Source organism: Rattus norvegicus, chromosome 3 (genome assembly GCF_036323735.1).
Source record: "Rattus norvegicus strain BN/NHsdMcwi chromosome 3, GRCr8, whole genome shotgun sequence".
In the NCBI taxonomy this organism is placed as follows: domain Eukaryota; kingdom Metazoa; phylum Chordata; class Mammalia; order Rodentia; family Muridae; genus Rattus; species Rattus norvegicus.
The window spans coordinates 23,767,057-23,839,145 of NC_086021.1; the positions used below are offsets into that span (position 1 = coordinate 23,767,057).

The 72,089-nt window shown below is 37.7% G+C and overlaps 2 pseudogenes; one reads left to right on the forward strand and one right to left on the reverse strand.

The window, feature by feature from the left end:
* Window positions 8,052-9,894, reverse strand: Naa11-ps12 (N(alpha)-acetyltransferase 11, NatA catalytic subunit, pseudogene 12; annotated as a pseudogene).
* Window positions 37,879-42,203, forward strand: LOC134478861 (ralA-binding protein 1-like; annotated as a pseudogene).
* Window positions 42,204-72,089: the final 29,886 nt, after the last annotated feature.

A 72,089-nucleotide genomic window follows, 5' to 3' on the forward strand; every position in this document is an offset into this window, starting at 1 on the left:
CACAGCTAGCGTTTTGCAAAGTGAATTGCTGTTACATGGTGAAAAAACTTAGTTTTAAATGGTTGTAGATGGTAAAAAACCTACTTTTCTTTATAGACAAAACGTGAGTTTCCTAGTCTGAATCGCACATTCTTTGGCCAATCTGTTCGTTCCAAGTGGGAAAAGTTTGTAGGAAGTTGACTTTTGATAAACACACAACTAGTGTTCCAGAAAGTGAATGGCTGTTACTTGGCGATTAAGCTGAGTTTTAAGTGGTTCTAGACGGTAACAAACATACTTTTCTGTATAGACAAAACGCGCATTTCCCACTCTCAATCGCACATTCTTTGGCGACTTCTGTTCGTTCCAAGCGGGAAAAGCTGGTATGAAGTTTACCTTGAACATAAACACATAGCTGGTGTTTTGCAAAGTGAATTACTGTTACTCGGTGAATAAGCTTAGTTTTACATAGTTCTAGACGGTAAAAAGCATACCTTTCTATATAGACAAGACGTGCGTTTCCCAGTATGAATCGCACATTCTTTGGCGAATTCTGTTCGTTCCAAGCAGGAAAAGCTTGTAGGAAGTTGACTTTGAAGATAAACACACAGCTAGTGTTTCGCCAAGTGAATTGATGTTACTTGGCAAATAAGCTTAGTTTTAAGTCGTTCTAAATGGTAAAAAACATACTTCTCTATATACAAAAGACGGGCGTATCCAAGTATGAATCGCAAATTCTGTTCATTCAAAGCGGGAGAAGCTTGTAGGAGGATGACTTTGAAGATAAACAGACAACTAGTGTTTCACACACTGAATTGCTCTTACTTGGCGAATAAGCTTAGTTTTAAGTGGTTCTAGACAGTAAAAAGCGTCCGTTCCTACATAGACATAACGTGCGTTTCCCAGTCTGAATCGCACATTCTTTGGCGAATTCTATTCGTTCCAAGCGGGAAAAGCTTTTAGGAGGTCGACATTGACGATAAACACACAGCTAGTGTTTCGCCAAGTGAATTGCCGTCACTTCTCGAATAAGCTTAGTTTGAAGGGGTTCTAGGCGAGAGAAATCATTCTTTTCCATATAGACAAGATGTGCATTTCCCTTTCTGAATCAAACATTCTTTGGCGAATTCTGTTCGTTCCAAGCGGGAAAAGTTTGTAGTATGTTGACTTTGAAGATAAACACACAGCTACTGTGTCGCAAAGTGAATTGATGTTACTTGTCGAATAAGCTTAAATTCAGAGGTTCTAGATGGTAAAAAGCATACTTTTCTAGATAGACAAAATATGTGTTTCCCAGTCTGAATCGGACATTCTTTGGCGAATTCTGTTCGTTCCAAGAGGGAAAAGCTTGTAGGAAGTTGACTTTGAAGACAAACACACAGCTAGTGTTTTGCAAAGTGAATTGCCGTGACTTGGCCAATAAGCTTCTTTATAAGTAGTTCTAGACGATTAAAAGCATACTTTTCTTTATAGACAAAACGTGCGTTTTTAGTCTGAATCACACATTCTTTTTCGAATTCTGTTCATTCCAAGCGGGAGAAGCTTGTAGGAAGTTGACTTTAAGATAAACACACAGCTACAGTTTCCCATAATGAATTGATGTTACTTGGCAAATAAGCTTACTTTTAGGTGGTACTACACGGTACAAAGCATACTCTTGTATAAAGACAAAACATGCGTTTCCCTGTCTCAATGTCACATTCTTTGACGGAATCTGTTTGTTCTAAGCGGGAAAAGCTTGGGGGAATTTGACTTTGAAGATAAACACACAGCTAGTGCTTCACAAAGTGAATTGTTGTTGGCAAATAAGCTTAGTTTTAATTGGTTCTAGACGATAAAAAGCATACTTTTCTATATAGAAAAGACGTGCTTGTCCCTGTCTGAATTGCACATTCTTTGGCGAATTCTGTTCGTTCCAAGCGGGAAAAGCTTGTATGAAGTTTACCTTGAACATAAAGACACAGCTAGCGTTTTGCAAAGTGAATTGCTGTTACATGGTGAAAAAACTTAGTTTTAAATGGTTGTAGATGGTAAAAAACCTACTTTTCTTTATAGACAAAACGTGAGTTTCCTAGTCTGAATCGCACATTCTTTGGCCAATCTGTTCGTTCCAAGTGGGAAAAGTTTGTAGGAAGTTGACTTTTGATAAACACACAACTAGTGTTCCAGAAAGTGAATGGCTGTTACTTGGCGATTAAGCTGAGTTTTAAGTGGTTCTAGACGGTAACAAACATACTTTTCTGTATAGACAAAACGCGCATTTCCCACTCTCAATCGCACATTCTTTGGCGACTTCTGTTCGTTCCAAGCGGGAAAAGCTGGTATGAAGTTTACCTTGAACATAAACACATAGCTGGTGTTTTGCAAAGTGAATTACTGTTACTCGGTGAATAAGCTTAGTTTTACATAGTTCTAGACGGTAAAAAGCATACCTTTCTATATAGACAAGACGTGCGTTTCCCAGTATGAATCGCACATTCTTTGGCGAATTCTGTTCGTTCCAAGCAGGAAAAGCTTGTAGGAAGTTGACTTTGAAGATAAACACACAGCTAGTGTTTCGCCAAGTGAATTGATGTTACTTGGCAAATAAGCTTAGTTTTAAGTCGTTCTAAATGGTAAAAAACATACTTCTCTATATACAAAAGACGGGCGTATCCAAGTATGAATCGCAAATTCTGTTCATTCAAAGCGGGAGAAGCTTGTAGGAGGATGACTTTGAAGATAAACAGACAACTAGTGTTTCACACACTGAATTGCTCTTACTTGGCGAATAAGCTTAGTTTTAATTGATGCTCAATCCAATTACTTTCCCCCCATGGCTGTAGATTTTTATTTTAAGAAACTGGTAAATCTTACCCACAATCTAAGAGTTCTCTGGTTTTTAAGAAATTGTTATTGTTTCCTACACACATTGTGCCCTTTGGAATCTAATGCTCAGAATTTAACACTGACTCAGATGAGACATGCACAGCTTTCATGACATGGTCATTAACTTAAAATTTTGTTCATGAAGCTGAGGTACTACTATTTTTTAAACATATCTTTACAATACTGCTTGATGTGTGTGATGGCAACTATTGTCTGTTCTCCTTTTGATTCATGTGAGTCTTAAGTCCTTTCTAAGTGAAAGCTATGACATTTCTGTACATATTCTTTGAAAGATGTAACATATATTGTGGGATGAATTATAGTCACTTGAGTAACTATATATTTTAAATATCCAAACTGAAAGAGCAGGGCACAATAAAGAAACCACCAAAACAGAAGCCACTCCCTTGTTATAGGGAACAATTTTATTATGAATAAGAGAGAAAAATGTTCAGAGGCACATGGAAAATTTCAGAATATAGAAAACAGAAACAGGCTTGACCAAGTCTGGGAAAAGACAAGGAAGACTATCAGAAGAGAGAGTGGAGATAGCTTGGTCACGGAAAAGGACTCACAAAGAGAGGAAGGGGATTCTAGCACATGTTAGGAGTTAGTATAATGAAGAAGGGGATGAGGATGTTGGAAAATGTCTGTAACCTAGATGTGGGATTTTATATGTATACCAAGTATGATTACGCCCTTCAAAATAAAGAAGGTCAGAATGGAAATTGATATCCTAATATGAACAAGTCAATGGAGAGCCATATGTCCCTTTTGCCACAGTCAGGGGAAATGTCTACCTTTGCTAGACAAGACCAATTTCACAAATTTTTGATGAATGCTTGTATTTTTTCATTTTTCCTTTTATTGTTCTTGTTGTTTTTTTGTTTGTAACTATCAGGAATCTTTCTTTCTTGTATCTTGAACTGGACCAAGCCTGGCAATTGAGATAACCTGATTATTTTCAGCACATCTACTGTTGGGAGCGGCTAAAGATGGCACTGACATCTAGTGGTCGTTTGTGGTATACAACCGTTATAGCCGTGTCTCTGGCCTTCTTCTGGCATTTACAAGGCCAGGGTGATATGCATGCTAATAAGGTATCTCATACTGCACCAATCCCCAGAGGACAAGTTTACAGTCACTGTCTGTCTTGTATTTAAGGCAAGTGCCTTTGTTCCTCGGGGTCCCCATATCAACAATTAGGTGTTCCTGCAATAAAGGCTGTTGAGAAAAATCCGGCGGTGTTGCGTCTTCCTTGCTGGTCAGGGTGGGCGCAACAATCTACAATGTTAGCTCACAAAGGTTTAGTTATAGCATTTTCTCAGAGTATCATATCTGATATGTGACATAATATATATCTACATTAGGATATATAAAACTTTCAAAAAATCAGTTATAAAGTAGCAATGAAATAATTTTATTGGAGGGTATCACTACAAGTTTAGGAACTGCATTAAAGTGTTGTAGCATTTAGAGTTTGAGAACCATTGCTCTATATCCTACCAACTACACTTCTTCAAACTATTCCCATGACACTTCTGAAAAGGGTCCCACTTCTGAAAAGATCCTACTTCTTCAATACGTTCCCAATAGTTCCCTTCATCCATGACATAGTTTCTGTTACATTTTAAAGCTGTCTATAGCTCAACAGAATCATGCTTGGAAAACTGAGTCTGCATTTTAACTCCGTTCACCCTTTGAACTACAGTATGAACATTGGTTTTTAACTTATCCACTGAACACTTGTTCTCTAGGTGGAGCTCTGCATCAGGAGAATTTTTTTTTTCTCCAATATGGACACGACTAAGGAGGAAGATGTAGGAGAAGAAAATCGAACTGTGGTTTGCCAAGGTGCTGCGGTTATCCAAAGAGGCTGGAAAAGAAAGAAACGATACCTGACCTTGTTCAATGACATTTTGGTGGTATCCAGTAAACTGTAAGTATACGCATCATGCTTTCCTTACTATAAGAGGCTACTCAGTGGAAAGGCCTTAAGGTACAAAACTGTTTATAACCTCCTTTATTTTTGAGATTATAATTACTTTACATTCTCCTTCTTTTTCCTCTTCCATGTCCTTCCACATCCTTCCATATACCCCTCCTTGTTCTCTTTTGAAATCATGGCTTTCTGGTTTTTTTTATTACTCATTTTTGCTCATTTTTTTATATGTAAGCTAACATAAGATACACATATATAATAGATATTCATGGATACATATATATGTACAGTTTCTAAGTACTTAAATATAACCTACTCAGTCAGTATAATATTGCTTGTATTTGTGTTTTCAGGAATGTGTATTTGGTATTAGATAGGCAATCTAATTGACAATCCTAGGGGAGGTTTCTCTTACTCTCAAGTTTCCTTAGTGGCATATACTTCTTTGAGTAGGGTTGATGCTTACTGGACTACTCCTATATATTTCTCAATTTGTTTTGACACATTCTTTGGGCACATTTAAAAAATTAATTAATTAAGGTGCTACTCTGCTGTTTGAATCTGGTGAAAGATTAGTGAAAAGCTACCAAGGAGACAGTTATGCAGGCATGTGCCCACATTTCTAGCATTTTTTAAAAACTAACTTAGGAGTATTACAACTGGTGATGACAGCCCTGTGAACTATATAGTGACACATTTCTCTAAATAAAATATTAAACTCCTGATAAGCAGGAGCCTTCTTGCTTGGTGTTTACTATTTGTTACAGAAGCAAGATTGTTGGTCATAAGGAGCTACACATGTAAGCCTCATAGCTTCCAGATTAGCATGAAGAGACAGGAAGCAGCTTCTATCTCTCCACTATCAAGGGAAACTGCTGGCACTAAGTCTTGCTTGGTGATTCTGCAGACACTAGAGAAAACTGTTGTGATTGAATGAAACTGTGTACTTAGTTATATTAGAATTTATGGCCATAGAGATGTTTTCTGGGACCACATCATATATAATCTCCACTACTTATGATCACAGCCTTCTAGAATATGTGATGCTGGTATTGATACTATCAAGTAAATATCTTAAGTGGTGTTCCCATAAGTACATACATTTATCAGACAGACATCAATAAAATAGTCGATTCCATTTTGGGGGGGGCAGGGGTCAAATTTTCTGATCATCAGTGAATCATTTTCCAGAAGATCCGTTTCACAGATTGTGAGAAAAATAAAATATTCAGGTGAGAGTTCTTCTATACATTATAAATACACCAACTGGGTATGTTTTTCTTGCAACCCTGATCAGTCATGTAAGCTCCTTCACAGAAAATGGTAATTAGTGTCTGAGGCAGGCTGAAAATAAAAGAATGGACTGGGTGTCTGTCAATCTGTCCATCTTTCTTTTTTTTTTTTTTTTTTGGTACAGAGCTCCCTTTTTTCCACAGGGGGAAATCTTCACATTTTATATTAAAAGATAGTAATCAACTCATCAGAAATGTAAAAAGAAATAAACTGATCATTTGCCATATAAGTGTAGTTGATGGAAGGAAGTAAACTTAACTTTGTGCTGAGAATAAAGGAAACGGAAATGGTTGGTTTCTTAAAGGCAGTACATATGATCCCTTCTGTCATGTTGCAATTGTAATTAAAACTATTTTTAGAATCTCATTCACATTATGGAAAGAAGTTTATCAAGTTTATAAGGAGTGATTATTGTTATTTCCATTTTCAAGGAAGATTATCTCTTATCAGACATTGGAATTAGAAGTTTCAGGTTCAAGCATTTCTTGGGAATTTTATATATATGTTTAAATGGTGAATATAAAATGTAAATATAAATATCTCATTATTGAGACATGTGTGTATGTATATCTTGAAGTACATGTTGCACGATGGCTTGTATTTAAACTATAGTATGTTACATTAGATTATATGAGGAATCTTTCTTTGTAGTGCAATTAGTCTTCCCATGTTTTAAATATTAAAGGTTTATATACAGGATTTTGAACCATGATTTATTCTTGTGATATTCTGTCCCCTGAATTTGAGAGGGAGTCATTATCTTCAGTTATCTAGCCACATATTAGCTCATGAGTATCAGAAGGAAAGTTCAATACCTAGGTTTACACAGCAAATGCACCATCCATCATTAAAAAATGCAAAAAAAATCATGAGTGTGGTGATGAGATCTGTCAGGAGATAGAATGGAAGGAGAAAGTGACAAAAACAATCATCAAATGCATTGTATTTTAATGTAGAATTCTCGAAGAGCAAATTACTCAGAAAAAGAATGACAAAAGGAGAAAATTTATGCTTCAAAGATTATTGTTTCTTAAAAACACTTCTAATAATACCAGAATGCTTGATAGGAAGACATTATTCTAATTATTTGGCTAAATTATTGGAAAAAAGGATCGCCTTTTTGGTTACTTGTGTGATATATAATTTGTGGGTTTTCTACAGGAGCTACTAGAATGAGGTCATTGAATATTTTAGTAAAGGGAGATAGACAACAGAAAATTTTACTAAGCCCAACAATATTTTTGTTTATATTCTGGAAAGATTTTTCCATGTAATTAATTAAAATAAAAAATCTTGAAATAATTTCCTTTGTGTATTATGGGAAAAAAACAAAGCAAAATAGTTACTCCTTAACTAAATCCAGGTAAGAAATATTGATACAGGTGGCTTTCTATAAGTGCCGCTGTGCTTAGATTTAGCAATGGATGTGTCCTTTTTTGCTCTGGGGCAGGAAGAACTTGGTTTTACCACAACACCAACTACAATGCAAATTAAACTAACAGATATTTGATTCTCTTTATAAAAATAAGAAATTTAAGATAAAACAAGTCATTCCATTGGCTTACCTGTGGATTGGTGATGAAGTGGACGCATTCAGATCAGACAACACTGCTGCTTCCAAGTCCATTTACCTATACTGGCCGATGGGATATGTTGTTGCCACCTTTCGGTAAGACCTAGAGTTCGGACCTGTGATCACAAGATGATAACTTCAGAAATTGTGGGTCAAATTAATGGAGTGTAATTCACTTCCCAGTGAATGAGTATACTCATTCTAATATTCTCCAATTAGAAAACAAAAATCAGGCTATGGTTATTGGTGACCATTGAAGAGTGTGTATCTATCTAGTAACTCCTTTCACCAAATGCTTTCATCATCCCAAAATGTTTGCAAAAATAGAGTCAATTTTAGTCTAATTGTACACAGGATGCCAACTCAACTTTCCCCCTTCTATCATGATCCTAGATTTTTCTATACTCTTCATTATATCCATTTCCACATGTACGTAGGTGCTTTATGGTTTTTTGCTTTGTTTTTGTTCTTTGTTTTGTTGTTTGTTTGGGTTTTTTTCTTCTCCTTATATTTTTATTTGTTCAGGTTAGAGATTGCAGTTTAATTTCTGCTTGTCATTTCCTTAAGATCTACAAATTCTGCTCCCATATTAGTCCAGAACCTATCATCGTCTCCCACCAGGAAAGAGAGCATTCTTCTTGAAAAGAAAGGAGGGCAAGGCCAGGCAGTTCCCCAGAAAGCAAGAGCGGATAACTCCCCACAAGGGAGAGGGCATGAGGACTAGCTTGACGGTTCTACTCCAAGGAAAACCCAGATAAACACTGGCAAATGCAGGATGCTGGGGTATTCTCAAGTTGTCCCCACTTCCTGTTTAGCATTCTAGGGTTTGGAAACCTGCAGGATATACAGAACCAGTACAGCACTGAACAGAATCTGATGGCAGCATGAAGTAGCCAAGAAAGGTGCTGCATGGCAGTCCTCAGGCCTCCTTGACTCCCGCACAACAGGTTCTGTGTCCAGGTGTGCCTCCATGATCACACAGGTTATGCAGAAGGTTGCTAAGCATCAAAAGGAGAGCCATTTGCATCACAGGACTGCAGAACAAGGTTCCCAAGAACAATATGACTAAAATATGAGGACCTGTTGTGCTCAAGCAGGTCCTAAGAGGCAGACCCCAAGGTCTGCAAGCTGTCTTGGACACCAGTGCTATCTTTGCCATTACTGCCACTGTCACCTCCAGCCAGGTTGTCCTGCTGATAGGCCTCTTCGGAACCAGGAAGTGTGCTACCCTGATTCTCCTTGGAACCAAAAACGACATATCTGCCTTTCTTCAGCTCCAGTTGCCTTCTCAGCTCATCTGCCATCTGTGAGAGATCTCGCTTCAGAGCATATGCATCTTCGCCATCTGCATAGTACTTGGGCTCCACCTCACTAACCTGGAAGTTCAGGGTGCTGGAACAGAGGTGCAAGGCTGCTCAGTTGCTCTTCCTGGCATGCAGGGAGACATACTTTGCACTGAAGTCCTCTATCATGGCCTGGGAGGCCTGGTCCATTAGCTTCTTGGCCAATCCAAAGCTTAGGTGGCAGCGCTTCACAGCCAGTGGGGTGATGTGTCCATGAGGGACGCTATCAGGATCCTCTTCCATTTTGGCCAGAACATAACCCACAATCTTCCCAACCTCATCCTCAGCAATGTAGGAGAGCTGGGCCACGAGAAGCCATGATAGTAGTATTTCATCTGGTAGTTCTCGGGCAGGCAGAGCAGGTTGCAGTGCTGTATGTTTATCAGGTCATATGGCCGAGCCCAGCAGATGCTCATATTGGCGGCAGAAAAGCCTATCAGACTCGGGAGAATCAGAGAGGATGCCACAGAGCACAAGCGACACCAGCACCATTTGCTTTAAGACACCTGGGTTATCCAAACGGAACTCATACGAGATGAGGAAGATCTCTCACTATCTTCCATTTCGTTTCGGCGATGCTGTACAGAACTTTGTATATCTTCATGCAAGTCGTGTCCGAAGTAAATGATGACCACGCAGTCCTCCTCTGAAAGGATTGGCCGGTCTACCTGCCAGCCATTGTGTAGATGCGGAAGCATGTACAACATTTTGGACGCGCTTGCACAGCATGACCTCGCGAGCTACCTCTAACCTCGTGTGAGCCCACAGGGCCGGACCAATGGGCAAAGCACCAGTGTGCTTTATGTTTTGATCTGCGATGTTCAAGACTCCACAAGATCCATGGGGCAGGACAGAGGTGCATTGTCCTAGAAGAATGTGAACAAGACAAGATCTTATTTATCCTAGACATTCTTCTTCCCAAAATGATCTGATTTTATCTGTGTCTTAAAAGTACACAGATCTATCTCTTCCCAATAATATTGTGTAGTATAATTAAATTTGAAAAGTACTTTATATACTCCCACATTTTCTTAAAAATTAGTATTTAATTGAATGATGAAAAGTTACTCTTGCAATATTCAAGTATTTGAATGTCTCTGCAGAAGAATATCACTGGATTTTATAGTCAATTAAAAAGGACTGGTGTCATTAGACCACCAGAGTCAGGTATAATTTTCAGAGTTCAGGAAAATTTCAAATTTGCATTCTAATCTTTCATGAGAAGATGTGCTCATGGCATATTGATATTATATTGAGTGTAGTCGATGGAATCACAGGGATTGTGTAGCACGTGCCTTCTGCTCTAATCAAACATACACCAAAATTCAAATTTTTTTCCACATGAAAAGTTCATGCGGGTTGGGGATTTAGCTCAGTGGTAGAGCGCTTACCTAGCAAGCGCAAGGCCCTGGGTTCGGTCCCCAGCTCCGAAAAAAAGAAAAAGAAAAAAAAAACAGAAAAGTTCATGCATACTCCATATTTGGGCTCTTTTCATTCTTCTATCCAAATTCTTAGTGTTATCACACAGTTGACTCAAATAACACAAACACAAGTTTTATGAGCATTCTAGGCTCTGTGACTTTGTTCTTTACATGGAAAAGCATTTGTCATAGACTCTGACAAAAGAGAAGATCACCTTTTGTTCTCTGAATGTTTTCTATTCCTCTGGTAAAATCTCAAAAGTTTGTTATTTAATACTTAGGGTTTCTCTCTTATCAAATATGAGAAATATTATATTTAGGGATGGTAAAGTGTCACATGACAGCACGGCAGTACAAAAATTAGGTCATTTAGAGGTGGAATCGTGTAGAGACTGCCAAATATACCTATACCATAATTGATGACCACAGACGTAAGATATTTTTATGCATAATAACCTTAAAAATCTTACCATTTATCATGACTAATATTTTTCAATTTCACAGTTCCATGGAACAGACCATTTGGTGGTATTTCTTTCTACAAAGATATTTTACTTTTGTTAATATTTTAATTCCTTGGTGATATAGGAATGGTAGTATGTGCTTACATGTATATATATATGTATATATATATATATACACACATTTGATATTCTGTCTCAAAATCAGTTGTTAATTAGATGGTCAATGGAAAATGTTTTGCATTCTCCTGTCCATTCCTTATTTTATTTAATTTGGTGGAAGTTCTGCATTTATTATTTCCTCTTTGTATTAGAGTAAACAGTACTCTCAAGTCTTATTTTAAGTTCCACTAAGTAGATGTCACTCTATCATACACATTCCAACCATCTGCTGCTTCCTCCTTTGAGGTCAAGCAAATTTCTATTCTTCTGTTTGTTTCAGGCACATCATTTTGAGGACTGGCTATACTACTTAGGTCAGTGTGTTATTACCTGACTATATCTGTTTCTGAAACATTTTTGACTATTCACCAGTCAAATAATGAATATTGCTGAACTTATTTTCTTATATTGAAAGCTAAGATGATTCTGAAAAAATATTAACAGGGATTAGCTTGAAATATGCTCCTAATTAATCTTGCTGTATTGTATATTTTTGTTGCATTTCACAGATCCATTCGTGAAGCCAAGAAACACAACAAAATGGAACTTCCCGTGCGGATATTCACTGAGGACATTGCAGGCTGTGACACTGTATGTGAATACAAAACCAAAATAATATTCCATGTTCATGACTAGGAGAGAGACAGTTTGTAAAGTATTGGAAGATGGAGACATAAGAAGAGCATGGATGGGGAGAGCGGGACAGAGGGAGAGAGGACAGAGGGACAGAGAGACTGAGGGAGAGAATTTAGACAGTATTGTGTGGAACTAATTAAATTATTTCACATTAAATTATATTAAATTATATCTGTAGTCAATGCAGACATAGGACTCTCATATGTGATGTGTAGAGAGCAACATGAAACAAGACTGATTCATCTACTAGAGATCCAAAAAGAAGAAATACTTTTTGTTATATCACTGAAAATTGAACCAAATATTTCCAACAGCATATATTTCCATGTGGAGTATTATTAGTACAATTAAACTGCCCCCTCCTGAATCCTTATTGCTTATATATAAACTTGTGTGTTGTTTCCTCTATTCCTTATTCATTTTAAAATATTTATGTCTAGTAAACAATTTTTATTATATAATATTATCATAAAGCATTATTGATATACCTAAGTGTTATAACCATAACACTCCATACCTAAGTGTTCAATGATATTTTAGCTCTTTATCTCCATTCCTAAGTGTTCAATGATATATTAGCTCTTTATCTCCATTCTGTGCTCTCTCTCTCTAAGTCTCTTACTATGCATCCTTATCCCTTCCTCTGAATACCAGCTACAAAGTCATGGCTTTCATCCTCATGTTTATTTGAATAATCTAGTCATGAGGGTATCTTTGCATGTAATTTCTGTTCAGAAATTACCTTTATAAATTTAACAGTGGTGTGTGTGTGTGTGTGTGTGTGTGTGTGTTCATCTTTGTGTATGGTGTTTAGGATAAAACTCACAACCTCACAATACTATACAGTAGTTCTATCATTGAGATAAACATAAATATCTATTGAATAATTGTCTATTTTTCTCAGGCTTATATTATTGTTCACTTCCCAGTATTGGGTTTAGTGCAGATCAAAAATTTAACTACTGTGTAACATGTAGAGCATTGAAGACATTTCCTACTGTAAAGCAGAATAGACTGTGACTCAGGGATCACCACCTCTCTGCCTTTCATAAATGCTAATGGGTACACCTAGAGTCAGTGTTCTAACATGTCACTGTGGACACTGCACTAGACTTACAAAGGGCACTATAATGAAGGTATTTTAGATCACCAAGCAATTTCTTACTCATACCAGGTCCATGTTACACAAAACAGTAACTAAAAATAGCATAAAATAGATTTTGAGTCAGTGACATAAATCAGGGAACACTCATTAGCTTGGCTGAACCATATGTGTCCTCAGGACAGAGAAGAGCAGAAGAGCAGAACGTCCCATAGGGAAATGTTCTCTTGCCTCTGCTGTTTGACTTTAGCTGTGGCAAATGCTCAGTGTTGTACACTTTTGTGACTTAGATCCATTTGCTTTAACATGAACATTTTTACTAATTCTCTCCCATGACTCTAGTGCTTTAATATTTTATCCTACCATAATTATTAAAAACCTTTTGTGTAGTTCAGAAGATTGGTAATAGATAATTATAACTTTTATTCATGTTATATGTTTATATCCTTTTTGTCTTTGAAGAGATATTATCAGATCATCAAAACATTCTTCTACCTTTCTTAGATATCTTCCCTTATTTTCTTTCTTCATATTCTCTAGTCAGTATTCAGAAATAATTCTTCATATATATTTTATAAATATATCAATTTTTAGGAGTTTTCATTGATTTTTTTGTTTATACTTTAGCCTTTTCTTTTATCGTTTGAAAATTCTTTGAATCATCAATGTATTTCATTACACTTAAGATAAACATGTAAAGTTTTTCTATGGATAAATTAGGAAAATGTTTTAATCCTATTTTTATATTAGGATTTTTCCGCCTAATTTTTGTTTTTTCTTTACTCTTAAGATTGAATGTAGATCTCTCAGACACTGCTTATATTTTAAAATAGATAGATGCAGATGATTTTAGAATTATCTTTATTCGATAATTTCATATAAGTATAGAAATGCCAAATCACCTGCACAATCACAAGGTATCCCCAAACCTTTCCCTATATTCATGTTCTTTCCTTTTCTTGACTTTACTAATTACCAATGTATAAAATATTGAGTTTTGGTCTTAGCATTGTGTAGAAAACAACTGCACTGTCCTCATGAGTCAATGCTTATGCCATTTCTGGGGGACAGCATTTTACTACATGCCTCCATGATTTTAGTAATCTGTTTTAAAATTCATACCTTGTTAGTGATAGTATCACCTCACTGTTGCACATTTAGTCTATTAATATGTAATTTCAACATTTACAGTTATTATTTCTATCTGAAGATATAGGCAAATATATTTACGTTAAACGTTTTTTTATTTGTCTTTGAAAAATTAAAACATTTTATTCCTCATAGAAGGAGCATGTGAACTATCCTAAGGTTGATCTTCTCTCTTAAGAATTGTTTACCTTTCTGTGGTTCATCATGAGTCAAGAAATATTTTAGCATATATAATAAAACTACCAGTTCTATTTTAGTTTTCATGCTTTCAAAATGTTATTTGTAGAAATATTTTATTTAAAAAGTCTCTTTGTCCTGAAATCTGCTTTACAAACAAAATCACCATCAGAAAGAGATGTACACACCTTCGCAACCATTAATTAGACATTAATATGTTTCTAATGCTCTGAAAACAAAATGTTTACAATAATGTGAATTAAAGTCCCATGTGAATTATTACTTTATCTCATGTGCAGAATTCTTTATAATAAAACTTTGTTGTCTTAAAATTATATCAATGTTTTCAGACATTCATCAAAATATCAGAAGCTTTACTTTTCATTAAATGTTCTATGCTTACCGTGTGTGTGTGTCTGTCTGTGTGTGTGTGTGTGTGTGTGTGTGTGTATGTGTGTTCCTATGAATATGTGGTTTATGAATATATGTACATATTTCAATGTGCCATATTGGTGTAAGAAGGAAACTTGCAGGTGATTATTTCCTTCTGGCATGTATGATTTCTGAGTCCTGATCTATATTTTCACCCATAGGTGATTAATTTTACATTCTGAACAAAACCTTAAATTTGTTCCTTTATTGTTACATTCCAACCACAAGATCAGAGCTGTTTTTTTTTCATATTCTAAGATGCTTTTGCATAATTGTTAGCCTCTGCATAAAAAGATACAAAGTCAGTTAGTGTAAGTTGTCCTTTTCATAAAATTCTACTAAGCTGACATGTAACATTGGGGTCTTGGATGAATCATCAGAAGCACTCAAACATACACACAAACACACACACACGCACACATACACACACACAGGCACACACACATGCAAACATACCACAGACACAGACACAGACACACTCACTCATATTATTTTCAAAGTAATAGATTATGCATAGCAGTTGATTAATAAAAAGTAAAAATTAAAAAATAATGAATGAAACCTTTGTAAAAGAGATGGCTTGTGAAGTGGTTTTCTTAGGTTTGGGTTCATTGTTGTTATGGATAGGGAGAGAGCACATGTGCTGTGTTTCTCATTTAAGGGACTGTTTCGTAGATACTTACAATCCTCATCAAAGATGACTGATAATATAGATACTAACTTCATAAAAATATACTTATGTGCTCACTGTCTGGTTCTTTATTAGATTTCCAGTACATCAGTGGTTTCTTGTCCGATTACTATGCTTTGATTTCATGCTATATTCTTGCTGCTGTCTTCCTTGGTCTCTGGAGCAGATTCTACATGTGAGAGGCAGTAGAGAGCTAATAGTACAAGTACCTTGTTTTTTCCTGGGAGTGTTAAGAAATGGGGTCTTGTTTCTAATATATTCATTTTGGATCCCTAGATCCATCACCATAAAAGAATTCAACACTCTATATCTGTATGCCATCTAAGTATTTATAAACCCTGATATGATAAGAGTGCTCACTAATTTTAATTTTTATAAAAATAATTGTGCTGCTTCCCAACCTCATTTTCCTAGAACTGTGCATATGAAGCACATGGAAGTAAGGCTGTAATGATGGAAGTCCAGTTGGAGAGGAAGCAAACGTCTCTGCTCTCTTTTTAAGTGTCCTCCCTGACTACGTTCTGCCATAATGAAAGAGAAATCAGGATGCTGAGCTCTAGCACCCATGGCTTCTCAGTCACCCTTTATCATACGCAACCTGTTACAGTTATGTTTGATTTTTCAGTACCCAAGAACTAAATTCTAATATAAATATGTTAGACTGAGTGTCTTCCAGACTTAGCCTATGGGAAGAAAATGAGTTCTACATTAGAGGAGTTGTTACAGATTATAAATTGTAAATAATGACTAGATCATATTAATTTTGTATTCATGAGCTTTCAGGTTATTTTATAGCATTTTTCTCTCTGTACATTCTATAGCCTCTGTATGTAACAGCAACAAACTTTGATATGGTGAATGACATAATCAGCAAGTTACTACCAATGATAAGAAAGCATGTAAGTTACTTTCAATCGATTTTGAGTTAAAACTGAATTTTGCTTTTGAGATTCACATATGTGGAAATGTGTAAATACAGATGAAATTTGATCACGATACATTTACAAATCATATTTTACAAATGGGTACTTTTTTATTTTATTTGTTAGGTATAAATTTCTTTCTTTTTTTTTTATTAACTTGAGTATTTGTTATTTACATTTCGAGCGTTATTCCCTTTCCCGGTTTACGGGCCAACATCCCCCTAAACCCTCCACCTCCCCTTCTTTATGGGTGTTCCCCTCCCCATCCTTCCCCCATTGCCGCCCTCCCCCTAACAATCACATTCACTGGAGGTTCAGTCTTAGCAGGACCCAGGGCTTCCCCTTACACTGGTGATCTTACTAGGATATTGAATGCTACCTATGAGGTCAGAGTCCAGGGTCAGTCCATGTATAGTCTTCAGGTAGTGGCTTAGGCCCTGGAAGCTCTGGTTGCTTGGCATTGTTTTTCATAATGGGTCTCGAGCCCCTTCAAGCTCTTGCAGTTCTTTCTCTGATTCCTTCAACAGGGGTCCTGTTCTCAGTTCAGTGGTTTGCTGCTGGCATTCGCCTCTGTATTCGCTGTATTCTGGCTGTGTCTCTCAGGAGAGATCTACATCTGGCTCCTCTCTGCCTGCATTTCTTTGCTTCATCCATCTTGTCAAATTGAGTGGCTGTATATGTATGGGCCACATGTGGGGCAGGCTCTGAATGGTGTTTCTTCTGCCTCTATTCTAAACTTTGCTTCCCTATTCCCTCCCAAGGGTATTCTTGTTCCCCTTTTAAAGAAGAAGTGAAGCATTCACATTTTGATCATCTGTCTTGAGTTTCATGTGTTCTAGGCATCTAGGGTAACTCAAGCATTTGGACTAATAGCCACTTATCAATGAGTGCATACCATGTGTGTTTTTCTGTGATTGGGTCACCTCACTCAGGATGATATTTTCCAGTTCCAACCATTTGCCTACGAATTTCATAAAGTCATTGTTTTTGATAGCTGAGTAATATTCTATTGTGTAGATGTACCACATTTTCTGTATCCATTCCTCTGTTGAAGGGCATCTGGGTCCTTTCCAGCTTCTGGCTATTATAAACAAGACTGCGATGAACATAGTGGAACACGTGTCTTTTTTATATGTTGGGGCATCTTTTGGGTATATGCCCAAGAGAGGTATAGCTGGATCCTCAGGCAGTTCAATGTCCAATTTTCTGAGGAACCTCCAGAATGATTTCCAGAATGGTTGTACCAGTCTGCAATCCCACCAACAATGGAGGAGTGTTCCTCGTTCTCCACATCCTCGCCAGCATTTGCTGTCACCTGAGTTTTTTTTATCTTGTCCATTCTCACTGGTGTGAGGTGAAATCTCAGGGTTGTTTTGATTTCCCTTATGACTAAAGATGTTGAACATTTCTTTGGGTGTTTCTCAGCCATTTCGGCATTCCTCAGCTGTGAATTCTTTGTTTAGCTCTCAACCCCATTTTTTAATAGGGTTATTTGTCTCCCTGTGGTCTAACTTCTTCAGTTCTTTGTATATTTTGGGTATAAGGCCTCTATCTGTTGTAGGATTGGTAAAGATCTTTTCCCAATCTGTTGGTTGCCATTTTGTCCTAACCACAGTGTCCTTTGCCTTACAGAAGCTTTGCAGTTTTATGAGATCCCATTTGTCGATTCTTGATCTTAGAGCATAAGCCATTGGTGTTTTGTTCAGGAAATTTTTTCCAGCGCCCATGTGTTCGAGATACTGCCCTAGTTTTTCTTCTATTAGTTTGAGTGTATCTGGTTTGATTTGGAGGTCCTTGATCCACTTGGACTTAAGCTTTGTACAGGGTGATAAGCATGGATCGATCTGCATTCTTCTACATATTGACCTCCAGTTGAACCAGCACCATTTGCTGAAAATGCTATCTTTTTTCCATTGGATGGTTTTGGTCCTTTGTCAAAAATCAAGTGCCAATAGGTGTGTGGGTTCATTTCTGGGTCTTCAATTCTGTTCCATTGGTCTATCTGTACCAATACCATGCAGTTTTTATCACTATTGCTCTGTAATACTGCTTGAGTTCAGGGATAGTGATTCCCCCTGAAGTCCTTTTATTATTGAGGATAGTTTTAGCTATCCTGGGTTTTTGTTATTCCAGATGAATGTGCAAATTGTTCTGTCTAACTCTTTGAAGAAATGGATTGGTATTTTGATGGGGATTGCATTGAATCTGTAGATCGCTTTTGGTAAAATGGCCATTTTTACTATATTAATCCTGCCGATTCATGAGCATGGGAGATCTTTCCATCTTCTGAGGTCTTCTTCAGTTTCTTTCTTCAGAGTCTTGAAGTTCTTATTGTACAGATCTTTTACTTGCTTGGTTAAAGTCACACCGAGGTACTTTATATTATTTGGGTCTATTATGAAGGGTGTCGTTTCCGTAATTTCTTTCTCGGCTTGTTTCTCTTTTGTGTAGAGGAAAGCTACTGATTCATTTGAGTTAATTTTATACCCGGCCACTTTGCTGAAGTTGTTTATCAGCTTTTGTAGTTCTCTGGTGGAACTTTGGGATCACTTAAATATACTATCATATCATCTGCAAATAGTGATATTTTGAATTCTTCTTTTCCGATCTGTATTCCCTTGACCTCCTTTTGTTTTCTGATTGCTCTGGCTAGAACTTCAAGAACTATATTGAATAAGTAGGGAGAGAGTGTACAGCCTTGTCTAGTCCCTGATTTTAGTGGGATTGCTTCAAGTTTCTCTCCATTTAGTTTAATGTTAGCAACTGGTTTGTTGTATATGGCTTTTACTGTGTTTAGGAATGGACCCTGAATTCCTATTCTTTCCAGGACTTTTATCATGAAGGGGTGTTGAATTTCGTCAAATGCTTTCTCAACATCTAATGAAATGATCATGTGGTTTTGTTCTTTAAGTTTGTTTCTATAATGGATCATATTGATGGGTTTCCATATATTAAAACCATCCCTGCATGCCTGGGATGAAGCCTACTTGATCATGGTGGATGATTGTTTTGATGTGCTCTTGGATTCGGTTTGCCAGAATTTTCTTGAGTATTTTTGCGTCGATATTCATAAGGGAAATTGGTCTGAAGTTTTCTTTCTTTGTTGGGTCTTTGTGTGGTTTAGGTATAAGAGTAATTGTGGCTTCATAGAAGGAATTCGGTAGTGCTCCATCTGTTTCAGTTTTGTGGAATAGTTTGGATAGTATTGGTATGAGGTCTTCTATGTAAGTCTGATAGAATTCTACACTAAACCCATCTGGACCTGGGCTCTTTTTGGTTGGGAGACCTTTAATGACTGCTTCTATTTCCTTAGGAGCTTTGGGGTTCTTTAACTGGTTTATCTATTCCTGATTTAACTTTGGTACCTGGTATCTGTCTAGGAAATTGTCCATTTCCTGAAGATTTTCAAGTTTTGTTTAATATAGGCTTTTATAGCAAGATCTGATGATTTTTTGAATTTCCACTGAATCTGTAGTTATGTCTCCCTTTTCATTCCTAATTTTGTTAATTTGGACACACTCTCTGTGTCCACTCGTTAGTCTGGCTAAGGGTTTATGTATCTTGTTGATTTTCTCAAAGAATCATCTTTTCATTCTGTTGATTCTTTCTATGGTTCTTTTTGTTTCTAATTGGTTGATTTCAGCTCTGAGTTTCATTATTTCCTGCCTTCTACTCCTCCTGGGTGTATTTGCTTCTTTTTGTTCTAGAGCTTTTAGGTGTGCTGTCAAGCTGCTGACATATGATCTTTCCTGTTTCTTTCTACAGGTACTCAGAGCTATGAGTTTTCCTCTTAGCACAGCTTTCATTGTGTCCCATAAGTTTGGGTATGTTGTACCTTCATTTTCATTAAATTCTAAATAGTCTTTAATTTCTGTCTTTATTTCTTCCTTGACCAGGTTATCGTTGAGTAGAGTATTGTTCAGCTTCCACATATATGTGGGCGTTCTTCCCTTATTGTTATTGAAGACCAGCTTTAGGCCGTGGTGGTCTGATAGCACGCATGGGATTATTTCTATCTTTCTGTACCTGTTGAGGCCCGTTTTTTGACCAATTTTATGGTCAATTTTGGAGAAAGTTCCATGACGAGCTGAGAAGAAGGTATATCCTTTTGCTTTAGGATAGAATGTTCTATAAATATCTGTTAAGTCCATTTGGTTCATGAATTCTCTTAGTCTGTCTATGTCTCTTTTTAATTACTGTTTCCATGATCTGTCTATTGATGAGAGTGGGGTTTTGAAATCTCCTACTATTATTGTGTGAGGTGCAATGTGTGTTTTGAGCTTTAGTAAGGTTTCTTTTACGTATGTAGGCGCCCTTGTTTTGGGGGGCATAAATATTTAGGATTGGGAGTTCATCTTGGTGGATTTTTCCTTTGATGAATATGAAGTGTCCTTCCTTATCTTTTTTGATGACTTTTAGTTGAAAATTGATTTTATTTGATATTAGAATGGCTACTCCAGCTTGCTTCTTCTGACCATTTGCTTGGAAAGTTGTTTTCCAGCCTTTCACTCTGAGGTAGTGTCTGTCTTTGTCTCTGAGGTGTGTTTCCTGAAGGCAGCAGAATGCAGGGCCCTCGTTGCATATCCAGTTTTTTAATCTTTGTCTTTTTATTGGGGAGTTTAGGCCATTGATGTTGAGAGATATTAAGGAATCATGATTATTGCTTCCTGTTATATTCATATTTGGATATGAGGTTATTTTTGTGTGCTTTTCTTCTCTTTGTTTTGTTGCCAAGATGATTAGTTTCTTGCTTCTTCTTGGGTATAACTTGCCTCCTTATGTTGGGCTTTACCGTTTATTATCCTTTGTAGTGCTGGATTTGTAGAAAGATATTGTGTAAATTTGGTTTTGTCATGGAATATCTTGGTTTCTCCATCTATGTTAATTGAGAGTTTTGCGGGATACAGTAACCTGGGCTGGCTTTTGTGTTCTCTTAGGGTCTGTATGACATCTGTCCAGGATCTTCTGGCTTTCATAGTCTCTGGCGAAAAGTCTGGTATGATTCTGATAGGTCTGCTTTTATATGTTACTTGACCTTTTTCCCTTACTGCTTTTAATATTCTTTCTTTATTTTGTGCATTTGGTGTTTTGTCTATTATGTGACAGGAGGAGTTTCTTTTCTGGTCCAATCTATTTGGAGTTCTGTAGGCTTCTTGTATGCTTATGCGTATCTCTTTCTTTAGGTTAGGGAAGTTTTCTTTTATGATTTTGTTGAAGATATTTACTGGTCCTTTGAGCTGGGAGTCTTCACTCTCTTCTATAGGTATTATCCTTAGGTTTGATCTTCTTATTGAGTCCTGGATTTCCTGTATGTTTTGGACCCGTAGCTTTTTCCTCTTTACATTATCTTTGACAGTTGAGTCGATGATTTCTATGGAATCTTCTGCTCTTGAGATTCTCTCTTCTATCTCTTGCATTCTGTTGGTGAAGCTTGTATCTAAGGCTCCTTGTCTCTTCTTTTGGTTTTCTATATCCAGGGTTGTTTCCATTGTTCTTTCTTGATTGCTTCTATTTGCATTTTTAATTCCTTCAACTGTTTGATTGTGTTTTTCTGGAATTCTTTCAGGGATTTTTGTGATTCCTCTCTGTAGGCTTCTACTTGTTTATTTTTATTTTCCTGTCTTTCTCTAAGGGAGTTCTTCACATCTTTCTTGAAGTCCTCCAGCACCATGATCAAATATATTTCTGAAACTAGATCTTGCTTTTCTTGTGTGTTTGGATATTCCTTGTTTGCTTTGGTGGGAGAATTGGGCTCCGATGGTGCCATGTAGTCTTAGTTTCTGTTGCTTGGATTCCTGCGTTTGCCTCTCGCCATCAGATTATCTCTAGTGTTACTTTGTTCTTCTATTTCTGACAGTGGCTAGACTGTCCTATAAGCCTGTGTGTCAGGGGTGCTGTAGACCTGTTTTCCTGTTTTCTTTCAGCCAGTTATGGGAACATAGCTTTCTGCTTTCGGGCGTGACGTTTTTCCTATCTGCAGGTCTTCAGCTGTTCCTGTGGTCCTGTGTCCTGAGTTCACTAATCAGGTCGCTTGGAGTAGGAGGGCTTGTCTTACCGGTGGTCCCGAGGCTCAAGTTTGCTCGCGGGGTGTTGCTTATGAGCTCTCCGTGGGGGTAGCAACCAGGAAGGTCAGTGCACCAGGGTTCCAGATGGTGTTTGGTGTTTTCCTCTGGAATCAGTAATGTGGGCAGAATGTAGTCTCTTCTGGTTTCCCAGGCGTGTCTGCCTCTCTGAAGGTTTAGCTCTCCCTCCCACGGGATTTGGGTGCAGAGAACTGTTTATCTGGTTGGTCCCTTCAAGTTCTGGCGGTGTCTCAGACGCGGGGGACCTGCTGCTGCTGTGCCCTTATCCAAGGGAACCCAGAGGCCATATACAGTTTCCTCTTGGGCCAGGGATGTGGGCAGGTATGAGCAGTGTTGGTGGTCTCTTCAGCTCTCTAGTCTCAGGAGTGCCCACCTGTCCAGGTGCTGAGATCTCTCTTCCATGGGGTTTGGGAGCAGCGAGCTGCTGCAGGCAGGGATCCGTGGGTTTGGGAATCCCGCTAAAACCAAATGGCTCCTTTTTGATCAGAAGTTATTGAAGACATAATAATAGTCCTTTGAGTGACAGTTTTTCTTGAATTCTTGTCTAGTTTTATGTGAAATGAAAATCATAGCCCAATGGTTTGAGCTGTATGTGTGGTTTCACTAGATAATACATATCCACTGTAATAAATTGTGATTAATTTGTCATTTGCTCACACCTAATTTAAAGGATGCCAATGTTAGAGGGAATATTTTTCTTTCTTTCTTTTTTTTTTTAATTAGACTATACTGCCTATTTGGTATGTAATTCTGTAGTCTTTCCCATTCTTGTTTTTATTTCTCTTGTGTGGATGTGTAAGTGTACATGTTCTAGTGTATTTATTTTTAACTTTTAATAAATCTTTAATGAATGAGTCTACATTTCTATGTCTTTTCTGCATACATATCTGTGTATATATTGTCTTTCTATTTTTAAATTGCATGTGTATCTCTTTGTAACTGTGTGTGTGTGTGTTTCTCTGTGTTTATGCATCCCTGTCTATCACTTTCTGTGAGTTTGTACAATGAGAATCCACATGTCAGTCTGCCTCTCTAACTTTATGCCCCTCTACCTCTGTCTGCCTCTCTCTCTCACTCTCTTTCTCTTTCTGTTTCATTATCACCTCTACATGTATGTTTGTGTGTAAATGGGTATTTGGTGGTGTGTCTGCTTGAGTGCTTTTTGTCTGCTAGTTTAACACTGAAAAACTCTGTGGGACAATGACATTGGTTTTAAGTAGGAGTCTACAAGAAAATAAAATTAATAATAATTCTAGTTAGAGCCACTCCTGGAGGGTGCTCAATATTTCAACAGAATGTTCTATTTAGATGATCATTTCAGATGGATCCATAACACTGTGTGCAGTAATTATGTTCTAGAACTTCTTTTCAGCATCAGGCCTATCTTCCAAGATAGACACACGTCCTTCATCTCCACAGACTGGACATCTCTGAATGAAAGCCAAAGGCTGTTTTCACTTCTAGGCACCCTCAAAGACTCTCTGGTTTTGACTCTTGTGTTCACTGTTGTCGAAGTTATCATATCTTTTGAATGTTAACTTTGTTAAACTCATTATAGCCACCATGAGTATATGCCTCTGTGGACACTAGGTTCTGTGCTCATGTTAAGTCGAAATTCAATATACCAAACACAGTCTGCACAGATGTAAGAAATTTCATAATACTATTTGTCGTGGTTAGTGGTAATGGCTGAATGTAACTTCTTATTTTATTGTGGATCAGTATATCAAGGTTCCCTCCAAGAGGAAAGGCAAGTACCCATAGATTTTCTCCTGAAATCAGTCCTGTTTACTCAAACCTGTGGTCAGAAGAAATATCATTAATACTGGTTTAAATAATTTCCCTGCTAAAGAGCTAGAAATGGTAAGTAAAGGAAATTGCTAGACTCTTCAAGACTCTGATGTCAGTTTATTTGTGATGGTTGGTTCTTTTTGCCTCCCAGAACATTGAAGATTACCAACTGTGGTTCTGTACTGGTCCTGGGAAAGCTCCAAGAGTACTCCAAGGTAATAACAGGGAAATCTAAGGAGGGACGAGCTGAGTTTGGTGAATCCTCACTATTTTCATTATTTAGTCTTAAACTTGAATAAACAGTAAAGCAAAATGACTTAAGTATAATTTCATTCATTTAAATCATAATTAATTACTAATATAACATTCAGAAACAATTTATTACCTCATAAGCAACAGCCTTAGAATGACAGGAATTTTTCTGTGCTTTCTGTTTCAGAAACAGAATTTTCCTGATAAGGCAAACAAAACAAAACTCTAGACATATTGTTTCTGGAGAAAACAATTTAAAAAAGTCATTTGGTGATCATTACAGAAACTCTTCCTAGCTATATATCTCAAGGGATTCCATTACTAACATGGTAGCTCACAACCATCTATAACTCCAGTTTCAGGGGATCTAATTCCCACATCTGACCTGCACAGACACCAAGTCTAACATGGTGATCAGGTATATATGTGAGTAAATGACTTACACAGAGATACTAGTTTAAATCTAAAATGTAAAATCTTCAGTTTTTTATTTATTCCAAATTATGTAGATTGTTTTGTAATGAATATTAGAAATATAGCCCTTTCTCCGGATCCATGTAAAATATTCAGTTCACATCTCCTATGACCAATAATTCTGCAACTGAATATGAAATCATATTCTGATTTCTGGAGACAATCTGACTTAATTACAGCTATACTGTTTGTTGCCTTCTTTTATTTCTCACCGGATTATTACCAAATAAATAATAGTAATAAAATTATCAGAAAAGTTTGAATAAGAAATAAAATTTGAGATCACCAAGTATTCTTGCAAAGCTGATCTTCTAAAAGCTACAGAAAATTTGAAGCTCTAACCCATAAAGTTGACCTTCATACCAGTGACATAAGCCTCTGCAGATTTAAGGGCACGCTCTCCCACTAATGCCACATAAGAAAACATTCTCGTACATAGGTGCCTGTGGCCTCTGAACAGCCCATGTATGCTCTTTAGTTGGTGACTCAGTCTCTGATAGCTCCCAGGGGTCCAGGTTGATATTACTGGTCTTTCTATGATGTTTCCAATCCTTCCAGTTCTTTCAATTCTCCCAACTTTTCCATAAGGCTTTTTGACCTCAGTCCAATGGTTAGAGGTACTATCTATATCTGTTTTAGTCAGCTGCTTGCAGGGCCTCTCAGAGGACAGCCATGCTAGGCTACTGGCTGCAAGTACAACATTGCATCAGTAATAATATTTTGGATTGGTACCTAATAATGGGATGGATCCCAAGTTGAGCCTGTCACTGACTGGTCACTGATTCAGACTCTATTCCATTTTTGTCCTGCATTTCTTTTAGACAGGAGCAATTTGAGGTTGAAAGTTTTGTAGGTGTGTTAGTGTCTAGACATATTGTTTCTGGAGAAAACAATTTAAAAAAGTCATTTGGTGATCATTACAGAAACTCTTCCTAGCTATATATCTCAAGGGATTCCATTACTAACATGGTAGCTCACAACCATCTATAACTCCAGTTTCAGGGGATCTAATTCCCACATCTGACCTGCACAGACACCAAGTCTAACATGGTGATCAGGTATATATGTGAGTAAATGACTTACACAGAGATACTAGTTTAAATCTAAAATGTAAAATCTTCAGTTTTTTATTTATTCCAAATTATGTAGATTGTTTTGTAATGAATATTAGAAATATAGCCCTTTCTCCGGATCCATGTAAAATATTCAGTTCACATCTCCTATGACCAATAATTCTGCAACTGAATATGAAATCATATTCTGATTTCTGGAGACAATCTGACTTAATTACAGCTATACTGTTTGTTGCCTTCTTTTATTTCTCACCGGATTATTACCAAATAAATAATAGTAATAAAATTATCAGAAAAGTTTGAATAAGAAATAAAATTTGAGATCACCAAGTATTCTTGCAAAGCTGATCTTCTAAAAGCTACAGAAAATTTGAAGCTCTAACCCATAAAGTTGACCTTCATACCAGTGACATAAGCCTCTGCAGATTTAAGGGCACGCTCTCCCACTAATGCCACATAAGAAAACATTCTCGTACATAGGTGCCTGTGGCCTCTGAACAGCCCATGTATGCTCTTTAGTTGGTGACTCAGTCTCTGATAGCTCCCAGGGGTCCAGGTTGATATTACTGGTCTTTCTATGATGTTTCCAATCCTTCCAGTTCTTTCAATTCTCCCAACTTTTCCATAAGGCTTTTTGACCTCAGTCCAATGGTTAGAGGTACTATCTATATCTGTTTTAGTCAGCTGCTTGCAGGGCCTCTCAGAGGACAGCCATGCTAGGCTACTGGCTGCAAGTACAACATTGCATCAGTAATAATATTTTGGATTGGTACCTAATAATGGGATGGATCCCAAGTTGAGCCTGTCACTGACTGGTCACTGATTCAGACTCTATTCCATTTTTGTCCTGCATTTCTTTTAGACAGGAGCAATTTGAGGTTGAAAGTTTTGTAGGTGTGTTAGTGTCCCTATCCATCTACAGGTGTCCTGTCTGATTTAAAAATTTGGTCTCTTCAAATTTTACATCTGTGTGATTTTGTGTTTGGGCAAGATTTCCTACCTTGACTCTGTTTTTTTTTTGGTGTTTTTTTTTTTAATTTTTTTATTAACTTGAGTATTTCTTATTTACATTTCGAATGTTATTCCCTTTCCCGGTTTCCGGGCAAACATCCCCCTAATCCCTCCCCCTCCCCTTCTTTATGGGTGTTCCCCTCCCCACCCTTCCCCCATTGCCGCCCTCCCCCCAACAATCATGTTCACTCCTACCTTGACTCTTGGGAGCACCCCTATCCCATGACTCTGGGATATTCTAGAGGGTCCCACCAACCCCGAGAGCTGTATATTTCCATTTATTCTCTTGGGTCCCTTGTCCTCTCTCATGTCTCTCCCATAATACCTGATCCTGACCTGTTCTCTTCCCATTCCAATCTCACACATATCTCTCCTTCCCTCTGCCTCCCATGTTTATTTACTTCCATTTGCTAAGTGGGATTGAAGCATCCTTATTTAGGCTTTCCTTATGGTTTAACTTTTAGTGTCATGGATATTCTGTATATTTTGTGTAGTGTCACTGATTAATGAATATATACTATTCATGTCCTTTGGAGTCTGGGTTAGCTCACTCAGAATATTTTCTAGATCCACGCAATTGCCTGCAAATTTCACGATGTCCTTTGTTTTTAGTAGCTGAATAGTATTCCGTTGTGTAAATAAACCATATTTTCTGTATCCATTCTTCGGTTGAAGAACATCAGGGTTGCTTATTACAAATAAGGCTGCTATTAACATAGTGGAGCTTGCGTCTTTGTGGTACTGTGGAGCATCTTTTGGCTATATGCCCAGGACCAGTATATCAGCGTCTTCAGGTACAACTATTTCCTGTTTGCTGAGGAACAGCCAGATTGATTTCCAGAGTGGTGGTAGTTTGCCATCCCACCAGCAATGGAGGAGCATTCCCGTTTCTCTACAATCTCACCAGCAAGTTCTGTAGTTCTGTTTCTCTTTTGAGAATAGTTTAAGGAGTTTTGGTATTAGCTCTTATTTGAAAGTCTGGTAGAATTATGCACTGAATTATGCATCGTGCCCTAGTCTTTTTGTTACTGTTATTGTTGCTGGTTGTTTGTAATGAATTCTTCTAGTGCCTTAGGGGTTATGGGACTGATTAGTTTATCTGATCTTGATTTAACTTTGGTATGTGGTATCTGTCTTGAAAATCATTCATTTCATATAGATTTTCAAGCTTTGTCAAGTTAGTCTTTTGTAATAAAACCTGATGATTTTTTTTAATTTCTTCAATTTCCATTATGTCTCTCTTTTCATTTCTGATTTTGTTAATTTGCATACTATTTCTGAGACTTTTAGTTAGTTTAGGTTTATGTGTCTTGTTGATTTTCCAAAAGAACAGGATCTTGGTTTTATGAATTCTGTTTCTAATTGATTTCAGACTTAATATTATTTCCTGTTGTCTGCTTCTCTTTAGTGTATTTTCTTATTTTTGATCTGGATTTTTCATTGTGCTTTTAAGTTGCTAGTATAGGATATCACAATTATCTTTGTGAAGACAATTAGTGCTCATATTTTATTTTATGTATACAGTGTGAAATATTTAAATTGCTTAATATGAAGCTAGAGGAGTGAAGTAGGATTCTTTTTTTTCTTTTCTTTTCTTTTTTTTTTTTTTTTGGAGCTGGGGACCGAACCCCAGGCAAGCACTCTACCACTGAGCTAAATCCCCAACCCCGGTGAAGTAGGATTCTTATGATGTAAAAATATTATTGGTATTAATACTCCAACAGGCCTGTCTTAAAAGGGTTAGAGAAGAATACAGCAAAAGTCCCCCTACACAGTGCATTCTTAGGTCTATATTCTCTAAACAAAGTGATACACTGAAAATTTTCTCCTCATTATTTTTATAGTTCTCAGCTTAATTTATTATAGTATCCCTGTAAGGGTTCTTATGTACTAGTATGTACAGTCTACATTATCCTGAAAAAGGAGAAGGAGGAGGAGGAGGAGGGGATGCGGAAGGGGAGGGAAGGGGGAGGGGAAGGAGGAGAAAGAGGTGGAGTGGGAGGAGGAGGACAAGGAGAAGAAATGCAGCAAAGCATTCTAAATTGTATCAGAAGGGTTGCCTATATTCAGTTACAGTAGTTACAATTCATGTTTTTTTTTTCTCATAAGGCATGAGTATCCGCATGACTTTAGAATGATAAATATTCAAAAGAACTTCAGTTCCCGGGACTTAAGAAATTTTACAGCTTTTCCTTCCCTACCTGGGGTAATCATGAAATGCCTAAATGCTGATGTACATGGGAAATTCATCTTGAAGCCCAGAAACTCAGCAAGAAGCCAGCAGCAAAAGAGTGAGTCTGCCATCTTCCTTCAGGTGGCTTTTCTTAGTTCCCATTTTAATTTGTCATAAAATATCGTAGCATACTATCATTTTCTTGCTTAGGAAAGGGGCACTGTAAAAACAAACAAACAAACAAACAAACAAACAAAACAAACCACACTAAAGCAGTATGTTTCAGGTCCATATTAAGAGAACTCTAAGTTCCGATGTAAAGACTAATCTTGGTTATACGGAGAACATTTCATTTTTCCCAGGCAGATATTTGCCATAAACTGGTATGTCAAAACACTGTGTACACACATTTTTGTCCCATTAGAATAAGCAGATCTAAGACATGGATCACGATATGTTCCCATTAAGTGGTTTCGTGATTAGAGCACAAAATTACTCATGAACTATATTTTGACAATCTATTGCAATGAAATGTACATAGAAAAACAAGATTTATGGTATTGCAAATAATCTGTTGCAGGCTTGACTAGAAATCACCTTAGGCTTGTAGCCGAGTCTCTAATGTCATTTCAAATCATACAAGAAATATCTTTTAGACCTATATCTAGATTCAAAATGGCCCTAACAGTGATAGACTGGGGCTTTTTAATTATTTTTTCAAATGATAGAATACTATTATTATTTCTCCTTATTCTCCTTTCTTGAAAACCTCCCACTTATACACCTGATTTCTTTTAAACTTTGCTTTTTTATTTTTATTACTTTTTTTTTACATTTGAAATGTCCCATTCCTGGTTCCCCTACCAAGAATACCCCACCACATTCCTCTTCCCCTTTGCCTGTAAGAGGGTGCTCCCCCACCAACCTACCTACTCCCACCTTACCCCTCTAGCATCCCACTTCTTTGGGGCATCAAGCCTCCACAGGAACAAGAACATCCGCTCCCACTGAGGCTAGACAAGACAGCCATCTCTTTACATATGTAGCAGGGACTGCAGACTGGCAATGTATGCTCTTGGGTTGTTGGCTAAGACCCTGGGAGCTCTGAGGGGTCAAGTTAATTAATATTATTGTTCTTCCTATGGGGTTGCTATCCCTCTCTCCTCCTTCATTTCTTCCCCTAACTTTTTCATTCTGGTCCCAGGACTCAGTCATGTGGTTGGCTGAGAGAATCTGCATCTGTCTCAGTCAGAAGCTGGTAGACCCTCTCAGAGGACAACCCTGTCAGGTTTCTGTCTGCAAGCATCATCAACACTGTCATGGTTTGGTGTCTATGGATGGGATAAATCAGATGTTGAGGTAATCTCTGGATGGCCTTTCCTTCAGTCTCTTCTCCAGTTTTTGTCCCTGCATTTTCTTTAGACAGAAACAATTCCAAATCAAAAATTTTGATAGGTGTTTTGGTATACATATATATAAACACACACACACACACACACACACACACACACATGCACACACATGCGTGCCCGCACACACGCACACACACATACACTCTCAAACATATTTGTCCATCTATCTAATATTACTTGTGATTTCAGCCCTCATAATTTTGCATTAGATAGCCAGGCAGACAATATGTTTTTCAGTGAAGAAGACTATTTTATATTGTGTTATATGACTCATTTGTTTACTTTTAATTTATTTGTTTTAAGTAACATGTTTAAAATTGTATTATAGTCCAATATTCTAAAAGAAAACTCAGAAGCAAAAAAGAAACTTAATTTCAGCTCTGAACTGACACTATAGTGTATAGTCATGTATATTTTCTCATGAGGGGGACATGCTGCTGCTGAAATAAACTTAACAATGGTTCTTCAAAATGCTGAACAAGAAAAGTAAGGATGAAAAGAGCTTCACTATGACATTTGAAAAAATAGAAAAATTTTATATGAGAATAAAAGTAAGGGTGGCTATGAAAATGGATGTAATTATTGAAGCAACAGCCTATACATAGTTCAGGGAGCTCGTTCAACCAATGTATCTATTATTTCATGATACAGTATGGAGTGAGACATCATCATGTTGTGAGAATTCCCACTACAGAACACAAGACCATGTCTTAGAGACATCACTAACAATAATAACAGTGTAAGGCATATGAGAAGAAGGTTACATAAGCACAACAGGATGTTTAACCCATTATAATAGGGACATTTTACAATTTAAATTTGGTTTTGTAAAAGATCTTTATAAATTATACTATCCCATGTAATGATCTCAACTCCTGCTCAGATATGAAGGAAAAAACTTTTAAGAAACAAAGAACTTCTATAACATCGCAGTTGGACAGGGGCTCTGTGCCCCACCAGGACCAAGTATGCACCACCCCACCATTTAAAAAGGGAAGAAAACTGTTTGGAAGAGAACTCAGTTCCATTTGTGAGGATGGCATCCTGCCTGCAGCAATTCTGGTATGTCTCATATGGTGTTTCTCTGGCTATCCTAAGACAAAATCCTGCTTCTTAAATACCTGACCTCTTCACTTCTATCACCATGTGGAGCAAGAATTGTTTCTCAAATCATTGGCTTTCCAGTAGGAAGATGAGAGAGGGCTATTCAGAAACCATCTATTGGAAAAGGTTGATTTAATCCCTTAACTATTTTGGAAAATCTGATATAAAATAATGCTGCCTGATCCTTAATGGATAATATTAGGGTGGGAAGTGTACAACAAAAGATTGAGGCACAAAACCAGCATGAGGTTAACTGTGTCCATGCCAGCACGTGGACTGCACCTGTGCACACCATTGGTCTGGTTCTTAAGGAACAAATAGTAGTCTGTGGTGTGTGAAGCCTGACAGGTATTTCTCTATCTTCTTCTCAGGACTTGCTGTACCTACTAAAAAAGAAAGGGCTCACAACCACAGGTGTCTTTTTAGAACCTCCGAGTATAACTTTGTGCCAAACGGTAAAGGACAAATTGGATTCAGAAGAGGAGGTGGATATAAACAAGCAATCAGTTAATGTAATGGCGTGGATATTTAAGGTAGGGAATGTCCTTCCATCATCCACCTCAGGATTCCTCTGAGTCTATGAGAGTAGTTGTCTTCTTTTTCCATTCCCCTGAGTGACAGTAGATATGTATGAGAGAAGTCCTATATGCTCAAAGTCTCCTCTGTTAGTGTTAATAACATGGATGATGTTTTGTTCAGAAATTGTTTAAGCAATGTGATTGTTGAACTATCAAAAGTGAACCCTTCCCTCACTTCTAGGAGACCAAATGTCCCTATCCTCTGGTGTACAATTTTTCTGACTGTCTCAACCTATGCTCAGAGCCAACAGTTCAGGAGTTATTATGTATATATATAAACTGGCATTCAGAGTCACAGGATAGTTTGTTCTTTGTACCTTGACTAGCTGTGATTTTCAGTAATAGTCTACATCCATTTCAAAAAGAACCTTTTTGATGGGTAAGGGTATATTATCTGTGAACATTAAGTTAAATATTTATAATAAAGTTCGGAGTTACACTTGTGTAGTGAAATAGGGGCAGGGCATTCTCTAAGAACTATGACCACATGTGCCTCCATGCTTCCAGTACCAGACGTGGCTTTCTGCTCCTGAGAAATCTGACAATAACTTCCTATGGTTGTCTTTATTGTGGGTATCATAATTGTATGTTTCTATCATTTAAAAATAGTATTCGAACTGTAGTATTAATCGCTTATATGTGCTAGTTTGCTCAGCTGTCCACTAGAGGCATGCTGAGCTAAGGAAAGATTTTTATATAGTCCAAAAAATCTGAAAATTTACTCTTTGGTCTCTAGCTTAAATAGATAAAACTTACTGGGCCCACATATCATGGAACGTTCTAACTAGGGGAAATTTGGGGAACTGTGAAGAAAGTTGGAACTAAACTGAAATTTACAGGTGAATGTACTTTGAATAATTTCCATGTTTAATTTTTTCCACAAAAATATTTTTCCTCTCTTTATAAGGACTTCCTCCAAAACCTCAAGGGAAGTCTAATGACTTCAAAACTATATGATGAGTGGATTGCTGTACCCGAAAAGGTCAATGATGAAGAGAAATTAGCTGCAGTGCAGAGGTAATCATTGGAAACTGTGAACAACCTCAACAAAATAGAAGTAACATTTGCTTACACACATTAGAAATTATATATCACAGAAACATTTACTAAGAACACTGACAGCAAAAGCTTTCAATTGTTCACAAACATGGAGGACACTTTCAAAAGAGTATTAGTTACAGTGGGAATTACAGTAGCCCAGGCTTATAATCTTACTTTAATATTCCAATTAGACTTGTCTTTTTTCTGAATTGGGTAAATATTTCAAGCAATAATTTGAGTACAAACTCTTTCATTTTATTTACAGTGCATCCTGCATACGATATGATTACTCCGTTCCCTTCCTTCATATTTACAAATTGAGTATACTTGTTTTAAAATAACTGTCTCTGTGCTCAGTCTTTTAGATAAAATGCCACCTGAAAATGCAGCTCTTCTGAGGCAAGTTTTTTGTACATTATATGAAATTAAAAGTAACTGTTCTGTTAATGAAATGTCGTCTTACCACCTATCTGTTGGGTTAGCCCCATGTCTCTTATTTGTGCCCAGCTCCTGCAATAATGGAGTGACAAATGATATTGGCAAAAGCGTAATTGGATAAGAACTTTATGCCTAGCATTGATAAGCCTTTACAATGAGACAGGAAAACAGGATTACCCTGAGAATCTTGGTTATTTTGTTGTTGTTGATGATGATTGTTTTGTTTTTTGTTTTGTTTCATTTTGTAAAGTAAGTACAGCTTTGAAAGGTGTTCTTCTGGAGGGAAGGAATCATTGGTGCATTTTAAGTAAAATATAAATGGGTATTTGAGCTCAGTGACTCAGTCTTTTGTCTTTGTCATTTAGAATATCCTTACACTAACCTATAGAGAACAAATGCTGTGAAATGATACAGAAAAAAAAAAATCCTAGGTACTGGGTTCAGCAATCAAGACTTAATTCTGACATATTCAGTGTAGAATGTGTGAAATTCTACTTGTTTTCAAGGTGGTTTCCCCAACAAAAAATGGCAATGCAACTTGGATTTTTTTTTATCAGATATGATCCTTAAGAATTCCTGATTAGGGGGTTGGCGATTTAGCAAGCGCAAGGCCCTGGGTTCAGACCCCAGCTCCGAAAAAAAAAAAAAGAAAAAAAGAAAAAAGAAAAAAAAAGAATTCCTGATTAATGTGAGTAAAATACCATTGGCCTCAGGATGCTGGTTATGATTGGTTTAGAGAAATTATTGTGTATACTTTTCTATGTTAGCCATCTTTCAAGTACTATAATAAACTAACAAACCTTATGCAGTACAGTGATCAAATGGTTATTTTGACTCTAAGTATTTGAGTTTCTGATCCATTATTAATTGACCTATTGTCCTTGGACCTGTAAGGAACATACTGTAAAAGAACTCAACTGAGAAACAATAATATTCCTCATATTGTGTAGAAGAATCAAAGATCAGGAGAAGACAGCATTCCAAAGTACCGGCCATTGAAGATACATAATTATCCCATTTCCACCCAGTAGATCTTATTTCAAATACCTCCCAATATAATGAATCATAAAATCAAGATGTTACCATTGCATCTGCACTGAGTCATCACTGTATTAAGATTAAGTAATTAACTAAATATGTGAAGAAATGGCACCTACAGCTGTTACCATTGCACTGAACTGAGACACATGAATTACACTGCTCAGATGGGTTTGCCTGTCTCTTACTTTTTAGACAGCCCATGTGAATTTTCAATAAGATGATACCCACATTCAGAGGCCATCTTCCCTCCTTAGCTCTGCCTTTCTATAAGCATCTTTAAAATCATGCTCACACATATATTATAAAATGTAACCAAAGCTATTTCAGTGTACAGTATGTATCACATACTGGCCATCACAATGTAAAAACTGGAAATCATTCTCTTATGTAACAGTGCACTGTGATGATCACACTTGAACATCTGATCTCACAATCTTTTAAATTTCTGACAAAACCCTGCCCCTATTTCTAACAGCTAAATTTTTCTCAGAATTTTGAACGGCATATTTTTAGCCTCCAAGACTAAAAGTAAAATGTGATTTTGCAACCATGCAAAATGACAGAGACCCTCTGTGTTTGCCCTGTTTTTTCATAGATTTCTCTAGTAGAATTTATGATTGAAAATTCTCCAAAAGTTTTTGAGAGGCCTTGGCTGCAGTGCGGCATGGAACATCACTATGCCATCCTCCTGGAGGAAAGTCCTCATGTTCCCAGAATAATGCAACAAATATTGGAAACATTAAGGAAACCGAACATGGACTCAGCAGCTGCCCCATTGGGAGGACATGCACTCCTGGTTATAATACACTGCCGATCAGTCCAGCTGCTCCTCTTCCCTATCAGGGCCTTCTAGGTTGTTCTACTCCCAGAACTTAAAGTTAAATCATTGAGCACTGAAAATATGATTTATAACAAACAGTAATGAAGGATTTACCATGTGAGGGAAAATTTCACCTGTGCATTATAGATATTATCCTATTGTTAGAATTTGCTTCCAAATTTTAGTACCTCTTTCCACTGGTCCTGAGCTTATGCTAGAGGTTAAACACAGAAATGAGATTAAGAAATTAAGAATATGTAAAGAAATGATACTTAAATGATATATTGATTCTTAACATTTTGTCCATCTTTATTAACTTGAGTATTTCTTATTTACATTTCTTTTTTATTTTATTAACTTGAGTGTTTCTTATTTACATTTCGGATGTTATTCCCTTTCCCGGTTTCCGGGCAAACATCCCCCTAACCCCTCCCACTCCCGTTCTATATGGGTGTTCCCCTCCCCATCCTCACCCCATTGCCGACCTCCCCCCAACAATCATGTTCACTGGGGGTTCAGTCTTAGCAGGAACAAGGGCTTCCCCTTCCACTGGTGATCTTACTAGGATACTCATTGCTACCTATGAGGTCAGAGTCCAGGGTCAGTCCATGTATAGTCTTTACGTAGTGGCTTAGGCCCTGGAAGCTCTGTTTGCTTGGCATTGTTGTTCATAACGGGTCTCGAGCCCCTTCAAACTCTTCCAGTTCTTTCTCTGATTCCTTCAACGGGGGTCCTATTCTCAGTTCAGTTGTTTGCTGCTGGCATTCGCCTCTGTATTTGCTGTATTCAGGCAGTGTCTCTCAGGAGAGATCTACATCCGGCTCCTGTCGGCCTGTACTTCTTTGCTTCATCCATCTTGTCTAATTGGGTGGCTGTATATGTATGGGCCACATGTGGGGCAGGCTCTGAATGGGTGTTCCTTCTGTCTCTGTTTTAATCTTTGCCTCTCTATTCCCTGCCAAGCATATTCTTGTTCCCCTTTTAAAGAAGGAGTGAAGCATTCGCATTTTGGTCATCCATCTTCAGTTTCATGTGTTCTGTTTATCTAGGATAATTCAAGCATTTGGGCTAATAGCCACGTATCAATGAGTTCATACCATGTGTGTTTTTCTGTGATTGGGTTACCTCACTCAGGATGATATTTCCCAGTTCCCTCCATTTGCCTATGAATTTCATAAAGTCATTGTTTTTGATAGCTGAGTAATATTCCATTGTGTAGATGTACCACATTTTCTGTATCCATTCCTCTGTTGAAGGGCGTATGGGTTCTTTCCAGCTTCTGGCTATTATAAATAAGGCTGCTATGAACATAGTGGAGCACGTGTCTTTGTTGTATGTTGGAGCATCTTTTTGATATATGCCTAAGAGAGGTATAGCTGGGTCCTTAGGTAGTTCAATGTCCAATTTTCTGAGGAACCTCCAGACTGATTTCCAGAATAGTTGTACCAGTCTGCAATCCCACCAACAATGGAGGAGTGTTCCTCTTTCTCCACATCCTTGCCAGCATTTGCTGTCACCTGAGTTTTTGTTCTTAGTCATTCTTACTATTGTGAGGTGGAATCTCATAGATTTATATAAGAAAGAAAGTAGCAACTCAATAGTAAATTGGGTCCTCTCTATGTAACAGCTCTGGCTGTCATGATCAGTGAACCAAACTGAAATCAAATTTACAGAGATCCTCTTGGCTCTGCTTCTTGACATCTAGAAATAAAGGCATGTGCCGCCATCCTAGTCTCTTAAGAAAATCTATAAATATAGCATAATAAATCCATATGGTTGACATAGACACTACGATCTCAGATTTGAGCTCACAGATCAGTGGAGAAAGCCAAGGAATATAACAAACGTGCAGTTAGGCAAATTGTGTTGTGAAGTACAGATACTGCTGGTACTTTACTGTTGTCCACGGCAGTCAGAAAGTCAAACAATAGGATGAAAAGATTGGTACTATATGACTGTTTGATTCTAATACCTATAAGCATAGCTTTCAAGGCAAACACAATAACTTACTCTTTATAAATGAAGAATGGGCCATATAGAACTATATATCGAGTACCTTATGAAGCAAGATTATTATAAATGTTATAATATTAATTAGTTATTTTCTGTGTGTTTGTGATATTGCATAAGGCATGCAGGTGGTAAAAGGAAAAGGGCATGTATCCTAGGGCTAAATGAGGACTAAATGAGTTCAGTTACAGCAATGATTTCCCTTCTTTCTTAGATTCACAAAAACACAAAGGCAATGTATATACTAACCCAAGAGTAACATCTATTAATCCACGGCAAGCAAAACAGAAATGTTTGTTTGGCAAATCTCTTTTGGGTCTTTAGAAGACAAAAAGTTGCCTACTCCAAAACTTATGGAGTTTCTACAGCACCTTCATTCTAAGTAATTATTTAATCAAACAGATTAATGTTTAGATAACCTATACATGAAGGTAAGATCATTGTAAAATAGAAATAATTTGCACTGAAGTTTGAGTCATGTAATTGAAAGAAATCAAAAATACAAAATAAAAAGAAATAGTCTTCCCACGATTTACCCTGATTGCATCAAAGATCCTAACCCACCAGCTTCTTGGAGGAAATGGGTCTAGGGAAGTACACCGCTGATAACCCGACTGTAAAGTCCTCCAGCATCTTTATGACTCCATATTATTCTGGAGTCAATCCCTTAATAGCATTGCCTCTGAGATTACTCAATCTTTTATAATTAATATCTATAGACTTTTACTTTACTTTATCAATGAATTAGATGTACACATTATTTTTTTGCTATATAGTAACATCTTTCATAATAGTGGACTAGATTTAAATGCTGCCTAATATGGCTTAATCTATTTTAAACTACTTACTAAACTTCTTTGGAAATATATATTTACTGTCCACATCTAATTTAGCACTATAGCTGAACTAGGAATTTATGCTTTGTGTGAACCAATGTATCTTGTCAGACAAACAAGCATTCCTGCCCATTTCTTAGATATTTTAGAGCAGACTTTTCTGGTAACCATGTTTTTAATCATGTAATCAATTGAAAATAGAGAAAATGTGGAATAAATCTGTGTATGGTAGTCATTTTTTACAGAATAAAATTATGGAAGAATAATTGACAAATACTTGGGTTGTTAAATGTGACAGCATCTTTAGACATAGTTAAAAATAAGAAGTCACAGAAAGGGTTGGGGATTTAGCTCAGTGGTAGAGGGCTTGCCTAGCAAGTGCAAGGCCCTGGGTTCGGTTCCCAGCTCCAGAAAAAAAGAAAAAAGAAAAAAAAGAAGTCAGAGAAAAGGAAATTAAAGTCTTTGAAGTAGGGAAATAATATTTATAAAAATAAAAAAAACTTAGGATACATAATAGAGGCCAGGAGAGACAGGAAGTAAAATACTGATTTGATTTCTAGTAGGGAGTATCCCAATATTTACTTAGAATGCCATGGTTAAGAAAGATATTCATAGAAGGAAACACAAAGTAATAAAGGACCATTCACCAAAATGCTTTGGGGAACAGGAGTCCAAATGAAACTATGATGTTACAAATTGGGGAAAAATGGATTAGGGAAGAAACTGTATTTGGAAGCTAAAACAGAAAAAAGTTCAATGACTTCTTTATTCCTCTCAGTTATTGCAGTGCACCCAAAACTGTCCTTGCTCAGGATCACAATAAAAGTCATATTTGTGCTTCAGATGTGGCTCTCTATTAATACAAACTTATCCTTATCCCACACAGGATATGTTATCCATAATTGCAGAGAAAGGGCCAGAATCAGATCACATATTCGAAATTCCACCTAAAGAATCACATTGATCCCTGAGGTGTAGGCTTGACAGTGAACAACACAGTGACTGGAGTGAAGAATACATGCTTATAACAGCATCTGTCTTAAAGGTAAGGAAGGTTTTTACGTCACCAACATTAACATCCCTCTAGAGATGCGTATGTCCTTTCTATCCTTGAGATTGCATGACGATGTCTGTTTCCTGGAGCTATGGACACATGACATCTTGATAAGAGGCATAACATTTAAAAGTCTGACAACCTCAAAGGCTCATCACAAAGACACAGGTGAAGAGCTTCTGTTGGAAGTTAACATCCTCATATGTCAGATGGGCTTTAGTTTGGCGTTAAAAAAGTTCCTACTGATTTCACCTCTGACCATACCATGTGAAGTAATAGTGAAACAAGTTACAATAGTGGTAAAAGTGTGTTTCACAAAACACATGTTTCAATAACACTTACCAAAAAATGTCCTTCAGAAATAACAGCCCAATTTTCTAGTCCACCACTGATCAAGAAACAGTAAACAGGCAAAGGCTGGGCGGGGTGGGAATGGGGTTCCTGCATCCGGCCAGGGGGACAGCACAGGAGGCAGCGGCTTCATCAGAGCAGATGACCCTCGGCTGCAGGCACTGGTGGAATGGATCGGTAACAGAAGACCACTTCCCTTCCTCCTCAGGGCTTCAGCTCCTTCCTGCCCCCCACCAGCAGCCCTAGTGAACACTGCCAGGCCAAGCAAGGTGGCAGGCTGACCCAGACTTTCAGCTCTGAGGAGATCAGCCCTACAAAATTTCCTGGATTGTACCGGACAGGTGAGCCTTCACCTCCCCATGACATCCTCCACGAGCCTCCTGATACCGTGTCAGATGATGAGAAAGACCATGGAAAGAAAAAAGGAAAATTTAAGAAAAAGGAGAAAAGGACTGAATGCTAAGCTGCGTTCTAGGAAGACAGCTCTGGAGATGAAGCTGAAAGTCCTTCCAAGATGAAGAGGTCCAAGGGAATCCATGTGTTCAAAAAGCCCAGCTTCTCTAAAAAGAAGGAAAAGGATTTTAAAATCAAAGAAAAGCCCAAAGAAGAAAAGCATAAAGAGGAAAAGCACAAATAGGAAAAGCATAAAGAAAAGAAATGTAAAGACTTGACAGAAGCCAATGTTGTTAAAGAGTGGAAGGAAAAGAAGAAAAAGAAGAAGCCAACTCAGGAGTCAGAGGTGCCTCAGACGGACGTCCCAAGTCTCAGACTCATTTTCGGCGTTGCCTTGGCTGACGCAGTAGAGAGGACCATGATGTATGACGGCATCCGGCTGCCAGCTGTCTTCCGAGAGTGCGTGGACTACATGGAGCAGCATGGCATGAAGTGTGAAGGCATCTACCGAGGGTCAGGAGTCAAATCAAAGGTAGAGGAGCAGCGTATGACCCAGAGGAGTCTCCAAACTTGGAAGAATATGAACCTAACACTGTAGCCAGCTTGCTGAAGCAGTATTTGCGAGACCTTCCAGAGAATTTGCTTACCAGAGAGCTTATGCTCCGATTTGAAGAGGCTGGTCAGCAGAGGACCACAGAGACGGAGAAAGTGCAGGAGTTCCCTAACTGCCGGAGTATAACCATCTTCTGCTTTCCTGGCTCATTGTGCACATGGACCACATCATTGCGAAGGAGATAGAAACCAAGATGAACGTCCAGAACATCTCTCTAGTGCTGAGCCCAACTGTCCAGACCAACAATCGGGTCCTGTATGTGCTTTTCACACAAGTGCAAGAGCTCTTTAGCACCGTGGTCCTGAAGCAAGTAACAAGACCTCTGTGTTGGTCCAACATGGCCACAATGCTTACACTGCCAGAGACCCAAACAGGTATCAAGGAAGAGATCAGGAGACAGGAGTTCCTTTTGAACTGTTTACATCGAGATCTGCAGCACGGGATATAGGACTCATCTAAAGAATCCTCTGTACTATGGGAAGTACAGAGGATTCTGACTGCCCTCAAGAGAAAGCCGAAGGAAGCTAAAAGACAAGAGTGTGAGACCAAGATTTCCCAGGACATAGCCAGCCTTTTGAACGAGGATGTTGCCAAAGAAGAAATGGACGAAAATGAGGAGGTCAAAAATATCCTCCCTGCCCAGGAGAATGAGATCCTGACTGAGCAGGAGGAGGTCCTGGCCATGGAGCAGTTTCTGCGCAGTCAGATCGCCTCGGAGAAAGAAAAGATCCACTGCCTCCGAGCTGAGATTGCGGAGATCCAGTCACCAGCATGGCTGCAGCGAGACAGAGAAGCCCTCTTCTGACAGCGAGTGAGAAAGCAAGGATGAGGAGGAGCTGCAGATCATTCTGGAAGACTTAGAGAGGCAGAATGAAGAGTTAGAAATAAAGAACAATAAATCACTTGAACCAAGCGGTCGGTGAAGAACGGGAGGCCATCGTTGAGCTCTGAGTGCAGCTCCAGTTGCTCCAGAGGCAGCGAGCCAAGTCTGAGCAACAGCTCCAGGAGGAGGAGGAGGAGCCTGAGAGGTGAGGGGCACAGGCCCACTGCCCTGTGAAGGTGTCCTTGAGGTGATAGCAGCCAAGGAGCAGGTGAAACCCTCGCCCAGCAAAGACCCGAAGGAGACGCATCTGAACTGCCCCGGCCCTGTGCATCATAGTGTAAGCGAGAGTCCACTGCCTGTCCTGCCCGGCAGCGTTCTGTAAAGGCTCTCAGAGACGCTCACTCTTGCACACGTCTGACTCCGTGTCAGGCTCAGGTCCTGGGAGGGTGAAGCGGTGGACACTCGGGGGTGGAGGGCTTGCAGGGAACACAGGCATTTCCAGATAGTGTCAGCTTATTTGAAAATTAATTGTCTTTGATAAAAATAACTATTTTCACCCTTGAGTGGCTTCTTTTTTTTTTTTTTGATATTCAAATATATTTTTACTGATGGTAGCATTTGCTGTTTTAACAATCCCATGAAATAAATAGGTTGTTAGTACTCCTAGTTTAGTGACTATATTTAGAAGTTATTTTAATTTTACAGGTATTTTATGTGATCATAAAATTCTGCTCATTTATTATTCATATAACAATTTAGGTCTAGACCTAAATTGATTTCTTTTTTCTTCAAGTTGCTTTCAAATTAAAATATGATTCATACTATTGGTTCATCTATCAATAAATAGTATTATGGTAAGATCTACTAGGAGTGTTCTTAATGTTAATTCATTGATAATTTTCTAATCTTTCCCAAAGTTAGGAGCTTAAAATACTGTACAGAGACATGGAACTTGAACATGACAGCTTTAAGGTGCACTGGGTCACCTAGGTTGTGCATAGTAGATTGCCACTGCCTTGTTTGCTCATCTCTTAGCTTCTTGTTTCTCCTGCAGCAATATGAACACCTTTGCAGGACTCAAGAAACAATGCACTCTTTTTGATCTAATCATAAATGTGATTAACTTCTTATACTTTATTTTACAAAGGCTTTTGACAGTTGCCATTAATAACTTAATCTGTTTTCTTCTTTATGTAGATGTTCTATTTTCAAGAATTGCTACTAGACATATTTGAAGTTCTTGTGAATTTCCTAAAGAGCATATGACATTTTTGTTAAAGATCTGCAGAACCAACCATCTAGTTATCTATGTATTCCTCTATTCACACTTTAATTCTTTTTTTTTTTTAATTAACTTGAGTATTTCTTATATACATTTCGAGTGTTATTCCCTTTCCCGGTTTCCGGGCAAACATCCCCCTCCCCCCTCCCCTTCCTTATGGGTGTTCCCCTCCCAACCCTCCCACCATTGCCGCCCTCCCCCCATAGACTAGTTCACTGGGGGTTCAGTCTTAGCAGGATCCAGGGCTTCCCCTTCCACTGGTGCTCTTACTAGGATATTCATTGCTACCTATGGGGTCAGAGTCCAGGGTCAGTCCATGTATAGTCTTTAGGTAGTGGCTTATTCCCTGGAAGCTCTGGTTGCTTGGCATTGTTGTACTTTTGGGGTCTCGAGCCCCTTCAAGCTCTTCCAGTTCTTTCTCTGATTCCTTCAATAGGGGACCTATTCTCAGTTCAGTGGTTTGCTGCTGGCATTCGCCTCTGTATTTGCTGTATTCTGGCTGTGTCTCTCAGGAGCGATCTACATCCGGCTCCTGTCGGTCTGCACTTCTTTGCTTCATCCATCTAGTCCAATTGGGTGGCTGTATATGTATGGGCCAAATGTGGGGCAGGCTCTGAATGGGTGTTCCTTCAGTCTCTGTTTTAATCTTTGCGTCTCCCTTCCCTGCCAAGGGTATTCTTTTTCCTCATTTAAAGAAGGAGTGAAGCATTCACATTTTGATCATCCGTCTTGAGTTTCGTTTGTTCTAGGGATCTAGGGTAATTCAAGCATTTGGGCTAATAGCCACTTATCAATGAGTGCATACCATGTATGTCTTTCTGTGATTGGGTTAGTTCACTCAGGATGATATTTTCCAGTTCCAACCATTTGCCTACGAATTTCATAAACTCGTTGTTTTTGATAGCTGAGTAGTATTCCATTGTGTAGATGTACCACATTTTCTGTATCCATTCCTCTGTTGAAGGGCATCTGGGTTCTTTCCATTTTCTGGCTATTATAAATAAGGCTGCGATGAACATAGTGGAGCACGTGTCTCTTTTATATGTTGAGGCATCTTTTGGGTATATGCCCAAGAGAGGTATAGCTGGATCCTCAGGCAGTTCAATGTCCAATTTTCTGAGGAACCTCCAGACTGATTTCCAGAATGGTTTTACCAGTCTGCAATCACACCAACAATGGAGGAGTGTTCCTCTTTCTCCACAACCTCGCCAGCATCTGCTGTCACCTGAGTTTTTGATCTTAGCCAATCGCACTGGTGTGAGGTGAAATCTCAGGGTTGTTTTGATTTGCATTTCCCTTATGACTAAAGATGTTGAACATTTCTTTAGGTGTTTCTCAGCCATTCGGTATTCCTCAGCTGTGAATTCTTTGTTTAGCTCTGAACCCCATTTTTTAATAGGGTTATTTGTTTCCCTGCGGTCTAACTTCTTGAGTTCTTTGTATATTTTGGATATAAGGCCTCTATCTGTTGTAGGGTTGGTAAAGATCTTTTCCCAATCTGTTGGTTGCCGTTTTGTCCTAACCACAGTGTCCTTTGCCTTACAGAAGCTTTGCAGTTTTATGAGATCCCATTTGTCAATTCTTGATCTTAGAGCATAAGCCATTGGTGTTTTGTTCAGGAAATTTTTTCCAGTGCCCATGTGTTCCAGATGCTTCCCTAGTTTTTCTTCTATTAGTTTGAGTGTGTCTGGTTTGATGTGGAGGTCCTTGATCCACTTCGACTTAAGCTTTGTACAGGGTGATAAGCATGGATCGATCTGCATTCTTCTACATGTTGCCCTCCAGTTGAACCAGCACCATTTGCTGAAAATGCTATCTTTTTTCCATTGGATGGTTTTGGCTCCTTTGTCAAAAATCAAGTGACCATAGGTGTGTGGGTTCATTTCTGGGTCTTCAATTCTATTCCATTGGTCTATCTGTCTGTCTCTGTACCAATACCATGCAGTTTTTATCACTATTGCTCTGTAATACTGCTTGAATTCAGGGATAGTGATTCCCCCTGAAGTCCTTTTATTGTTGAGGATAGCTTTAGCTATCCTGGGTTTTTTGTTATTCCAGATGAATTTGCAAATTGTTCTGTCTAACTCTTTGAAGAATTGGATTGGTATTTTGATGGGGATTGCATTGAATCTGTAGATTGCTTTTGGTAAAATGGCCATTTTTACTATATTAATCCTGCCAATCCATGAGCATGGGAGATCTTTCCATCTTCTGAGGTCTTCTTCAATTTCTTTCTTCAGTGTCTTGAAGTTCTTATTGTACAGATCTTTTACTTGCTTGGTTAAAGTCACACCGAGGTACTTTATATTATTTGGGTCTATTATGAAGGGTGTCGTTTCCCTAATTTCTTTCTCGGCTTGTTTCTCTTTTGTATAGAGGAAGGCAACTGATTTATTTGAGTTAATTTTATACCCAGCCACTTTGCTGAAGTTGTTTATCAGCTTTAGTAGTTCCCTGGTGGAACTTTTGGGATCACTTAAATATACTATCATATCATCTGCAAATAGTGATATTTTGACCTCTTCTTTTCCGATCTGTATCCCTTTGATCTCCTTTTGTTGTCTGATTGCTCTGGCTAGAACTTCAAGAACTATATTGAATAAGTAGGGAGAGAGTGGGCAGCCTTGTCTAGTCCCTGATTTTAGTGGGATTGCTTCAAGTTTCTCTCCATTTAGTTTAATGTTAGCAACTGGTTTGCTGTATATGGCTTTTACTATGTTTAGGTATGGGCCTTGAATTCCTATTCTTTCCAGGACTTTTATCATGAAGGGGTGTTGAATTTTGTCAAATGCTTTCTCAGCATCTAATGAAATGATCATGTGGTTCTGTTCTTTCAGTTTGTTTATATAATGGATCACGTTGATGGTTTTCCGTATATTAAACCATCCCTGCATGCCTGGGATGAAGCCTACTTGATCATGGTGGATGATTGTTTTGATGTGCTCTTGAATTCGGTTTGCCAGAATTTTATTGAGTATTTTTGCGTCGATATTCATAAGGGAAATTGGTCTGAAGTTCTCTTTCTTTGTTGTGTCTTTGTGTGGTTTAGGTATAAGAGTAATTGTAGATTCGTAGAAGGAATTCGGTAGGGCTCCATCTGTTTCAATTTTGTGGAATAGTTTGGATAATATTGGTATGAGGTCTTCTATGAAGGTTTGATAGAATTCTGCACTAAACCCATCTGGACCTGGGCTCTTTTTGGTTGGGAGACCTTTAATGACTGCTTCTATTTCCTTAGGAGTTATGGGGTTGTTTAACTGGTTTATCTGTTCCTGATTTAACTTTGATACCTGGTATCTGTCTAGGAAATTGTCCATTTCCTGTAGATTTTCAAATTTTGTTGAATATAGGTTTTTATAGTAAGATCTGATGATTTTTTGAATTTCCTCTGAATCTGTAGTTATGTCTCCCTATTCATTTCTGATTTTGTTAATTTGGACGCACTCTCTGTGTCCTCTCGTTAGTCTGGCTAAGGGTTTATCTATCTTGTTGATTTTCTCAAAGAACCAACTTTTGGTCCTGTTGATTCTTTCTATGGTCCTTTTTGTTTCTACTTGGTTGATTTCAGCTCTGAGTTTGATTATTTCCTGCCTTCTACTCCTCCTGGGTGTATTTGCTTCTTTTTGTTCTAGAGCTTTTAGGTGTGCTGTCAAGCTGCTGACATATGCTCTTTCCTGTTTCTTTCTGCAGGCACTCAGCGCTATGAGTTTTCCTCTTAGCACAGCTTTCATTGTGTCCCATAAGTTTGAGTATGTTGTATCTTCATTTTCATTAAATTCTAAAAAGTTTTTAATTTCTTTCTTTATTTCTTCCTTGACCAGGTTATCATTGAGTAGAGCATTGTTCAATTTCCACGTATATGTGGGCATTCTTCCCTTATTGTTATTGAAGACCAGTTTTAGGCCGTGGTGGTCCGATAGCACGCATGGGATTATTTCTATCTTTCTGTACCTGTTGAGGCCCGTTTTTTGACCGATTATATGGTCAATTTTGGAGAAAGTACCATGAGGAGCTGAGAAGAAGGTATATCCTTTTGCTTTAGGATAGAATGTTCTATAAATATCCGTTAAGTCCATTTGGCTCATGACTTCTCTTAGTCTGTCGACATCACTGTTTAATTTCTGTTTCCATGATCTGTCCACTGATGAGAGTGGGGTGTTGAAATCTCCCACTATTATTGTGTGAGGTGCAATGTGTGTTTTGAACTTTAGTAAGGTTTCTTTTACGTATGTAGGTGCCCTTGTATTTGGGGCATAGATATTTAGGATTGAGAGTTCATCTTGGTGGATTTTTCCTTTGATGAATATGAAGTGTCCTTCCTTATCTTTTTTGATGACTTTTAGTTGGAAATTGATTTTATTTGATATTAGAATGGCTACTCCAGCTTGCTTCTTCTGACCATTTGCTTGGAAAGTTGTTTTCCAGCCTTTCACTCTGAGGTAGTGTCTGTCTTTGTCTCTGAGGTGTGTTTCCTGTAGGCAGCAGAATGCAGGGTCCTCGTTGCGTATCCAGTTTGTTAATCTATGTCTTTTTATTGGGGAGTTGAGGCCATTGATATTGAGAGATATTAAGGAATAGTGATTATTGTTTCCCTTTATATTCATATTTGGATGTGAGGTTATGTTTGTGTGCTTTCATTCTCTTTGTTTTGTTGCCAAGACGATTAGTTTCTTGCTTCTTCTAGGGTATAGCTTGCCTCCTTATGTTGGGCTTTACCATTTATTATCCTTTGTAGTGCTGGATTTGTAGAAAGATATTGTGTAAATTTGGTTTTGTCATGGAATATCTTGGTTTCTCCATCAATGTTAATTGAGAGTTTTGCTGGATACAGTAACCTGGGCTGGCATTTGTGTTCTCTTAGGGTCTGTATGACATCAGTCCAGGATCTTCTGGCCTTCATAGTTTCTGGCGAGAAGTCTGGTGTGATTCTGATAGGTCTCCCTTTATATGTTACTTGACCTTTTTCCCTTACTGCTTTTAATATTCTTTCTTTATTTTGTGCGTTTGGTGTTTTGACAATTATGTGACGGGAGGTGTTTCTTTTCTGGTCCAATCTATTTGGAGTTCTGTAGGCTTCTTGTATGCCTATGGGTATCTCTTTTTTTAGGTTAGGGAAGTTTTCTTCTATGATTTTGTTGAAGATATTTACTGGTCCTTTGAGCTGGGAGTCTTCACTCTCTTCTATACCTATTATCCTTAGGTTTGATCTTCTCATTGAGTCCTGGATTTCCTGTATGTTTTGGACCAGTAGCTTTTTCTGCTTTACATTATCTTTGACAGTTGAGTCAATGATTTCTATGGAATCTTCTGCTCCTGAGATTCTCTCTTCCATCTCTTGTATTCTGTTGGTGAAGCTTGTATCTACAGCTCCTTGTCTCTTCTTTTGGTTTTCTATATCCAGGGTTGTTTCCATGTGTTCTTTCTTGATTGCTTCTATTTCCATTTTTAATTCCTTCATCTGTTTGATTGTGTTTTCCTGGAATTCTTTCAGGGATTTTTGCCATTCCTCTCTGTAGGCTTCTACTTGTTTATTAATGATTTCCTGTGTTTCACTAAGTGTGTTCATGTCTTTCTTGATGTCCTCCAGCATCATGATCAAATATGATTTTGAAACTAGATCTTGCTTTTCTGGTGTGTTTGGATATTCCATGTTTGTTTTGGTGGGAGAATTGGGCTCCGAGGATGGCATGCAGTCTTGGTTTCTGTTGCTTGGGTTCCTGCGCTTGCCTCTCGCCATCAGATTATCTCTAGTGTTACTTTGTTCTGCTATTTCTGACAGTGGCTAGACTGTCCTATAAGCCTGTGTGTCAGGAGTGCTGTAGACCTGTTTTCCTCTCTTTCAGTCAGTTATGGGGACAGTGTGTTCTGCTTTCGGGCGTGTAGTTTTTCCTCTCTACAGGTCTTCAGCTGTTCCTGTGGGCCTGTGTCTTGAGTTCACCAGGCAGCTTTCTTGCAGCAGAAAATTTGGTCTTACCTGTGGTCCCGAGGCTCAGGTTCCCTCGTGGGGTGCTGCCCAGGGGCTCTCTGCAGCGGCAGCAACCAGGAAGACCTGTGCCGCCCCTTCCGGGAGCTTCAGTGCACCAGGGTTCCAGATGGTCTTTGGCTTTTTCCTCTGGCGTCCGAGATGTGTGTGCAGGGAGCAGTCTCTTCTGGTTTCCCAGGCTTGTCTGCCTCTCTGAAGGTTTAGCTCTCCCTCCCACGGGATTTGGGTGCAGAGAACTGTTTATCCGGTCTGTTTCTTTCAGGTTCCGGCGGTGTCTCAGGCGCAGAAGTCCTGCCGCTCCTGGGCCCTCCCCCACGGGAGCCCAGATGCCTTATACAGTTTCCTCTTGGGCCAGGGATGTGGGCAGGGGTGAGCAGTGTTGGTGGTCTCTTCCGCTCTGCAGCCTCAGGAGTGCCCACCTGACCAGGCGGTTGGGTCTCTCTCTCACCGGGTCTGGGAGCAGAGAGCTGCTGCGGGCCGGGATCCGCGGGTGTGGGACTCGAGTGGCTTCTTTTTAAACCAAAAAACTTTTTGCTTTTTTTTTGTTTTGTTTTGTTTTGTTTTTTGTTGTTGTTGTTGTTGTTTAAATCACAGTAGAATCAGGATCTCTTTCTTATCAAAGGGTATGAACCAAACTAGGTCACTTCTGTGCCTGCCTTGTGGACGCTCGTGGTGTCACCAGCCCTGCAGGGTCCCTGGCCACTCTTGCTCGTGCCTTCCACACCTTTTGGTGCAGATTGTTCAATGGGGAGCTGCCTCATATTCTCTGACTGGCCAAAAAGGCTTTCGCTGGGATTCCCTGTACCTGCCCTGTGTGTACCACTTTGCTTTTCCAGCTCGGGGTCTGTCAGTGTGAGTCAGGATAACCCAGTTTGGTTGCAGATGGAGGTTATCATGCAGCCTGCCACCAGCCTGGGCAGCGCAGGCCACCCACTCACTGCCAGGGAGCAGCAAGGGCCTCTTCTCAGAGGTGGCCCTGAGGTTGCACAGGACGCTTCTCACACCAGAGTCCTTTTCCACACTGACCTTCCAGGAAAGTCACCTTCCACAGTGACTTCAGTTGCTAGCTTGGGCTGGGATACCCACACCTCTGCCAGGAAAAGCAATGTAGATGCTCTCATGCACAACTTTCACCTGTCCATGTCATCTCAAGGGGCTGCTTAAGGACTCTGACAGAACTGAGCGGAAGGAAGGAAAGCATAACTGTAATTGACCTGACCTGGTGTTTGCCTCTAACCCAGACAACTGCTCCCAGCGGTCTGGGAGGCCTGACTCTTAGGCAACCGGATTTCACTGTCAGATGAGTGGCCCCCAGGGAGGTCCCCTGTGGCTCTGAAGACAGATCCCACACTCTAAAGTGAGCAACAAACCCACAGGAGGGCTCCAGTCTACTCCTAGTTAGTATTTATTTCAGCACCTGTTTTGTGCGATTTTTCATTAGCCTCTACCTGTTGCACTGTGGTGACTTGTTGGCCATTATTTGATTTCTCTATGAAAAAAAAAGATTTGTTATAGAAATCAGCATACTATTTTTTTAAATCTGGAGAGAAGATGTTATGGAGACTGGAAACATGATCAGGTGTCAAATGAAAATGTATAAATGCATTGCTGCACCTGTTAGATGTGCGACACTCATTCCATATTTGCTGGCAATATCGAAGAATTCTTTTTGTTTGTGTAAACTCTAATTTCTATCAACGTGTCATGGGTTTTTAAAATTTCATTACAAATGTCTCAGTGTTGGTTAACTAATTTTTGCCAGGACCATTATTGATTAAGGAAATAAATTCAGCAGCCATTTGAGAAAAAAAAAAAGAATTGGTGTTTGATGTTGGATATTGCCCTCCCTGCATGGAATTGTTTTCATTCCCAATGAAAAAACTAACCAGCAATTTCACTTTATCTGAATATTCACACTGGTCCCTGAGGGATAAGATAGACACCTAACGATATATTAATTGGAATGAAGAATGGGTGCTTGTTATACCATCTCTCTTTCCTGGAACCATGGACTCATGATCTCTTGATAAGAAGCATGGCAGGTAAAAGTCTGACAAAGATTAGAATGTCACAAGATTGATCCCAAAGACATAGGTGAACAGCTTCTGTTGGAAGGTAAAATAATCATATAACAGATCGGCTTTAGTTTGGCTTTACATATATTCCTACTGATTCACCTCGGGCTGTATATTGGAAAGTAATAGCAGAAAAGTAGTAATAGTGACAAAAGTGTGTTTTACAAAATTCATGTCTTAAATAATACTACCAAAAATTATCCCTCACAAATAACAGTTCAAAATGGCTAGTCCACCACTGACCCACAATAGGCTGTCAATGTTTGATATTGCCCTCTGCCCAGTAGATAAACAAAATTGTTTTCCTTGTCAATCAAAAAACAATCCAGCATTTTCACTTTTGCCTGATATTGACATTCTAATTCCATGTCAAGTAGTCAAGAATTAACCTAAGCTACATTTAACCTGTCTAGCACTCTTAATTTGTCAGGGAGCTGCAGTGACTCTACAGCAAATATCCTTGTTTTATTTCTGTTTGGGCCTTGATCTGAATTCACCTCTCAGAAGACTGTGGACCTATGGCCCAGACATCAAGAGAAAACATAATGTTCTGCCATTAACTATGTTTAGTAACATTGGGCAAAAGTACACAATGATTCCTCCTTGGCTCTTGAGCTTGCCAAGTGTGTCTGGTTAAAATTGCCAGAAACTTAGGACCACATCATGGGGAGAAAGTTAAGATCAGTGACTGAAGGTAGCCATGTGCATTCAAAGAAATTTACAGGTACAAGAGCACCTGGGATTCTTCCAATTTTATGACTTGCTACCCTTAGTACAACACGAAAGTTATTTGTGGTATTTTATGAACAAAGACAGTTTCTGTTCCTTAAACAAACTGATGCTTACAACTTAATTTATATTGTTGAATATTTACCAATTTTAAGAAAAAGATATGAAACTGAGATGTTCTCACTTGGAAAACATATAAGAAACTTCATCACTATTCCAGGTGGTCTGTAAGTAGAGGTCTACATGTATATTACAGCTTTACTCTGTGTGTACTCTACACATTCACCAAATTATACAATTAGGATCAGGTAATTTCTGGTGCTGCCATTTTTTGACAGTTGCCTATTTCCAAGAAGAGGACTATGGTCTTTGTTTCTTTGTTTTGTTCATTTATTTTATTAGTTACTATCATCATCATTATTATAAACATTATTATTATTATTTTACATTTATTTATTTGTTAATTTTATGTCTCCTGTGCTGAAAACCCCCACCCCAATCTTTCCTCACAAAGTCTTTTTCCTTCTCTGAGCCAGTTATGGGCCCCTGGTTTATCCTACTACCTTGGCACCTCAACTCTGTTCAGGGTTAGACCATCTTCTCCCCTAAGGCCAGTTGAGGAGGAGTTTCACGTCAAGAGCTTGCAGATAGCCCTGATCCACATGTTGGGGGACACACATGGAGACTAAGCTTTACGTTTGGTATAAATGTGCAGTAAGTCATGGTACAGCTTCTGTAGGTTTTTTAGATGGTAATGCAGCCTTTGGTAGCCCCTAGTGGTCCTGAGTAGTTGATTCTGTAGCTCTTCCTATGGAGTTCCTATCTCTTTAGGGTGTGGAATCCTTCCCCCATTTCCTCCTTACAAGTCCCTGATTGATCCATAAAATCCAATGATTGGCTATGGCTCTTCATATCCTATTCCAGTCAGCTGCTGGATGGAGCCTCTCAGAGGGCACTTATGATAGGCTCCTGCCTGGATATTCCATGTAGGAGCTGGTTTCCTTTAGGCAGAGAGAGCTTTGAGCTGGGAAGTGGAGTGGAGATCTATGATTGCAAGGAGTGGTGTAGTCTAGAATCCAGGAGAGGCAATTTGAACAGAGGTAGGTTTACTTCATTGCTATAGCAACTAGGACTCTGCTTCATTGATTCTAGTCTTAGGGAAGAAAACAAATAAGATGCTGCATATATAGGTTCCACTTTTGAGCCAAGATTCTGGAGCCATGGCAGTTGGGGAATCTTTTGGGGAAGTACACTCTCAACCAATGATTCTCAGCCTGCCTAATCCTGTAACATTAATATATTTTCTCATGGCTTTGTGACTCTTAACCATTACTTCATTTTGCTTCTCTTCATAATTCAAAGTTTGCTCCTGATGTGATTATAAAGAAAAATGGATGGAATATCTGATATGGAAAATATATGTGACCCTGTAATGATTATGACCCACAAGTTGAGAATCACTGGTCTAAACTGCTAATTTTAAACAAAAATGTTTTTCAAGTACTTTCTACAATGTATAATGACCATTACTATTTTTGTTTTATTTTCAATAAAAAAAAGGATTTTATTATTACCATCGATGGAAGCTTACTAACCTTGGATTTTTATGAAAATTGGCTTAGCATCCCAGATGAAGGAACTCTGGCTGGAAAAATTAATGCCATTCAAAGGTAATGATACAGTAAACACTTGGGGAACTGCACCAATATAGAAGCAATGCTTTTGTAAGGTACATAGGCTTGTGTTTATAGGATTATAAGCTGGAATGATGTTCTATGCCAAGAGGTTTCCTTAACTTAACCAGAACTTTGAGCTCCCATTGCAACCCAGGAGCCCTGCATCTCTGTCTTGCTGTAGCGAAGCTTTTATGATTGCATTTTGTAGGGTCACTAGTGTGCTTTCTGCTCCTTATGTTCTAGAGTGTCACAAGTGTGTTACATGGATTCATACTACATTAGATATTAAATGTGTCTCCACTCCATGATGGATGGAAAGATAGTTTGCTGTCTAATAACACTGGATGTTTTCATACACAGAACACACATGGTCTTCAAAAATCTTCATTCATTCTAATATCAGGGCATTGAGTAGAGTCATGAGTGTGATTTTGCTCCTTATGTTCTAGATTGTTATAAGGGTGTGTCATCGATTCATAATACATTAGATATTAAATGTGTCCCCATGGTGGCAAGAAAGATGGCTTGCTGTTTGATAACACTGGATGTTTTCACACACAGAACATACATGGTTTGCAACAATATTCACTCATTCTGTTACCAGGGATCCTGACATGTTCCTCTGGCTTCCGTAGGTAGCAGTCATACATCTAGTACAATGAAATTCCTAAATAATTTGAAAAATGTTTTTTCCATGATTCTGTACAGAAAAGTGATTTGCAGAAAATAGTTTATGTAATATTCTAGGTATATATTCTTACTTCTTTTGAATTCTGATTATACTATAAGTTGGTCTACAAAACATATACCCTATTTGTTCTTTGTAGTTAGATTTCTAACTTATTATTTTCAAGATGGTCTAACCTAATATTCTCCTTTTTCTTTGTTTAGCCTTTTGCAACAGATCCCAGAACCAAACTTTATACTATTAAAACATCTCATATGTCTATTAGTAATAATAAAAGATTCTTCTATGAATAATTTAGACAGTTACATGTTGTCTCTGCGCATAGCTCCACATGTACTGTGGGGTCAGACTTCGAGAGATTCATTATGTGGGAGTGACGTTTTAAGAAATGTAAGGGGATCTGAAATTTGCCTTTGGGAACAAAAGTCTAATTTTTATCATTCAGTAATTGGGAATACTTTACAAAGATGATTTCTCTAACAGGAAACCCTAGGATTGCATTCTTATGGAGTGGAGTAGAATATGTATTGATCTATATCAGGAAGATTTGGGAAGGGAGATTTTTAATGTAGTTTAAAGTAAGTTAATCGTTTCTTTCTACTGTTCTTTCCTTCTTTATTCTTAAATATTGATTTAGATATTGACGTTTTAGCCAATAATAATCTGTAATCCAAGAAGACTAGAGTGAAATTTTAAAAGATCCGGATTACCTAGGTTTTGTTTGTTTTTTCCATTGTAGCCCTACTTTTGGAGTTTAGAACAGTTGTGTTTCACAGTGGTGAGACCATGATATTACTAAATATTCACATCATGTGAATTGCTGGTCATATTAAAGCATATTGCAAATATATATGTATATATATATGTATGTGTGTATACATATATGTGTGTGAGTGTGTGTCTGAGGGTGAGTTTGTTTGTGTACATATACGTGTAATGTGTACTTGTACATGTGCATCTATTTGTATATGTATATGTATATACATATGTAATGATGAATAATTGGTGTATATTATTTTGTATTCTTTCCATTATTTTAGCACTAACCTATTTCAGGTAGAGTTTTATGATCCTCAGGTATACTGTAGCTGTTAATTTTATTATAAACACACATACATCAATATCCTTCACTAATTTATTTACTTTATATCCTGATTGCAGTCCCTTCCTCCAAGTCCCATCTTTGCAACCTGTTTTCCCCTCCATTCTTCTTTATCTCAGTAGTGTAGATCTTCCATTGACACCAACCCACTCTCATACATCAATTCACAACAGGAATAAGTGAATCACCTTCCCCTGAAGCCATACAAAGCAGCCCAGATAAAAGAAAGCAATCCAGTTGTAGACTACAAAGTCAGAGCCAGTCTGCATACAAACTGGTAGGGGACATACCTGAAGATCAAGCTGCATATCTCCTACATATATATAGGGGCCCTAGATCCTGCTGCTGGAGCATATGATGGGGGAGATCCTGCAGATTCAAAGCTGAAGGATCACAATGACTAAAGGCTACAGCAAGATACCAGGATATAGAAGGAGAGGCATCTCCAGGAGATTCCAGTATTGAGAGTATAGAAAAACACAGAGAGCTTAAACCAGACTTATTTCATTATACATTTGCAAGAAAATCTGTTTGGACAAGAGGGTATAATGTGTGACCACTTATGGCACAACACATCTCACACACTGTATTTTTAATTTTTTAAATTTTAGTTTGATTTTTTAAAATTAAATTTAAATTTTTATTTAATTTTAATTTTTAAAATTTAGTGAGGGGGGATTGTTTCCAAGGGATATATGGAAGGATTGAAAAATGAAATGAGAGTTACTTGGTAGCATGATTAGAAATTTCAGAGAATTAATAAAGGACACATATTTTGAAAAGGAAAAAAATAAAGAAAATATAAATATGGCAGAAAGCAAGGTACATGTTAACTAGTAGCTCCCAGGTATTAGGTCCACTGGAAAGAAGATATCATGATGTTACTCACAATGGAGGATAATAGCCCAAGGGATAGTTTGAATAAGATTCTTGCTCAGGACTGGACTTGGCTTGAACTAGAAACGTAGGTTTTTTAGTTAGTTTCTAATTACCAAGGTACTGGAAACCTAAAATCCAAGACTATATCAAACTGCATGTTTAGTCCAAATGAAACAATAAAATGTATTTTTAGTCTTAATAACTATTAAAGATTCTTCCTTTATGGACAGTTCTTTTCAAATATATTCTTTTGTATGGTCAGGTATGAAAACAAAGAAGCAAAACTATCCTGTACAATCTGCATGTAAAATAAGACTATCCTGCGCAGGACTGCTCAAAAATAAACTTAGGTGCATGCTGAGAAGAAACATATGTGATGAATAGAGTTTGCTTAACCTAAGTCATCATCTCAGGAGAGAAGTAACTTACCAGTGTTGTTCAATTTAGGAAGTGCCATAATTTTCTACAATTGCTGTGACAAAACACTGATGAAAAGCAACTAATGGAAGACAGGTTACACTCCACAATATACTTGCAGTTACCAGTTAAATACTGAGAAATGTCAGAGCCAAAAATAAAACAGGGAGGCAAGAAGTGAGGCAGAAGCCTAGTAGGAGCACTGCCTCCTGCCTTGTATCTCATATCTTTCTTTTTCTGACCAATAACTCAAGGATGGCACCATCCTGGAGATCTGGGCCCTACAAATTCCAAGGTTAATCAGGACAATATCCCTTAGGCTTCACTATACAATAGGTCCATCTGATGGAGGCATTTTCTCAATTAAGACTCCCTCTTCTCACCAACTTCTCTCAGTCACATTTCTATTGCCTTAATAAAACATCAGGATTTAAAAGACCAAGCAAAGAGTGCACATGGGGGAACCATGGCTCCAGCTGGATATGTAGCAGAGGATTGTCTTATTTGGCATCACTAGGAGGGGAGCCGCTTAGTCCTGAGGGGCTTGATGGCCTAGGGTAGGGAAATGCTAGGTTGTTGAGGCAGGAGTGTGTGGTCAAGTGAGAGAAAACTGCAATAGAGGCAGGGGAGGAGATATAGGATTTGTGGAAGGGATCTGTGAAGGGGGATAACATTTGAAATGTAAATGAATGAAATAAACAATAAAAAATAAAACAACATGACCAGGGAAACGTATTGAAGTAGGTGGTTATTTGGGACCTACAAATGCTGAGCGAGTATAGCACTTTGGTGTCATGACAGAGGAGCACGACTACAGAAAAGAAGAAAAAACAAACAGGAAGCTGAGACCTGATGGTTCTTATCTTGGGAAGCAAAAATGTAGCAGAGAAAGTACATTGAAAATGGGCACCTACCTTTTGTAATTACAAATTCTAAGCCGTCCCACTCTTTACCAGGCAGACCAAGGCACCAGGAAGTTGTGAACGAGAGGGTATTGCGATGCCTGGAACTAGAGAGGCATCCCATTCAAAACATCACAATAAACAGCTACCCCCACCCACACACAAAAAATTAACACACAACAGTCATTAATTTGGTACACTCACAGTTTTTTGCAGCATATCAGTTCTGAAATGTTGCTTTGGTTAAGTAGTTCTGTTCTTTGCAATATGCATGAAATTTTAACAAGTTGTGTAAAGATGCAAAAGACTTAGAGTCTCCATTTCAGAGACTTCATTTCATGGATTCTTATCTGTAATTTTCCTCCTGGTATTTTTTTTCATTTTTAAATTTGTTTTGCAAACTATGTGAAATGACAATCTTGTTTTTGCCTTGTGGTGTTACAGAAGTCTCTTATACAAATCATGATTGACAACTATGATCAAATATTTGGAAATGATGATATATTTAGTAAACACATTGACAAAAGTTCTGAAGACTTAAAGACATACAAAGAATCAATAAATTATTCTGGAAAATCTCCTATTATGACAAAAGCCATAGCTGGACACAACTGGAAAACCAATGATATTGATGAAAAATTTAATATTTCATATGCTGCACTGCAGGAAGAAGGTCCTACAGGTAAGACAAGATTTATTTATTCATCAAATGAATGGAATCATTTGATCAAATCATTTCATGATGTCATAAATTTGTGTATACCAGAGAAGCTTTGGGACACAAAATGATTATTACAGTATGGGAAATGTTTTTAAACATCATATATATATATATATATATATATATATATATATTTATTTATATACACACACATATATATACTCATATACTGAAATACATCTGGATACATTCAGGTATGTATGACACATTCTTTATTTAGAGAATCCACCAATATTGTCTGCTATATTTTCCCCCCTTTCTTCCCATGGTCCTTAAGTTAGAGAATTCCTTGCATATGAAATTATTATGTTTGATAAGATCATTTAGAAACAATGACTTGATTTAAAAATTGATTAAACATTCTGCAAGATTAATCCCTGCACCACTGTCAACATGCTTTGGTTTCGTAGCACAAAAATACTGTTTGTTTAATTTACTATGAGAAACAATATTTGTCAAAATCTTATCATTGGTAAAAATATTTGCACAGGATCCACTACAAAACCTATGAGAGGTATGATAAAGAGGTGAAATTCACCTGATTATCAGGTGGTAGCACACAAATTCAAATACATTTTTAACTGAACTAATTCTTTCTATAGCGTTAAAAAATATACCCAAATATTACCCTTATTTTAAGTGATGTGAATCTATCATCTGAGAATATTTGTCTGATGATGACATTTTATGTTTCATTTAGCAGGACAAAACAGAGCAGCTACCACATATAAGTGGTAGTGGATGAATTAAGAAGGTCTAAGGGCATCGTATTTTAATGTTCCCTTCTACCTCCCATTTAGTCATATTAGAAGAATTATTCCAAGATCCTATGTTAGTTTTATATTTCACCGTATTAGTTACAAATAATTTTCACTCATTGTACTTATTTTATGCTGCATATTTCATATTGTTTGCTATTATAACAAATGTTATTAAATTGGGTTATTGCTTACACTCCAATGTGCCTTGTTCATGGTCCTACACAGTCTTTGGAAAAATTTTCAGTCTCTGCCTCTACAGCCCAGTTATATTACTAGTTTTCCCACCTCAGTTACCAATGTGTGGCCAGAAGCTAATGACACTGAATAATCCCTCAGAATTCTGCATAGAATCACATGCCATAGAAAGTTAAAAATAAAATTCCATTAACAATCAAAATTAATCATCACACAGGATGAACGTAGAGGTGGATCATGGTTTTAAAATATAAAAAATGACCTGAAAAGATAATCCAGTGTCTAAAGCAATTGAGATTTAGACTTTGTAACATGAATTCGGGTCATCAAAACATACATTAAAAAGCAAACAAAACTAGGCATTGCAGCACAATCATCTCTAAACGAGAAGTTTCTACCTGAATAATAATGGCAGTCAGAGACAGTAACAGAAGCTTATTGGACAGATATTTCTGACATATTGTTCAGTAATGATCAAAAGAGCCCCCCCCCAAAAAAAAGAGACAGAGAGAAAGACAAATACTAGAGGCTCCTCATATGTTAATAAGCTCAAAGCTCTAATTAAGCTCTAAATATATATCACCAGTGTTGTGATCTGCACGTGCTTTACACACACACACACACACACACACACACACACACACACACACGCATGCATTACGTACACTGATGAATGCACAGAAGCACACAGCATATTGTTATATCTCGCTTCATCACCTGAGGCCTCAACATGAAATATTCTTTATTCATGGTTTGTCTATCTCAAAAGTGTCTGTAATACAAATTTTAGAAATGGAAATCTTAGAGAAAACCTCCAGTAAAGAAATTGATAATTTCCATATTTACTGTTCTTGGTCTTTCCTGAACTCCCGTTACTATAAGTTTACAATGTTTTCATTTATTACTAGTATTTTAAATTTTTATCAAAAATTGAATTATAGCACTGTAGCCTGACTTTTCTCCCTTAAGGCGATCACAGTCACTGCACTTTCATACTCATTCAAATATTGCTTTGTACATGTTTATATATATATATATATATATATATATGTTTATATCTTTACAAATATGAATACTACTTGAGATCATTCTGTTCTGTTTGTGAATATGGTTTCCATGATATACAGTGTGTATTAGATAATCCATATGCAGGTCATTTCTGGAAAAATTAATATTCTGTCAGTCATAATTAGCTGCCTATAACTTTTGACAAGTGAAATTTTGACCATTGCCTTAACACTGCATTGACGTTGCTATTATTGTGATTTTGCACCTATTTTTATGAGAGGCAATTTCAAAACAGACTTTCAAGTATGCTGGGTCTTACAGTATTTGTAAGCCCTTTTCTACAATGGTCCCTCAGCTACAGAGCATTTAGCTCTAATGTACATGTAATCACTGGTGCTGGATTTTTCATAATGCAATTATCTCTTCATTATGTCCAAGTTTTTGTTTTCTGTAATGGTTTCCATTTTCTATACAAAGAGGCTTCTTCGATGTAGGATGATGGCCCCACTTCTTGGTACATATCAGACTAATATGTAAATGCTTTTAAAAACGTCGCTAATTTATTAAATTAATGTCATCAATTTTAAAGTTTATGACCAAACTATCTACATAAATCAGACTAGATTTCTAGCTCCAGCCATGATTTCAATCCTGGTGAGAGAAATTCTACCAATTGTTAAAGTATTTCCTGTGGCTTTCCCCCAAAATATGATTTTGTCAGGTAGCACTTGGATTTCTCTCAAGGTTGGTGGCTTGAGTGCCAGTTGCCAAATAAATCTTACAAGGAATCTCAGCAATCTACCTGGATATGTCCTAGAAGCCTCTAGGTTTAAGTCAAAGTTCTAAGGTAGATAAAACAGTAGGCAAGTTGACACGTTAGGGAAGCAATTGATAGTTGTACCCACCTGTAATACCTATAAAGTACAATGATAACCAGTATGGCAAATTAGCAGAATAGGTTCAATAAGTGACACTAACAGCTCAATTCAAAACAACTGTTCTTTGATTAGACTTAAATGTATTTTCTTTACCATAGAATTGAACATGGTTCTGGGTCTTTCATTTGGTTTCTCAGAAAAAAAAAGTTATTCCTAAGTATGCTTTTAAAGTTCAACATTTGGTATCTTGTTATTTCTCTTTAGGATCATCCGTGCAGGTCCTTTGACTTGTCCAAGTCACACATTTTCACTCCTCTCTGACAAGATAAATTCATTTTCCTAAAGTAATATGGTATAAATGTTATATAAATATACAATTCCTTCTTTTTGATTACTTTAGTTTTCTTCTTTCCACATCTACAATTAGCTTTAATTGACAATAGTCTAAAACATCAAAAGTTGAAATTTCTAGCAATAAGAATGCTTACCATATTGAGTTAATTGAGGAATATTTAACAGTGAGTGCCTTATGTCTGCAAGGATGATAATGATTCTATCTCCTAGAATTTCCTTATACTGTGTGCTGCCCCTCATCAAGTTATTTATGAAAAATTATGGTACCAATGGCTTCCTTTGCTGATCTTTGGTCATACTCAATTTACTCTTGTTTCATACAGCATATGTAAACAATTAAGATAATATTAAGACGGCATGTGACCAAGGGGACATATATTAGAAATGAAGAATTCAAAGTATGTCTTTCTGAAAATCATATGATAGTAAACATAAGTGAGCCTAAATATAACATAAGAATAATCAGATATCTTGTAAATTCTTTCAAAAGTAGCAACATACAAAATTAACACACAAAGTGAGTACTCCTTCTTTGTAAAAATCACTGAATTACTGAAAAGTAAATCAATGAAAACATGTCATTAACAGTAACTTTTAAAAGTATTAAGTTTCTTGGGAAAATTCTAACCGAGAAATAAAAGGCTTTTATGATTAAAAAGGCAAAGCCAAAAACAAAAGAAAAAAATGAAAAAAAAATTCAACCCAAAACAAAACAAAATGTCTTATAAATTGAACAGATATCAGATAATGGAAAGATTCCCACATGTTCATGAATCAGTGAGATTTAAACAGTAAAAATTCTAGATCATCCTGTAGTAACATTTTGATTCTATCCTTTGAGAGCTTGATAAAATCTATAACACTCTTGATGTTATTAGGAGAAACAATATTGTAGAAGTGATTTTTTTAACCTTCTTTCCTCCCAGTCTTCTGCCATATTCCCTTGACCTCACCCGTAAAGCCTAACCAACATCACTTCCTAAACATTAACTGAACAAGGCAACACCAATGAACATGGAAAACTAAATGGGCCCTGAAACGTAGACAAAGAAATATAGGCAATTGCATCGTAAAATGAGTATGCGATTTTATCTAAAACAAGTGTATTTTTTGGATGCAGGAGATAGATGAAACCTGCTTTCTGACCCAAACTGTATAGTATTGGTGTGAGACAGTTAATGCTTAGAGTTATTAATGAGCAGTATTTATTGGTCTTTGTTATTTTTTTGTTGAGACATATTTTCCCCCTCTTTTTTGAATGACTACAGGGTTATTTATCATTTCTGTCCTCTTGTGTATATGTACGTTATCTTCAGCCTGCTGTTTGCATTTTGTAGACCAAGATTGATGATGAGAAATGGCTTAGTGGTGCTTAAACTATGTAATGTTTCTCCTCTTTTGTTGATATGAATGATGCTTTTGCTCAGTAATAAAGTCTAGGCTAGTATCTGTATTCTTTGAAAGCATAAAGAACGTTGATGCAGGCCCACTATATTTTAGAATATCCTTTGAAGATTCAGATATTAGTCTAATGTAGTTACCGTTGTGTGACTTTGTCTTTTTCATTCATAGCTTTTTGTATTTTTATTTCTGTGTTCAGTTAGCCTTTGACTATTATGTGTCTACTTGATGTTTTCTATGCTTCTAGTACTTTAACACATATCTCTTTTTGATTTGGTGTGATAAATGCAAAGGATATACAAGGTTAAAGAGAGTTCAGTTTCAAAAATGATTTCCCTTCATCTTATATGCAGAAAAACAGAAAGGATATATATATATGCCAAGCCACCAGTATATTCTGATCCAACACCACCAAGAAAGAAATGCTTATTTGGCAAAAATCTTACAAGCATTTATGTCGACACAAAGCTGCCTGCTCCAATACATTTGAGTATCATTTTGGCTTTCTGTAGCACCTTTGTTCTCAGTAAGCTATTTAATCAAACTGAGGAATGTTTAGATAACCGATCTATGAGAGTAAGATCATTTTAAAACACAAATAAGTTCTACCGTATTTTGAATAATGTAATTGAAAGAAAAAGAGAAGAAATACCATTCCCAGGTTTTGCACTGACTGCATCAAAGATTCAAACCCACCAACATGTTGGAGGAAATAATTCTATGAAAGTGCCCCACTAATTACCCAACTGTAAAGTCTTGCAGCTTCTTTATGACTCCACATTTCTCTGGAATCTCCCTTAATATCATTGCCTCTGAAATTACTCAATACTTAAAAATATCTGTAGGCTTTTCTTATAAATTATCAATGAATTAGATGAGCACACTGTTTTTTTTTATATATTAACATCATTTATACTAGTGGACTATATTTAAATGCCATCTAACATGGCTTAATCTATTTTAAATGAGTTACTAAACTTCTTTGTAAACATATCTTTAGTATCCAACATCTCTTTTAGCACTATAGCTGTGATAGGAATTTATGCTGTTTGTGAACAAATCTATCCTGTCAGTCACATGAGCATTACTGCCAATTTCTTAGGTATTTTAGAGCAGAATTTTCTGGTAAACTTGTTTGTATTCGTGTAATCAAATTAAAGTGGTGTAAACCTATGCATGGTAGTCATGTTTACAGAGTAAATTATGGAAGAATGATAGAAATATGCTTGGGTTTTTGTGAAAGCATCTGTAGACATAGTTGAAAATAAGAAGTCACAGAATAAGGATATAAAAGTCTCAGAAATATGGTGAAAAAATATTTCTTCAAAACACAAAAGTTAGGATTCATAATACAGGCCAGGACAAACGGTAAGTAAAATAGTGAGTTTATCGCTGGAAGGGAAATGTCCCAATATTTACTTAAGATGCCAGGCTTGAGAAAGATATTGATAGAAGGAAACACAAAGTAGTAGAGGACCATTCACCAAAATGCTTTAGGGAACAGAGGTCCAAGAAAACCATGAAGTTACAAATTGGGGAAAAATGAATTTAGGGAAGAAAATGTATTTGGAAGCTAAAACAGAAAAAAGTTCAATGACTACTTTATTCCTCTCAGTTATAGCTGTGCAGCCAAAACTATCCTTGCTCAGATTCACAATAAAAGACATATTTGTGCTTCAGGTGTGGATCTCTAATACTACATCCTTATCCCACACAGGACATGCTATCCATAATTGCAGGGAAAGGACGAGAATCAGATCACATATTCGAAAGTCTACCTGAAAATTCACACTGGTGCCTCAGAGAGAGGAATGACAGTGAACAACTCATTGAATGGATTAAAGAATGTGTGCTTGTAATAGCATCTGTCTTGAAGGTAAGGAAGGTTTTCATGTCACCAACATTAATCATCCCTCTAGAGATGCATATGTGCTTTCTGTCCTTAAGAATACATGATGATAACTGTTTCCTAGAACTATGGACACGTGACCTCTTGATAAGAGGCATGGCAGGTAAAAGTCTGACAAACCCAAAGATTCATCATAAAGACACAGGTGAAGAGCTTCTGTTGGAAGTTAACATCCTCATATATGAGATGGACTTTAGTTGGTCATTACAAATATTCCCACTGATTTTACCTCTGAACATACCCTGTGAATTAATAGCTGAACAAGTTATAATGGTGGCAAAATGTGCTTTATCAAACGAATGTATTAAATAATACTTACCAAAAAATATCCTTCACAAATTGACAAGTCCAACACTCACCTACAATAGGCTATCGATGTTGAATATTACCCTCTGTCTTGTATATACAAGAAATCGTTTTCCTTCTCAATCAAAAAATAGTCCAGCACTCTCACTTTCACCAGATATTGCCATCCTAATTCCATGTCAAATATTCAAGTATTAGCCTAACCTACTTTTAACTTGTCTAACACACTAACACTCCTAACTTGCCAGGGAGCTGCAGTGACTCTAGAGCAAATATCATTGTTTTATTTTTACTTGGGCCATGATCTGATTTCACCTTTCAGAAGTCTGTGGAGCTATGGCCCAGACATAAATAGTAAAAATAATGCTCTGGGATTAACTATGCTTACTAACATTAGGCAAAGGTACTGAATGATCCTTCCTTGGCCTTTGAGCTTGCCAAGTGTGTCTGATTCTCATTGCCAGAAACTTAAGACCTTACTGAAGTTAGCCGTGTGTATTCAAAGCAATACATGTACAAGGGCACCTATGATTCTTCCATTTTATGGCTTGCTATCCTTAGTACAACATCAAAGTTCATTGTTGTATTTCATGCAAAAGACAGCTTCTGTTCTTCAAACAATCTGATGCTTACAACTAAATTTAAATAGTTGAATATTTACAAATTTTAAGAAAAAGACATGAAACTGTGAGATCTTCTCACATGGAAAATAAGTAAGCTTCACCACTATTCCTGCTGTGTCTGTAAGCAAGGTGTACGTGTATACCACAGGTTTATGCTGTGTGAGCCTAAAGTACAGATTCAACAATTATACAGTCAGGATGACTTAATTTTGGGTGCTGCCATTTTTTAATACTTGCCTATTCCAAGAAGAGGACTTTGGTTTTGGTTTGATTGTTTTGGTGGATTTTTAAACCATCATCATCATCATTATCATCATCATCCTCTTCATCATTTTACATTTATTTGTTTGTTCATTTTATGTCTTGTATGCTGCCCCCTACCTATTCTGCCCTCACCGAGTCTCTCTCGTTCCCTGAGCTGAATTGGGACCCTTGGGTTGTCCTCCTACCCAGGCACATCAACTCTCTTCAGGTTTAGCACATCTTCTCCCCCTAAGGCCAGGTGGGGACAGGTTTTCACAGTCAACAGCTTACAGATAGCCCCTGTTCCACATGTTGGGGGACCCACAAGGAGACTAAGCTTTACATTTGCTAGAAATTGTGCTGTATGTAATGCTGCAGCTTCTGCAGGATTTTTAGATGTTAATTCAGCTCCCAATGGTGGTGCTTAGTTGATTCTGTAGCTCTTCCTGTGGAATTCCTATCTCCTCCAGGTCATGGAATCTCTCCCCCATTTCTTCCATACAAGTCCTTGATTGGTCCATAAGATCCAATGACTGGCTGTGGCTCTATATAGCCTATTTCAGTCAGCTGCTGGGTGGAGCCTCTCGGAGGGCAGTTATGATAGGTTCCTGTCTGGATATTCCATATAGAATCTGGCGTTTTTCAAAGCAGAGAGAGCTTTGGGTTGCGAAGTTGAGTGCAGATCTATGATTGCAAGTCATAGTGTGGACTGGAAGTCAGGAGAGGCAATTTGAACAGACCATAGGTTTATTTCATTGCTATAGCAACTAGGGCACTGCTTCATTGATTCTAGTCTTAGGGAAGAAAACACAAGATCCTGCATATAGGTTCCACATTTGATCCAAGATTCTGGGGAGATAGAAGTTTGGGAGTCTTTTATGTTATATGCTTTCAACCAATGATTCTCAGCCATGCTAATACTGTAACACTAATATATTTCCTTATGGTTTGGTGATTACTAACCATTACATCATTTTGCTGCTTTCTCACAATTAAAATTTTGCTATTGGTAAGAATTATAAAGAAAAATGGAGAGAATATCTGACATGGAAGATATATGATATGTGAACCCCTAATGGATTATGACTCCCAAGTTGAGAATCACTGGTCTAAACTGCTAATTTTAAACAAAAATGCTTTTCATATTCTTTCTAAAATGTACATTGACCATTACTTTTTTATTTTCATTTTAAAAAAGGACTTCATTGCAAACATTGAAGGAAGTTTACTTACTTCTGACTTACAAGAGAATTGGCTTAACGTCCCAGATGAAGGAACTCTGGTTGGAAAAATTAATGCCATCCAAAGGTAATGATACAGAAAGCACTTGCAGAACTGTACCAATGTAGAAGCAGTGTTTTTGTAAGGTACATAGGCTTGTGTTTACAGAATTATAAGCTGGAGTGATGTCCCATGCCAAGAGGTTTCCTTAGCAATGACACGTATTGTCACTTTTTAAACATGTTCATTTCTCAAACTAGAATGTTGAACCATGTCTGTAATCACACCTGTAATAACTGTCACAGTTTAGAAGACAGCCTATGCAACACCTTGTGTGCAGGTCAGCCTAGAGTGTGTGAAGCAAACTAAAAGAAAGAGGTGTGTATAACACCTGTGGATTATTTGCATCCTAGTATTATTACCATGTTACTGTGAATATACCACATGCTAAATATATGTCATTGATTACAACATGAAGCTATTATGAATACTTCTTTCTCAAATATAACTACCTCGAACAGTCTAGGTCAGGTATAACTTTGACTTCTTTGAATCTTTATTCTGTGCAATACTCCAGAGAATGATTTTGTGTGTAACAGGAGCATTGAGCTCCACATGCTACCAAGGTGCCATGCATCTCTGTCTTGCTGTAGCGAAGCTTTTATAATCGCATTGTGTAGGGTCACTAGAGTGCTTTCTGCTCCTTATGTTCTAGAGTGTCACAAGAATGTTACATGGATTTATACTACATTAGATATTAAATGTGTCTCCACTCCATGGTGCTTGGGAAGATGGATTGATGTTTAATAACACTAGATGTTTTCATACACAGAACACACATAGTCTGCAACAATCTCATTCATTCTAATACCAATATCCCAACAGCTTCTTCTGGCTTCTGTAGGTAGCAGTCAAATATCTATTACATAGAAAATCATTCATACTTTTAAAATGTTCCCATGATTTTATACAGTAAAATGATTCGCAGAAAATATTTTTTGTAGTACTCTAGCTGTATATTATACTTCTTTTGAATTCTGGTTATACTATGACTTGGTCTACAAAACATTTGCCCTGTTTTCTTCATAGTTAGTTTTGTAACTAACATTAGTTTTCAGACGGTCTAAAATAAAATTATCCCCTTTCTTTGTTTAGACCTCTACTGAAGATTCCTCAAGCAAACTTTATCTTTCTAAAGAATCTCATTTGGTAATAGCAATAATGAGACTCATCCACGAATAATTTAGACACTAACAGGTTATCTATCCAGATAGTTCCTTATGTTTTGTGGGATTAGACTACAAAGGACGCATGGTTTGGGAGTGATGTATCAAGAAAGGTAAGGGGATCTGACTTTTGCCTTTGGGAACAAAATTCTCATTGTAATGCAGGAAGTAGGAAAACTTTGGAAAGATCATTTCTGTAAAAGGAAACCCTAGGATTCCATTCTTCTGGAGTGGAGTGGAATATATATCGATCTGTTTCAGGAAGATTTGGGAAGAAAGATGGTTAATGTAGTTTAAAATAAGTGAATCATTTCAGTCTTTCTTTTGTTCTTTCTTCATAGATATTGATTTTGGCCAACAGTATGCTTCACATATAATGGTAGTCAAAGAAGACTAGAGTGAAGTTTAAAAAAAATCCTGAGGGCTCGGGATTTAGCTCAGTGGTAGAGCGCTTACCTAGGAAGCACAAGGCCCTGGGTTCGGTTCCCAGCTCTGAAAAAAAGAACCAAAAAAAAAAAATCCTGTTTATCCAGGTTTTGCTTGTTTTTTTTTATTCCGGCCCTATTTTTGGAGTATATAATACTTGTGTTTTATATTATTAAATATTCATATCAAGTGAATTAATGGTCATACAAAAGTACATTTCATATATATATTTGATATGTGTGTGTGCCTATTTGTGTGTGTGTGTGTGTGTGTGTGTATGTATATGACAAAATGGTGTATATTATTTTGTATACTTTCAATTGCTTTACCACTAATGTATTCAGGTGCAGTTTTAGGTTCCTCAGTTCTTAAGGACCACAAGCCAGATACACTCAAACTAATAGAAGAAAAAGTGAGGAAGCATCTCGAACACATGGGCACTGGAGAAAATTTCCTGAACAAAACACCAATGGCTTATGATCTAAGACCCAGAATCGACAAATGGGATCTCATAAAACTGCAAAGCGTCTGTAAGGCAAAGGACACTGTGGCTAGGACAAAACGGCAACCAACAGATTGGGAAAAGATCTTTACCAATCCTACAACAGATAGAGGGCTTATATCTAAAATATACAAAGAACTCAAGAAGTTAGACCACAGGGAGACAAATAACCCTATTAAAAAATGGGGTTGAGAGCTAAACAAAGAATTCACAGATGAGGAATGCAGAATGGCTGAGAAACACCTAAAGAAATGTTCAACATCTTTAGTCATAAGGGAAATGCAAATCAAAACAACCTTGAGATTTCACCTCATACCAGTGAGAATAACTAAGATAAAAAACTCAGGTGCCAGCAAATGGTGGGTGAGGATGTGAAGAAAGAGGAACACTCCTCCATTGTTGGGGTTGCAGACTGGTACAACTATTCTGGAAATCAGTCTGGAGGTTCCTCAGAATATTGGACATTAAACTACCTAAAGACCCAGCTATACCCCTCTTGGTCATATACCCAAAAGATGCCCCAACATATAAAAAAGACACATGCCACACTATGTTCATAGCAGCCTTATTTATAATAGCCAGAAACTGGAAAGAACCCATATGCCCTTCAACAGAGGAATGGATACAGAAATTGTGGTACATCTACACAATGGAATATTACTCAGCTATCAAAAGCAATGACTTTATGAAATTCATAGGCAAATGGAGGGAACTGGAAAATATCATCCTGTGTGAGGTAATCCAATCACATAAAAACACACATGGTATGCACTGACTGATAAGTGGCTATTAGCCCAAAAGCTTGAATTACCCTAGATGCACAGAACACATGAAACTCAAGACGGATGATCAAAATGTGAAATCTTCACTCCTTTAAAAGGGGAACAAGAATACCCTTGGGAGGGAATAGGGAGGCAAAGTTTAGAACAGAGACAGAAAGAACATCCATTCAGAGCCTGCCCCACATGTGGCCCATACATATACAGCCACTCAATTAGATAAGATGGATGGAGCAAAGAAGTGCAGGCTTACAGGAAACGGATGTAGATCTCTCCTGAGACACACAGCCAGAATACAGCAAATACATAGGCGAATTCCAGCAGCAAACCACTGAACTGAGAAGGGGACTCCCAATGAAGGAATCAGAGAAAGGACTGGAAGAGCTTGAAGGGGCTAGAGACCCCATATGAACAACAATGCCAACCAACCAGAGCTTCCAGGGATTAAGCCAGTACCCAAAGACTATACATGGATTGACCCTGGGCTCCAACCTCATAGGTAGCAATGAATAGCCTAGTAAGAGCACCAGTGGAAGGGAAAGCCGTTGGTCCTGCTAAGACTGAACCCCCAGTGAACGTGACTGTTGGGGGGAGGACCATAATGGAGGGAGGATGGGGGAGGGGAACATCTATATAGAAAGGGAGGGGGAGGGGCCAGGGGGATTTTGGCCCAGAAACCTGAAAGGGAATAACTATCGATTAAGCTGCACATCTGCTACATATATGTTGGGGGCCTAGATCCTGCTGGTGGAGCATATGAAGGGGGAGGTCCTGCAGATTCAAAGGTGAAGGATCACAATGATTTAAAAGCTACAGCAAGATACCAGGACATAGAAGGAGAGGCATGTATGGGAGGCTCCGGTATTGATGGTGTAGCAAAATCTAGAGGGCTTGAAGCAGGTCAGTGACTTCTTTCAATGTACATTTGCAAGTAAACCTGTTTGGACAAAAGGGTATAATTTGTGACATAGTACAGTGACATAGTGAGCACACCACATCTCACAGACTGCATTTTTTAAAAGGATTTTAATTTTTTGTTTGATTTTAATTTACCTTTAAAACTTTATTTAATTTTAATTTTTGAAGTTTTGCGAGGGAGGATTGTTATCAAGAGATAATTGGAAGGATTGAAAAATAAAATGAGAGTTACTTGTGAGCATGATGATAAATTTAAAGAGATCAAAAACAAACATATATTTTGAAAAGGATAAAAAGCAACAAAAAAGTAAAAAATGAAAGAAAGCAGGGAACATTTTAACTAGTAGTTTCCACTTCCAGTTAAGTCCACAGGAAGGACGAATTAGTGATGTCACACACATGAATAGTATTCTCACCCAGGACTCAACTTGGCTTGGACAGAAACCTACCTTTTATAAGTAATTTCTTATTACCAAGCTCCTGGAAGCCTAAAATCCAAGCCTGTATCAAAGCGCATGTCCAAATGAAGCAACAAAATTCATTTTTCACTCTTAATAACTACTAGTGATTCTTCTGTTATGGGCAGTTCTTTTCAAATCAAATACATTCTTTTGTATGGTCAAGCATGAAAACAAACAAGCAAAACTATTCTGTGCAGTCTGCATATAAAATATGGCTATCTTGTGCAGGACTGCTCAAACATAAACTTAGCTGCATGCTGGTAAGAAATATGTGATGAGTAGAGTTGACTTAACCTAAGCCATCATCTCAGAAGAAAAGTAACTTATCAGTGTTGCTCACTTTAAGAAGTGTTATAATTTCCTATGATTGCTCTGACAAAACACTGAGAAAAAGCAACTTATGGAAGACAGGTTACACTCCATGATATACTTGCAGTTACCAGTTAACTCCTGAGAAATATCAGGGCCTAAACTGAAGCAGGGCAGGAACCTGCATTCAAGAACTGAAGTACAAGCTGAGTAGGAGTTCTGCCTCTTGCCTTGTACCTCATACCTTTCATTTTCTGATGAATAGCTCAAAGGTGGCAACATCCTAGAGATCTGGGCCTTACAAATTCCAAGGTTAATCAGGACAATATCCCTTAGACTTCTCTATACATTAGGTCAATCTGATGGAGGCATTTTCTCCATTAAACTCCCTTTTCTCACCAACTTCTTTTCTCAGACACATTTGTTTTGCCTTAATAAAACACCAGGATCTAAAACACTAAACAAAGATTGCACATGGGAGAACCCGTGGCTCCAGCTGAATATGTAGCAGAGGATGGCCTTATTTGGCATCACTAGGAGGGAAGCTGCTTAGTCCTAAGGAAGCTTGATGACCCAGGGTTAGGGAATGGGA